The 63,114-nt window shown below is 43.7% G+C and overlaps 1 protein-coding gene across 1 annotated transcript; it reads right to left on the bottom strand.

The window, feature by feature from the left end:
- Positions 1 to 3,706: 3,706 nt before the first annotated feature.
- Positions 3,707 to 25,689, bottom strand: frg1 (FSHD region gene 1). The gene is made up of 9 exons (XM_067986820.1): positions 25,583 to 25,689; positions 24,263 to 24,327; positions 22,148 to 22,270; positions 19,351 to 19,408; positions 15,685 to 15,799; positions 11,586 to 11,690; positions 7,773 to 7,864; positions 4,406 to 4,516; positions 3,707 to 4,291 (listed from the first exon to the last, which is right to left on the bottom strand). Exons 1-9 carry the CDS (start codon positions 25,636 to 25,638, stop codon positions 4,255 to 4,257), a joined length of 762 nt encoding a protein of 253 aa, XP_067842921.1. The 5' UTR covers positions 25,639 to 25,689; the 3' UTR covers positions 3,707 to 4,254.
- Positions 25,690 to 63,114: the final 37,425 nt, after the last annotated feature.

The raw sequence follows: 63,114 nt of genomic DNA, 5'->3' as shown, positions 1-63,114 counted from the left end.
CTCATACCAAAGATCAGAACTCAAACTTTAACTCTTTACAAGGTTATTTTGTATATCAAAATTGGATGGATAGGATTCATCGAATTAAAAGCAAAATATTGCGGATGCTGGAAATCTGAAATAAAAACAGAAAATGCTGGAAATACTCAGCAAGTCAGGCAGCATCTGTGGAGAATGAAACAGAGTTAACGTTTCAGTCATAGAATCATAGAAAGGTTACAGCACGGAAGGAGGTCATTCGGCCTATCAAGTCCGCGCCGGCTCTATGCAAGACCAATTCAGTTAGTCCCACTCCCCCACCCTATCCCAGTAGCCCTGCAAGTTTTTTCCTTTCAAGTACTTATCCAGTTCCCTTTTGAAGGCCATGATTGAATCTGCCTCCACCACCCCCTCAGGCAGTGCTTTCCAGATCCTAACCACTCGCTGTGTAAAAAAGTTTTTCCTCATGTCACCTTTGGTTCTTTTGCCAATCACCTTAAATCTATGTCCTCTGGTCTTTGACCCTTCCACCAGTGGGAACAGTTTCTCTCTATCTACTCCACCTAGACCCTACATGATTTTGAATACCTCTATCAAATCTCCTCTCAACCGTCTCCGTTCCAAGCAGAACAACCCCAGCTTCTCCAGTCTATCCACGTAACTAAAGTCCCTCATCCCTGGAATCATTCTAATAAATCTCTTCTGCACCCTAAGGCCTTCACATCTTTCCTGAAGTGTGGTGCCCAGAACTGGACACAATACTCCAGTTGTGGCCGAACAAGTGTTTTATAAAGGTTCATCATGACTTCAATAGTTTTGTACTCTATGCCTCTATTTATAAAGCCCAGGATCCCGTAAGCTTTTTTAACCGCTTTCTCAACCTGCCCTGCCACCTTCAATGATTTGTGCTCATATACCCCCAGATCTCCCTGTTCCTGTACTCCTTTTAGAGTTGTGCCCTCTAGTTTATATTGCCTCTTCTTGTTCTTCCTACCGAAATGTATCTCTTCGCATTTTTCTGAGTTAAATTTCATCTGCCACATGTCCGCCCATGCCACCAGTGTGTCTATATCCTCTTGAAGTCTATAACTATACTCCCCACTGTTTACTACTCTTCCAAGTTTTGTGTCATCTGCAAATTTTGAAACTGTGGCCTGTACACCCAAGTCATTAATATATATCAAGAAAAGCAGTGGTCCCAGCACTAATCCCTGGGGAACAGCACTGTACACCTCCGAAAAACAACCGTTTACCACTACTCTGTTTCCTGTCCCTTAGCCAATTCTGTATCCTTGTTGCTACTGCCCCCTTTATTCCATGGGCCGCAATCTTAATGATAAGCCTAATGTGCGGCACTTTGTCAAACGCCTTTTGAAAGTCCATATACACCACATCAACTGCATTGCCCTCATCTACCCTCTCTGTTATCTCATCAAAAAACTCTATCAGGTTAGTTAAACATAATTTGCCTTTAACAAATCCGTGCTGGCTTTCCCTAATCAATTGACAGTCCAAGTGACTGTTAATTTTGTCCTGGATTATCGTTTCTAAAAGTTTCCCCACCACTGAGGTTAAACTGACTGGCCTATAGTTGCTGGGTTTATCCTTACACCCTTTTTTGAACAAGGGTGTAACATTTGCAATTCTCCAGTCCTCTGGCACCACCCCCGTATCTACGGATGTTTGGAAGATTATGATCAGTACCTTCGCAATTTCCACCCTTACTTCTCTCAGCAACCTAGGATGCATCCCATCCGGATCGGGTGACTTATCTACTTTAAATACAGCTAGCCTTTCAAGTACCTCTATCAATTTTTAGCCCATCCAGTATCTCAATTATATCTTCCTTGGTAAAGACAGATGTAAAGAACTCATTTAGTACCTCAGCCATCCCCTCTGCCTCCTTGATGGTCCCTAATCGGCTCCACCCTCCTCTTACTACCCGTCTACTGTTTACATGCCTGTAGAAGACTTTTGGATTCCCTTTTATGTTGACCGCCAGTCTATTCTCATACTCTCTCTCTTTGCCCCTCCTATTTCCTTTTTCACTTCCCCTCTGAACTTCCTATATTCTGCCTGGTTCTCACTTATGTTATCAACCTGACATCTGTCATCTGCCCCTTTTTTCCATTTCATCTTACTATCTCTTGTGTCATCCAGGGAGTTCTGGCTTTAGTTGCCCTACCTTTCTGCCTCATGGGAATGTGCCTACACTGCACCTGAACCATCTCCTCCTTCAAGTCGATGACCTTTTTTCAGAACTGGAAGAAGTTGAAGATTTAACAGTTTGTAAGCAAGTACAGAGCCAGGCAAAGTGGTGGGGGGGGGGGGGGGAGGCGGGGAGGGAAAGAGAAAGGAAGGGGAGGGGAGGAAAGAACAAAAGAGAAGGTCTCTGATAGGATGGAGGGCAGGAATGATTAAATGACAAAAGGGATGGTGGTGCAAGGCAAGGAGGGTGGTAATGGGACAAGTAAAGAAATAAAAGATGGATCTCGAGGAGTTGTAAATGGTAACAGCAGAATCATTACCAGCACCTGCTGTCCGAAAACATGGGAGCACTGGTTATGATCTGAAATTATTGAAATCAATGCTGAGTGCAGAGGTTGTAAAGTGCCTATTCCAAAGATGAGGTGCTGTTTCTTGAACTTCCGTTGAGCTTCATTGGAACAGAGTAGGAGGCCGAGGATACAGAGGTCAGAATGGGAATGGGATGGAAAGTTAAAATGGCAAGCGGCTGGAAGGTCAGGGTCACGCTTGCGGATTGAGCGGAGGTGTTCAGCAAAGCAATCATCCAACCTGCGTTTGGTCTCCCCAATGAAGAGGAGACCGCATCGTGAACAGCTAATATGGTATATTAAATTGAAAGTACAAGTAAATTGCTGTATCACCTGGAAGGAGTGTTTGGGGCCCTGGACGATGGGGAGGTGAACGGTCAGGTGTGTATCTCCTGCGCTCGCATGGGAAGGTGCCGTGGGAAGAAGCGCAGGTGATGGAAGAGTGGAACAGGGTGTCGCAGAGGGAACGGTCCCTTCCGAATGCTGAAAGAGGAGGGCAGGGGAATGTGTGTTTTGTGTTGCATCGCGCTGGAGGTGGCGGAAATGGAGGAGGATGATATGTTGAATGTGGAGGCTGGTGGGGTGGAAGGTGAAGACAAGGGGGACCCTATCATGGTTCTGGGAGGGAGGGAGGGGAAGGGGTGAGGGCAGAAGTGTGGGAAATGGGACACGGTCAAGGGCCCTGACAACCAAAGTGCAGGGGAATCCTCGGTTGAGAAAAAAAGACATATCGGAAGCACTGGTGTGGAAGGTGGTATCGTCAGAACAGATGCGATGGAGATGGAGAAACTGGGAGAAGGGATTAGAATCCTTCTAGGAAGCAGGGTGGAAGTGTAATCAAGGTAGCTGTGGGAGTCGGTGGGCTTTTAGTAGATATTGGTTGACAGCCTATCCCCAGATTCATCAAATATTTGGTTTACTTCATTTGCTAAGTAGGTGATTATGCTTGACTTGCATTATCATTGAAAAAGAACACATTAGGAATGTAGCTTTGAGTGCTATTCCATACAGTATAAAAAACAAATAATAAGCACATAATCTTTTAAGATAATGGACCAAAGCATAACTCTGTTAATCTTATTTATTTTAAGACACACTCTTGCCAGATATGTGCTTACTTCTCTTACTGCAGTCTAAACCTAAAAAGAAATCAGAATAGCAGAAGCTTAGTATTAATTTTATACATATTTTAATTTTATACATGTTTAATAGACTGAGGTTTTTGACATTTGATGGTTTGTCCACATCCCAAATTTAAGACTTGTATCAGCATGGATCGTGAATGAGCACGTATGAAATAAGGGAGTCAATAATGGAACTAATTAAGTCATTATAAATGTTGCACACAGAATTATACAGTTTATATAACTCTGACAAAGATTCTGTGTTTGAGGTTGTCTTTCACTCTTCCCTTCCTTGGAGCATTTGTCAGAGTAAAAGTTTAGTTGGAATGTACTCAGTCACTACAACGAAGTGGAATGCAACATCATGCAGTTCATTCTTACAATAGGATTAATCTACAACAGTAGCCATGCAAGGCTACCAACATAGTACGCCCATCAAAAGAAAAATGGCAATTAAAAATGGCAGGTTTACACTACACATACTGCTGCTGGCTGTGCAGCACTGCCAGTTCTGTATGAACGCAAGTCGTCTTGGAGATAAAAAAAGCCACACATCCAGTGAAAATATTAAGATTATTAAAACCTATATCCTTGCTTCATTTGCAATATCGGTCAGCTTTCATCTTGGATCTCCTGCAGAGCAAAACACAGACATTTCATTATGAATTGTAATGATAAAAAGTAACTGAAGAATCTAAATGGAAAGCCTTCTTCCTAGTTGCTAAATTTAAAAACTCAAGCACATACCTGTCTAGCAAGGCCTCATGGAAAGCACCTTCTTTCCTGGCTTTCTTCAGCATTTTACTGTCCTCTACATTTACTCTAAGTTTTTGATCTTGAAAACTCTGGAATTTCTTTCTGCAACAGAAGAATGAAATATAGTGTGAACCTATAAGCCTTTAGCACAATGCCATGGTACCTTCAAAACTAGTTCTCATCCACTTTTTCAAGTCATACAACTCTGGATTAAGTTTCAGTTTTTATACTTCAATTTTTTTTTGCAATGTCCTCTAATTACTCTGTGAAACCAATATTGGTGTATGTATTGACAGTTATCAGGGCAGGCTTAGAGAACTGGAACTGTGACTATTTACTTTAGTAAACAATTTTACAACACCAAGTTATAGTCCAACAAATTTATTTTAAATTCCACAAGCTTTCGGAGGCTTCCTCCTTCCTCAGGTGAACGGTCCACATCATATTTACTTTAGCAAAGAGTAGACTTCAGGGGATATAATAGAGATTACATTGAGTTACAATAATAAAATAATGAAGGGATTAGATTGTTTTCAAGTGGATAGATTATTTAAGCAAGATAGGCAGGGAAAAACAGGGGGGGGGGGGGGGGTCACCAGTACAAGTTACAAAAGCACAGATTTAAGTTAGATGCTGGGAAGTACTTCTTTTCACAATGTCACTGACAACACTAAGTTAGGTGGCATAGCAAGTAGTATAGATGGAAGCAGAAAGTTGCAAAGGGACATTGATAGATTAAGTGAGTGGGCAAAACTGTGGCAGATGAAGTTCAATGTGGGGAAGTGTGAGGTCGTCCACTTTGGATCTGAGAAAGACAGTTCAGAATATTTTCTAAATGATGAGATGCTAGGAACTGTGGAGGAGCAGGGGGATTTAGGGGTCCATGTATAGAAATCACTAAAAGCTAGTGGACAGGTACAAAAAATAACTAAAAAGGCAAATCAAATGTTAGTCTTTATCTCAAGGGGGCTGGAGTACGAAGTGGTGGAAGTTATGCTACAGTTGTATTAAGCTCTGATTGGACCACATCTGGAGTACTGCGTTCAGTTCTGGGAACTGTACCTCAGGAAGGATACATGGCCTGGGAGGGGATACAATGCAGATTCACCAGAATGATACCAGGGCTAAAAGGGTTAAATTATGAGAACAGGTTGCACTGACTAGGCTTGTGTTCCCTTAAGTATAGAAGACTAAGAGGTGATCTAATTGACATGTTTAAGATGATTAAAGGATTTGATAGGGTAGATGAAGAGAAACTATTTCCTCTGGTGGGAGAGTCCAGAACAAATGGGCATAACCTTAAAATTAGAGCTAGGCCATTCAGGGATAATGTCAGGTAACACTTCTTCACACATCTGGAACTCTCTCCCCATAAAAGCTGTTCAGGCTAGATCAATTTAAATTGAGAGTGACGGATTTCTGTTGGTTAAGGCATATTAAGGGATATGGAACTAAGGCAGGTAAATGGAGTTGAGATACAGATCAGCCATGAACTAAGTGAATGGCAGAACAGGCTCGAGGAACTGAATGGCCTACTCCTGTTCCCATGGTTGTACCGGAATAGGTTGACAGTATGTGCGGAAGACACCTCAAATTATAGAAGATGGGGAGTAGTGATATCAGTCACTGTGGTCTTCTGGAACTTGTTTGATTGCTTTTGGGGTTCAGAGATGAATTTTCCAGATATTTTTCTTAAATTGGCCTTAGGTTTGTTCTTTTTCTGTCCTTCCCAGGAGATTGCATGACTGCAGGGGTTGGGTGCAGATTGCAAAGTCTGGATGGGACAGGCTTGATGCACCAGCTGGTGTGTCTCGTCCTTTTTTGTATAAATTTGAATCTGCTTTGATAGGTTAGAGAGAGGAAAGTAGATAGTGCTGATGCTCCATACCTCTAACTAGTGGAACCACTGTTCAACGGGGGATGGTACGTGCCCATGCTGTAGTCAAGGGGATGGTGGCAGTCCACTCACACATCTAATGGTGAATTGTATTGCTCAACATGTCAATCGTGAGGAGTGCCCGGTATCCACAGTCTGATTAACAAGGACTCAAACCTGTGCTAGTCAGTTGCCTGACCAACTAGTGGTTATGCTCACAGAGTAGGAGGTATATGGGATGGAAACCCTTTAACAAATTGGATACGCTGATGCTATCACATTCAGTGTCAGCTGTGGTTCAGTGGTAGCACTCTTGCCTCTGAGTCAGCACAAAATCTAGGCTGACACTCCAGTGCAGTACTGAGGGACTGCTGCAATGTCGGAGGTGCCATCCCTCTCAGGTGGACGTAAAAGTTGCCATGGCACTATTTCAAAGAGCAGGGGAATTTTCCCCGGTGTACTGGCCAATATTTATCCCTCATCCAACACCTCAAAACAGATTATCTGGTTGTTATCACATTGTTGCTTGAGGGACCTTGCTGTGCATGACAACAGTGACTACACTTTCAAAGTACTTCATTGGCTGCATGAGGTCATGAAAGGCACTATATAAATGCAAGTCTTTCTTTCTTTTTGATACCTGAACCATATCAAGTGTACGGTAATCACAGTAACCAACTACTCTGGCTTATTAATGGAACTAGAAAATAAGACACTCCCCCTCCCCTCCCTCCCCCCCCCCACCCCAGTTTCAGGTACCCTTCAAGCCGATGCCCTAGCTGGACAAGCAACAGGAAGCTTATCAGCGCCGGAGTATTACTGCACCATACATGCAAGACCAAAATCTGGGGACGCTCAATTGTCTCTCAAGTTTCCTTATCCACATAGAGCATCCCTCTACTATAGAAGCTCCACAGTATAAAGAATTTCTAAAGTATGCAGCATACAAGATGATTTGACATTAAATCACAATATTCCAGACGTATATTTGAAAAATAAAGACTGGTGCGCTCTCTTTCTCCAATTTTATACCAAGCATGATCAAGTTGTTACAGGTCAGCTGCAGCATGTATTTGAGGTAGTGTAGAACTTAGTGTTCTGTTCCAACCATAACCTCAAGACATGACCCCCCTCTACTGCAATCGTGATATTTCCACACTGTCTACCCTTACTGATCAGCCTGAGAAAGACTGCCTTAACAGTGTTAAGTTGGAAGCAATTTTGTACCGTGGACTATATCTCAAGAAACTGCAAAAACTATCCAAACTAACTGTCACTAGGTACCAGGCACCGAGGAAAAGGAAGGACTCATTTCATCTCTCTGGGCAGGATATGAACCTAGATCTGGAGATGAAAGGATGGTATTATGCTGCAGCTATCCATTCTCTCTTCCCTTAGTAATTAAAAAAAACCAAAGTATTGATATGTGCATCTTATTCTGTGGACAAGTTCAATCATGCTCAGAACTGTTGTTATACTTACACATAGTTGATTTCACACTGCTTCACGTTACCCTTGTCTTCATCTAAAAGCTCATCTTTTTCCTTTTTTACAATGTCAGCACATGAACGGATCTGTTTAAATCAAAAATGTAACTTACTGATAAAGTGTAAAAATGTACAGAGTCAGACCTGGCTAATCTGTGTGCATTGAGGATAGAGAGGGAGAGCAGGATTAATAAAACTGCTGGAATAGAAGCAGAAGGCTTAACTGAGATAAATAGTGAGCAATTATTGCCAGAGAAAAAAGGAAAGAAAGGCAAAGTGAGAGATAAGGATACTGTTGTAGAAAGGGCAAAGGATACTAAAAAAGTTAAATGAGAAAATCAGGAAAAAAAATAAGATTCAATGTTTCAAAAAAAAATGGAGTCAGGATTGAATGGTCTATATGTGAATGTACAAAGCATTCCAAAGTGCATTGAAGCATTAGAAACATTAATAACTATTTGGAGGGACAATACGTTAGCTACAACAGACTTGTGGCTTAGGTTTCAATAGGACTGGAAACTTCCTATTCCTGGTTATAACATTTCAGGAGACAAATGCGATTGGTGGCACTATTAATAAAGAAGTCTATCACAGCGCTAAGAAGTAAAGATGTTCCAGGGACTTGTATTAAGAAGAATCTAAATGCATAGAGTTAAGGAATAAAATGAAAATTGTAAAATTCTCAGTGTGCAGTGCAGGTCACAGAAGAGTGGAGATAAGATAGGGAATTAGATCTGCAGACAGTTCAGAGCGATAAGTAAAAACAATAATATTGGATGATTTTAACTATCCTAAGGTAAACTTGGATAACATGCTAGTAGTGAAAGTGTGGAATGATTTTTAGAATGCAAACAAGGCTGCTTCCTAGATCAGTAGGTTTCTAATTAAACAAGTGAAGAAGCATTGTTTGATTTATTTCTGGGAAAGGAAGTGGGGCAAATATCTGATGAGAGTATGAGAACAATTGGGAAATAGAGATACAGTTACATTCAATTCAAGAATAGAAAAGGATAATGAAAAGTCAAAGATAAGAGTGCTAGATTGGTTAAAGGCAAAGTTCAGTGAGAACAGAAAGGATCTGGCCCAAATTAACTGGGCAGAAAAGTTACCAAACATGATGACAGATCAGAAATGGGGATTCTTCAAATATGAGATGTACAAAAGAAATATATTCCAGAAGGTAAAAAGGGAGTGCATCAAAGAACGGAGTTCTTGGGGAAAGTGGGAGATTAAAGCTGAACTAGGACTAAAGAAAATTATGAGGAATATTGACAATGCAATGGGGAGATAAAAAGGGAAAAAAGGCTAGCAGATAGTAAAAAAGGAAATAGTATGGGCTCTTATAGGCATATCAAGAAGTAAATACATTATATTGACATGTGGAGGACATAAGTACAGCAGAGATATATGAAAGACCAATAATGCGTTTTACCCGGAGGCTGACTTGGCTGAGAGTGCAATGATTCTGAAGAATGCTGGCATTTATTAGCTGCATAAGAGTGTGCACTGAGTTTGCTTCACACAATCACTTTAATCAATTAAAGCCACTTATTGGTTGGCCACGGTTATTCTTAGGCAATGTTGACACTGAAGTTTTGACATTTCACTATGTTTTCACTTTGACCATCATTTATAAAAACTGACACAAAATTCATATTTAAGAGGCAGAAACAATGGAAATCTGGGGCATGATTTTGACCTTGAATTGGAGGGTGGGGAAAGATTTTCAGGTGTAAAACCCGGAAGGTAAGTTGGCGGGTCGCGATCGAGGTCATCAAATTTTATTTCCTGGCTTTGCGCCAGGCAGCCAGCCTGATTGTCGGGCGGGCTGGCTGGCTGGCTGGCTGGCTGGAAGATGGGAAGGCCTGCAGTAGCAGGCCGCAGCCAGGGATCGGAGGGAGGAATCATGGGACTGACACCGGGACTTGGAGATCGGAGGTCGATTGAAGAGATTAGACATCAGAAGACAAGATTGGAGGTCGGGTGAAGTGGAGGGGGGGAATTGGCCGATAGCAGGGGTCCTGTTGGCCAGGTGAGCTTGTTGGGCCTGGAAGAAGCACTCCAGCTCCTCCGGGCCCACAAGTAGTGCAATAAAGGCACTCACCTCGTGGATCCAGCCCTTTCCGCTTGCTTTCACCTGATGTGAATCAGAGGTGATGGGAAACCCGAACAGGTAAGATACGTTTGTAAAGCACAAAATATTGAGTACCTCAAGTATTTTAATGAGGTACATTGCCCCTTTAAGTATCAGCCCACCGGTTTTAAGTGGGGCGGTACTTTCTGGTGTCTGTTGTACACACGCAAATAAACCTGCCTGGGCTTGTTGGAGTTGGGATGCTGTCCCGCTCTAAAAAGCTGTTATTTTAACATCTCACCCACCACCCACCAACCCACCCGTTCTTGGGGTTAAAATGATCCCCCTGATGTTTGATGTTCATTTACTTTAATGTGGACTCGGAAGGAGGGGTATACAGATTAACTATGCAAAAAACAATGGTTTTAGATAGCAATGAACAAAGTGTTACTTAATTCCAAGCATAGTGAAATACAACTGAACAAGTCTGACCAAATGGCATTCAAACACTTTAGAAGTATAACTTTATTTTGAAAAATAATCTATTTGAGGATAGTTTTCTCTCTCCCTGGGCTACACACTGTGGCTAATGGGCAAGGAGGCCCCATGGATGCACCAATACCATTCTGAACCAGCTAATGCACCAGTGCAGTCCAGGGAACAAACACGATTTCTCCTTGTCATCCTGTGTGAAGAATCTGTTAGGCCTGAGACTAAATAAAGACTATATTAAAGAACATATTTAATAATTTAGAAATTGAATTGCAATTTCAAAACTGATAGATGAGATTACCAGAATAAAACGGAAACACATGGAATTGAAAGCTTCTTCATGGCATGGGGAGGAAGCTAGTTCGAAGATAGGAGGCAGAAACTTGGGATATGGGGGTTATTTTTGGATTGGCAAATAAATGATGTCCCCAGGGATTAATGCTGGAAATCCAGCTTTTTATTCAATATATAAATGACCTATATTTAAGAATAGAGGTGAGCATATGCAAATTTGCAGATTATAAGAAGATAGGAAATATAGTGAGATTTGCAACAAAAGAGCATAAAATTGCAAAACGGCCTGTTAGAATTCCTTTAGGTGGTTTCAGAGCTTTTGTATAAATGATACACTGTCGACATTGTTCATTTAGACTCCAAGAACAAATGCAAATTAGATAGATTTCTTTCAGAACATAACATTTTGGGATACAGTACGAGTAATTTGAGACATGACATATGGTAAGTGTAGTATGCTTGGGAGGAACAGATCACTTTGGACCTATGTTTTCCAAAGGTCTCTACCACTGGAGTTTTCTTCACCTCATGTCTGAGTTTGTTGTAGACTAATTGATAGAGATTGATTGCTATGTTTAGTCAACAACTCCATTATTGTTGTATCATGCAACTGCCAGGATGGTAGAAGGCGAACTAGATGGATCTTGGTTTATTTTCATCTAGCAATTCCTAAGTTCCTATATACACAGACTGATGAGGAGCCTGTATCCACTACTATTTAGATCCAGTGCATGTCTGAATCCTGGTACATCACTGTCTTTCAGTAATGATAAATTATCAAACCACTAATCATTTTGAATGCTCATGCAGAATTTATCAATTGGTAATAAATAAAACCTTTTACCTCTAGGCATGTGATAGTGAAGCCACATCAACTTAAAAAGGGAAGTGGAAAAGGTTATTCCCTGGTTTTATTTACATTCAAACCAGAACAATCCACAGGAATACCTTTATCATCTCCTCCTCTCCGGCTGTTTTTCGTTTTGCAATAATGTCACCATCATCATTACAGGAGATGAAACAGCTGTTTGAAGCCATCAATGCCAACTTTCCCTGGAAAAAGAAAATCTAGTGAGTATACAATGCTTTCCTACCACATAAATATGCGTGCTTTATAAATACTATTGAAATCTCTTCTTTTTTGGACTGTACTGAGAAACTCCTTGAACTCACTTTGCCCCGTTTTCTCCTCCTCTTGTCCCTCTCAACCTAACCATGCACATAAACTCCTCTCACACAAGTCACACATCACCTTGGACAACATGGGGGTGAAACCTTGCAGTTGACACACCCAGACCAGTCATATATATCTCCTCAAATGTAAGAGGCCTAAAGTTACACTATTTGAATAGTTATAAGTTAGGATACTGTAGTCCTAATCTACACAACAGAATGTGTACTTCACACATTCTCATGTACATGGAAACAAAGATAGTTATCCCAGAGGCAGTCACAGCAGACAACTTTAAAATTGTTACAATACTCACAAGCTTTAAGTATTATTCTTATGATCTGAAACAGGCTAATGGATACATATCCGGCTGCACAATCAGACCATGCCAAGCATATTCATGGTAGATATATGTTCTACAATATTTACATAAGAACATAAGAAATTTCAATGACCATATTCAGAAATGGTGGCTAGAGCAACATATTTGAAATGTAACATATATCAATTGACAGACTGTAGAATAGACAATTCTGATCTCTCCAACTGCTAAGCCATTAAGAGAAATGTACAGTCGAAGTGACAAAATCACAATGTGTGAAATCTATCAAATGCTCAATTTATTGCTATCAAGAAAATGCCTATAATACAAAAAACATCCCATGGCATATATCACAGCGCTGTTTGGCTTCATTGGCAGGAGATACCAACTCTGTGGATGAACTGAGATTCACACTGCCCACATATAACGTTGCACTTGGAAGGTCTACCAAGCGATAAACCTGATTAAAAACAAAATTGGAACATGTATAATTTAAAGTATTACATGATTTGGGGTTGATTGTTAACATTATCCTATTTACGGCACATATAAGGGGTGTAGATTTTGGTTCGCAGGAGACTTGGACTGCTTATGGAACCTGCCTTCTTACTGAGAACACAAGATTAGTGTTGATGAAAGGCCAGAACAGCAGTATCTTTTCTCTTGACCTTTCTTAGTCCACTTCCTGATGACCCAACCTGTCCTTCTTAGCCCTAGTCTTGCTGATCTCATCAATCACTCTCTATCCTTCGGAACGCTCCAAACTCTTTCAAAGCAGTCATCACAATTCCTCTTCTTAAAGTCCAACTTCAAATACCCCTTTTTTCAAACTAACACCCCATCTTTAACCTTAAGCTTTCTATCCAAGATTCTTGAGTGCATTGTTGCCATCAAATATGCACTCACCTTTCTCATTCAAATCCTTCCAGTCCAGACACAGCACCAAGACTGCCCTGGTCAAAGCCACAGATGAAATGCTACGTAACCGTGTCCCCAGTTCACTGCTCCTCCTCATCCCTGTTGGCCTCAGCGCTGTTAACCACTCTATTCTCCTCTACTGCCTCTCCTCCATGGTCCATCATCACGGGACTGCTCTCTAGTGGTTCCACTTCTAATTATCCCAAATGTAGTCATTACATCCTTTCAAACAGTTCCTCCTTTCCTGCCCACATAATTATGGTGTTCCAGTGCTTCATATCTTTGACAGCTTTTGCAAACTCTGGGTCAATTTCCAAACATATGCCCACAATATGCTCTATCTAAATGTCACCACCGTGGACCCCAAGGCTTCACAATATTTTCCATTTAACATCAAATCTATGGAGCAGAGCACAACACGGGAAGGGAGGTGGGAGGAGGGAGGGAGAGGAGAAGGCAGCCCATACAAAGGAGTGGTGCATAGGAGGGTACAATTTTTTAAGATTATAAAGTGTACCTCAGGAGATGTAGGAACATAATGCAGGAAACTATAATGGTAATTGTTCTCAAATAATTTTTTCTTTGGATTCTATTTTAAATCAGGAGGTTGTTTCTTTGTCCAATCACAAAATCAGAATGCATCATTAAAGCACCATAACTTTATGACTGACTGAAAAGACAGGTCATTCACACAGCATACTTATTGTTTGCAAGCTCCCACTATCCCTGTTTAGTATTAGACTCAGTAGGAGATGGCATTCTTAACTGCATTCTGGAAGGTGTGGTCTATCAATGTGACATACATAGCATGACATGGGTGGATTCTAGGAATTCAAGTTCACTACCTAGTTGAATCGCTTCATTCAATCACAAAACAAGCTTGGGGAATGAAGCATAACACAAGCCCCAGGCCTCAGAGAAAATAGCAGGCCTGTGTGGGGAAAACATCTTGGAGGCATTTCTAAAGTAGATTGCGTGACTTTGTGTGCGAGTTTAGTGTTCTTTTGCAGAATTGTTTAAATTTTATACATTTATGTTTTAACTGTTATTTTCAGATGGGCAGAGTGGATTTAATGGCAAATCAACATAGCCACTAAGGAACTTACAGTATTTTTTTTTCAAGCAATTGATTGTTTGGATTCCTGGTTGTCGTTTGGTACTTTTTTCTACCGGTCTATATTTGAGCAGTGACATTAAATTAACATGATGTGGAGATGCCGGTGATGGACTGGGGTTGACAATTGTAAACAATTTTACAACACCAAGTTATAGTCCAACGATTTTATTTGAAATTTACAAGCTTTCGGAGGCTTCCTCCTTCCTCAGGTAAATGTCACATTTACCTGAGGAAGGAGGAAGCCTCCGAAAGCTTGTAAATTTCAAATAAAATCATTGGACTATAACTTGGTGTTGTAAAATTGTTTACAGTTAAATTAACAGACAGTGGTTGCTTAAGCCAATCAGAAAAATGTAATGTATACTTCTGAAGTGTAACGCCCTATATACACTTTTAAGGTGCGATGTGTTATTCAAGAACTTTAATTATACTTCACACAGTGAGGCAGCAGAGGCATTATACTATGTAACACACACTGTATTATTGGATAATATGGTTATGTCCCATGGTGTTGCTCATGGACAAATAAAAACTTCCTGGATAATAAAGGCTGACCCTTCAGTGCGGTAGTGAGTGTGCGCTGTATGATCGGAGGCACCTTCCTTTGGAGATAGTAAACTGAGGCTCATCTGCCTATTCAGTGGTTTGGGCAGATGCTAAAAGTTCCCATGGCACTATTTGAAGACAAGCAAGGAGTTTTTCCAGTGCCCCAAGAAAACATTGCTCCGTCAATCAATATTACCAAAAGAAAAGCAGATTATCTGGTCATTCTGAAACACAAGATAAATGTGGATAAGGAAGGCCATTCAGTCCATCTTAGATCATCAGAAAAACCCTAAAGTCCCCCCACTGCAGCATCCAAATGGTTCTTAAAGTGATTCCAAGATTTTGCCTCCACAACATTGTACAGTGGCCCATTCTATGTGTTGATTACTCTGGGTGAAAAACTTCCTGCCATCAAGTCCTAGATTTGCCTTTTAGTTTTTTGAACCTGTGGCCCCTTGTCTTACTCTCAAATTAATTTAAAATAGTTTTCCCAATTTACCTTTTCCATACCGTTTACAATCTTATATATACCTCTATGAGATAGCCTCTCACATGCTTCCTTCTAAGGCTGAAAAGTGCAAGGTTCGCCAGTCTTTTCTTGTAATTTAGACCTCTGAAATAAGGATTACCTTTTTGGCACTTCATGGCACTACCTTCATTGTGTGAATGTTGCCATTGTGTTTTGGTAACTAGAACTGGATTACTCTGGCTGAAACACAAGATAAATGTGGATAAGGAAGGCCATTCAGCCCATCTTAGATCATCAGTACTCAAGGTGCAGTCTGACCAGAGCACTTTACAATTTGATCACTAATTCCTTTGACTTGTATTCTGTTTCGGCCATGTAATTCAACATTGTATTAGCTTTGTTGATTACTGCTCTGTATTTGGAATAAGGGAAGGAAAAAAGCAGGGTATAATTGGTTATGTGATAGAATTAACAAAATAAAATTAGTAAGCAGAAGCAACTTACATCCTGAAAAACTGGCTCCCACTGTTCTCTTGACCCAATTGCATCTGATCGTCCAGTTACAACTCCATCAGAATTTATTCCCATATATTTGCCATAGCCAGACTTCAATGCTATTCTATTGAAAAACAAAAATAGTGAAAATATATTATGCGATGATATTAATGCATAAGAATGTTTTAAATACAGTATTTTGGTTTATATAGTTATTATAAAAGTGTATTTTACATAAACCTAATTTACTCAGCATGATATGACAAGTTAAAAATTGTAGAGTTGTCTGATTACCATCTGCCAACTTGGTTCATTAAATACTGCAGTCCCACATATTTGCATTGCTTTTAATGCACTATAGTAGATAGTAATATCAAATACATTTATACCTGAGCAACGCAAGACATTCATGTCTCCTTCTTACTGAAATTACAAATCTGATAATTGACAATGAGGCTGTTGGATTTCTGATTCAAAACTGTATCTATGTAAAATACATACACACTGCAGAGCTTCTGTATGATGGATTTATAAAACAATGTAAACAATAGGACTGATTGCTGATAACTAGCAGTCTTATTAGATTGTTGAGGCCATCTGTCGTCAAATTTTGTCTGATAATGCTCCTGTGTAGCACCTTGGGATATTTTACTATGTTAAAGGCGCTATATAAATGCAAGTTGTTGTTGCATAGCGTGCAGCAGCAGTAAATGAAGCAAATACAATCTTGGGTCCTACGGTGCATGGACTAGAACACAAATCACATGTGATATTGAGCCTATACATGGTATTGGTTCATTTCCATCGGGAGTACTGTGTGCAGTTCTGGTCATCATATTACAGGAAGGACACTGTTGGCCAGGGGCTGCAGAAACTACTGAGTTTATTCTGAACTGCTGACACACAGGCAAAAGCAACTTTTGAACTGAAGTAACCTGAGTTCAGTCGCTGGCCTGATCTAACGACGTGAATAAAGCGAATTGAGAGTTAAGAGAGAATTGACTCTTCTCCTCTTTGTACTAAGCTAATAACCGTAACCGGTGACCTCCGGTCAACACCACCATGGCCCTGGAAAAGGTAGCAACAAAGTGCAGCCCATCTGATATCTAAGCTACAAGGAAAGACTACAGAACTGTGTTTGTGAAAATAGATCTTATTAAGGCATTCAAGTTCCTCAAGAGTATCGACAAGTTGAACTCGGAGAAACTGTTTACTATGGCCCAAAGAATGACCAGGGGAGGAGGGAGGGCAAAGGATGAAGCTCTGAAGAGGGAAAGTGAATGGACAGATCAGTTAGAACTATTTGACACAGAGACTGGTGAATGTTTAGAATGGACTGCTGAGGGAGGTGATCTAAGCTGATAACCTCAGTAATTGGAAGAGGAAAATGGGTGGCATTTGGCAAAATAAAGCAAGCAAGGGATACAGGTAGTGAACAGTGTATTCTGATTCTGCACTCTGGTGCCAGGTAGTTGGAGCAAAATGATCTTCTCTGGTCCTGTACATTCCTATCACTCACAATGGTCACCTGTATTCAAAACTTTAAGAATTATACTAAGGCATCTATGGGGACCCTGCAAAAATTTTCTTTAACACCACCAATTCCCTATAATTCATTTTTAAATTGCTGCAAAATTATATGCAAAGCAAGTGTAAATAGTTCATTCAAATGCAAATTTATCATATATATATATATATATACTGTATTGGTATGTAATGTATATATTATATATATGCAAACACATTAATCTACATTTTTTGTATGTGTAATAGATTTCTGTTTATGCATATGAGCACAGACTATAAGCCTATGTTGCCCTGCTATTACAGACATCTTTCATGTTTGCTGAATAGGACAGAGAAGCACTCTCGCTGACGGACTAAGTCGACAGTCTCTTCAATGTCAGCGGCCATGATTTATGAAAGACTCGTTATACAATGGAAGAATTTCTGAAATGGTAACAGCATCCAAGAGCAGGTTCAAGAGAAAGGAAGAAAGGAAAACTTGGATTTATTTAGTGTCTTTCATGACTTCAGGACGTCCCAAAGTGCTTTACATCCAATGAAGTACTTTTGAAGTGTAGTCACTGTTGTAATGTAGGGAAACGTGGCAGCCAATTTGCGCACAGCAAGGTCCTACAAACAACAATGTGATAATGATCAGATAATCTGTTTTAGTGATGTTGGTTGAGGGATAAATATCAGTCAGGACCCCAGGAGAACTCCCCTACTCTTCTTTGAAATAGTGCCATGGGATCTTTTACATCCACCTGAGGGGGCAGACGGGGCCTCGGTTTAACATCTCATCCAAAAGACGGCACCTCCGACAGTGCAGCACTCCCTCGGTACTCCACTGGGAGCTTCAGCCTGGATTTTGCGCTCAAGTCTCTGAAGCAGGGCTTGAACGCACGACCTTCTGACTCAGAGGCGAGAGCTACCACCCCAGTAATTATAAAAGGAAAATGGATGGCATTTGGCTCGTATTAGCTGATTATCCACAAATATTTCTGGCGGTGGGGGGCAGGGGGGCAGAGTCGAGGCTAGATCAGGAGAGCAGAAGGAGTCAGTTATATTACTTCCACTTTGGATGTGATTTAACATTGCTATTGCTATTTTATTCTGGGGTCACTGGACACAGCTGCGCAAGAACAAATAGCAAGGTAGATTTGTATGAGTGCCCAAGTCAATGGGAAAGTTAACTCTTCAGGATGGACATGAAAGCTGTGAACAGGCACAAGATCACAATGTGCAACCTTCAGGAAAACATCAGGAAATAGAAACCTTGAAACATAATATTTCCTTCAAGAAGAAATTAAATCTTTCATGCTGAAAAATAACGGCACCATTGAGCTTAAATCAGACTTTAGGAAATCCATAAGTTCCTGACCTCACATTTTGGGTACGTTTCAAAATCTTTTAAAAGGAACTTTTGACAACATCAAGGTGACTTTATGTTGGTAAAACACTTACAGGAATTTAGTTTATCACAATGAGACTTCACTGCACTTACAATCAGTGAGTGATTTTGTATATGTAGCCAACCATTTCAGTAAATGATTGGCTGAACTAATGTAATTTATGATAGTTGGTTAATGAATTAGTCTTCATTCCATTGCAGTTTAGTTTAATAGAACCCTTGATTAGGAATGGGAGTAGGCCATTCAGCCCCTCGAGCCTGTTCTGCCATTCAATTAGACCATGGCTGATCTGTATCTTAACTCCATCTACTCACCTTGGTTCTGTAACCCTTAATACTCTTGCCTAACAAAAATCTATCAATCTCAGTTTTGAAATTTTCAATTGACCTAGCCTTAACAGCATTTTGGGAGAAAGAGTTCCAGATTGCTACTACCCTTTGTGTGAAGAAGTGCTTTCTGATATCGCTCCCAAATGGCCTAGCTCTAATTTTAAGGTTATGCCCCCTTGTATTGGACTCCCCGACCAGAGAAAATAGTTTCTCTCTATCTCAAATCCTTTAATCGTCTTGAACGCCCCAATTAGATCACCCCTAATCTTCTATATTCAAGGGAATACAAGCCTCGTCTTTGCAACCTGTCCTCATCATTTAACCCTTTTAGCCCCGTCAATTGCCATTATCTGACATTATGGGGTAAATGAAGTGCATATTCTTCCTCCCCTCAAAAGAAACAAAATATTGTAACTTATATTTCTCACCTGGTTTCAGATAATTTAATAGCTGTTAATTGTTCTGGGGGATCAGGGTTTTCATTATCTGTTGCGGAAGAAAAAAAAATTAAAAAGATAATATCTTACAATGAGAAGGACAATTGTTCATTATCACCATGCAGCAAATGATGTTGAAAGCTTTTCCATAAAGAATTAATAAATGAACTTGCATTTATATAACACCTTTAAGCCACATAAAAGATTATTACTTAAGATAAAAAATCACGGGATTGGGGGTAATATTCTGGCATGGGTGGAGGATTGGTTATCAAACAGGAAGCAGAGAGTTGGGATAAATGGTTCATTTTCGGACTGGCAACCAGTAACCAGTGGTGTTCCACAGGGGTCGGTGCTGGGTCCCCAACTCTTTACAATCTATATTAACGATTTGGAGGAGGGGACCGAGTGCAACATATCAAAATTTGCAGATGATACAAAGATGGGAGGGAAAGTAGAGAGTGAGGAGGACATAAAAAACCTGCAAGGGGATATAGACAGGCTGGGTGAGTGGGCGGAGATTTGGCAGATGCAATATAATATTGGAAAATGTGAGGTTATGCACTTTGGCAGGAAAAATCAGAGAGCAAGTTATTTTCTTAATGGCAAGAGACTGGAAAGTACTGCAGTACAAAGGGATCTGGGGGTCCTAGTGCAAGAAAATCAAAAAGTTGGTATGCAGGTGCAGCAGGTGATCAAGAAAGCCAACGGAATGTTGGCTTTTATTGCTAGGGGGATAGAATATAAAAACAAGGAGGTATTGCTGCAGTTATATAAGGTATTGGTGAGACCGCACCTGGAATACTGCATACAGTTTTGGTCTCCATACTTAAGAAAAGACATACTTGCTCTCGAGGCAGTACAAAGAAGGTTCACTCGGTTAATCCCGGGGATGAGGGGGCGGACATATGAGGAGAGGTTGAGTAGATTGGGACTCTACTCATTGGAGTTCAGAAGAATGAGAGGCGATCTTATTGAAACATATAAGATTGTGAAGGGTCTTGATCGGGTGGATGCAGTAAGGATGTTCCCAAAGATGGGTGAAACTAGAACTAGGGGGCATAATCTTAGAATAAGGGGCTGCTCTTTCAAAACTGAGATGAGGAGAAACTTCTTCACTCAGAGGGTGGTAGGTCTGTGGAATTTGCTGCCCCAGGAAGCTGTGGAAGCTACATCATTAGATAAATTTAAAACAGAAATAGACAGTTTCCTAGAAGTAAAGGGAATTAGGGGTTATGGGGAACGGGCAGGAAATTGGACATGAAGCTGAGTTCGGATCGGTCAATGCCTTGTGGGTGGCGGAGAGGGCCCAGGGGCTATGTGGCCGGGTCCTGCTCCGACTTCTTGTGTTCTTTAGATTTGTGGTTGGGATCAGATCAGCCATGATCTTATTGAATGGCGGAGCAGGCTCGAGGGGCCGATTGGCCTACTCCTGCTCCAATTTCTTATGTTCTTATGTTCTTATGTTCTTTCACGTCCTCAAAACATCCCAAAGTGTTTTACGGCAAATTAATTACTTTTAGTTGTACTGCTGTTATGTATGCAAATGCAGCAGCCAATTTGTGCACAAACAGCAATGAGATAAATGACCAGTTAATCTGATTTTGGTGGCAACGGTTGAGGGTTAAATGTTGGCTAGGCCACCAGGAGAACTCCCCTGCTCTGGTGGATATAAAAGAGAAGAGGTAGATGGGGTGTCAGTTTATCATCTTATCTGAAAGACAGCATGTGTAACTATACAGCACGCCCTCAGTACTGCACTGAAGTGTCAGCCCAGATTTTGTGCTCAAGTTTCTGGAGTGGGGTTTGAACCCACAACTTTGAGAGAGTGCTACCATTGAGCTAAGCTAAAAAACATACTGAATATTTACAGTTTAAAAGCACTGACCAATATATCCTTTAACTTATTGCTCTATGAGACTTTTTTCAATAGACACTCAGAACTAACCAAAACTTGTTTTAAACACAAATCTCATGTTAGTACTATCCCGAGGGAGCACAACAATGTAATGGGTTGGAAGTATGTACATGAGGTATCAGAGTATAGGAAATGGGCTTGATTCTCCTCACTCCACTGAGTCCCCAATTTCAGCTGCAAAACAGCTGTCAAGCAAACATCAAAAGTAAAAGGTTGGGTGTGTTCCCAGAGAGACAGAAGGAAAATCTTCAGTCTGTTGTGTACCTTCTGACTACCAATTCAAAGCAGTGGTGATGGTGCTGGTTTCCCAATTTATTGGCCACATGTGGTGCACATTCCAGAAAAATGAAGAGGCTAAGGGATAGATTTTCAATTTACCGCATTGTGGATTGGCTGTGTGTTATAGGAACCACCCAATTTTCATTTTCATTGAAATCAGTAGAAATGAAAATTGGACGTTCAATTCGAAACGCTGGTTTTATGCCTGGGTGGCAATTGAAAATCCACCCCATAATATCTTTTTAAAAAGTCAGTTCTAAGAGGCTACATAGATAACAACGTACAAACCTACCAGTCCAACTACAATTACTTTTGCTCAATCTAAATGGCAGTTTTTATTCTTTAACAAATCAATCTAACTATAGGTGTTATCAGAAATGCTTTACTAATATACAAGTGTTTATAGTGAAATCAGAGCCATAAAGTGAGAGATTCAGCAAATGAATACACAAAGAACTTTAATTTTTTAAAATTAATTCTGGAAGTCACAAGTTGTATTAAATTTCCCAGTCTCTAAAACCTTAAAATGTTAATGAGATTTAAGAGCACAGATTAACCCAGATTAAAACATTTCAAATTGTGCCAGCAAACCTTTGTGTGGTGCCCCAAGAGTAAAAAGACCATTATCGAGAGCATGGATGTAGGTGCCTGTTCCCATCTCGATCGCCACACTTCCTGTAATTTCTCCAAAATTCCGAACTGCCCACCATCCCCCTAAGATGAAAATATAAGAAAAAGAGACAAGTTTGGAAAAACAAAATCAACAACACATGGAAAGAACTTGCATTCACATAGTACCTTGCATGACTTTATGACAACCTAAAGCGCTTCAGAACCAGTGAATGATTTTGACTTGTAGCCACTTTCGTTATGTAGGTAAATGAGACAACCAGCAAGGTCTCACAGAAAGCAAATGAGAATGCCAATTAAACTGTTATGGTGATGCTGGTTGAAGGATAAATGTTGGCCAGGTCACTCCGAGAACTCCCGAATAGTGCTATGTCTACCTGAACAAGCAGATGGGGCCTCGGTCTAACGTCTCGTCAAAAAGACAACATCTGTCTCAGTGTAGCACTTCCTCAGTACTGCACTGAAGTGTCAGCCTAGTTTATGTGCTCAAGTCTCTGGAGTGGGGTTTGAATCAATGACCATCTGACTCTGAGGCGAGAGTGTTACCAGGTGAGTCAAGCTGACACTTATTTAGTACAGGATCTTGGGACAGCACCTACAGTACAAATACTGTACAAATACTGTAGGAAGCTGTGAGCTTTGGCATTAAAAACTGCAAAATAAACTGAATCGTATTGGCTGCATAACACGTGTGCCAGTCAGAAGTGATTTATTTTCTGTAATTCACTGTTACCTCATTGGAATCATGTGTTCTCTACTTTTAAATACACTAAGATTGATAGTTTGATATGATGCTGTAAGTCTGTCTCACATTAGTACAATTGAGGGGCTCAGAGGACACCAGGGAGCTCCATAAACGATAAAGCTGAACGACGAGAGACAGGGAAGATAAAAAAAAAGTTGGCAAGAATGAGAAGAGGACAGAATAGGAGAAAGAAATGGAAAATATGCTGTGGGGGGGTTGCAAGGGAAATGAGCGTTACTCATTAGTAGGAGCAGGAACCGAACAATCACTGCTGGGTAAACCCACATGAAAAGTACCTGAGAGGCCCAAGATCAAACCTGTGGTATAAATGAAGTTATTCTATGGGAGTCAACAAATAAATGTTATTTTCACTTCCTAGAAAAGTGATAATTTGCATAGACAAGGTATGTCACTCCCATTCTGTAACAGCTTAGAAACCTGACCAGAATGTTCCATAAACAGCAAGCATTGTAGGGGTCCCATTCCTACATCAATCACTTGCACTAATGGACCTCATGAGTTATAAAAGATCACACGTAAGACACGTAAGGTTTGATCAGCAGGTAAAGTGACTGAACAAATATGCAGAACTGTATTGTCAGCGTACTGCCCTGTAAATGCTATGTAAAGAAAATGTACTACAACACCACTGGTGTACAATCCATCCCTTCAAAAAAAAATTTCAAAAATATGTTTATACTTCAACTCCTAGACAGTGGTTAGAATGTGAAACTTGCTACCACATGGGAGTAGTTGAGGCGAATAGCATAAATGCCTTTAAGGGGAAGCTAAATAAGTGCATCAGGGAGAAAGGAATAGAAGAATATACAAATAGGGTGAGACAAAGTAAGGTGGGAGATGGTTCGTGTGCAGCATGAACACCGGCATAGACCAGTTGGCCCGAACAGCCTGTTTCTGTGTTATAAATTCTATGTAACTGAAAAATATGAACTGACTGTTTTCCTGTTTAGATTTGTAATGGCTGGTTTAATGAAAAATTTTCGATTAAAAAAAAAATCAAAATTCTAATGTAATTCTCAATATTTAGTTGTAATACATTATTATCACATTAGAAAGCAATAGTGAAAATCACATTGCAATTTAGGGAACCGATAATGATAGAAAGAAATTGAGAAGCTGATCTGTTAACAATTTCTAAATTGGTAGACGTTTGTGCTACTTGAAGTCAACACGATACTGAAGAACTCCTGGCCAAGTGCCCGTTCATAGACTGCAGTATAAAGTTTTCTCATTTTCAAACCCCGTGGTTGGAAGATATACATGGAAAACTCAAAAGAACAGAGACACATTTTGTTACTAGACTCACTTACCAACAATATCAACAACCTGTTCCTCCTCCTCTCGTTTTCTTTTCCCTTTGTTTTTCTTTTTCTTGCTAAAGAAAAATGTAATGATTGACTTGAGCATATGAAATTTGTACAGGAGTTAGAGCTATGATGCCCAGCCACACAAGCTTCATCTATACAAACACAAAAGTGGCAGCAAATGAGTTCTGGATTGTAACATAAAAGCGAGCTGTATTTATTTATACTGGTTAGCTTTTTCCTCATAGTATGAATTGAAATAAACTCCAAAATTGTTGAAGTCCTAACAGCATGACAATTGTCGTAAGGTAAAGACTTGTAGAATCTGGAGTAAAACAACTCCCACAAACTACAACACTAAATATGATAAAGAATTGTAAACAATTTTACAACACCAAGTTATAGTCCAGCAATTTTATTTTAAATTCACAAGCTTTCGGAGACTTCCTCCTTCCTCAGGAACATTTACCTGAGGAAGGAGGAAGTCTCCGAAAGCTTGTGAATTTAAAATAAAATTGCTGGACTATAACTTGGTGTTGTAAAATTGTTTACAATTGTCAACCCCAGTCCATCACCGGCATCTCCACATCATGATAAAGAACACAGCTCCAAACAGGCGTTTCTCTCAACAGGAGAGAAGACACATTTTGATGTTTATGATAAACATAAATACAAAACACTGTTCAATTAAGAGAATGTACATTATCACTCATTCATCCAATCTCACTGACCCCCTGTGACCCCCGGCCCCTCCCGCCGACTCACCGCCCCCCGGCCCCTCTCACCGCCCCCCGGCCCCCGGCCCCTCTCACCGCCCCCCGGCCCCTCTCACCGACCCCCGGCCCCTCTCACCGCCCCCCGGCCCCTCTCACCGACCCCCGGCCCCCGGCCCCTCTCACCGACCCCCGGCCCCTCCCACCGACTCACCGCCCCCCGGCCCCTCTCACCGACCCCCGGCCCCTCCCACCGACTCACCGCCCCCCGGCCCCTCTCACCGACCCCCGGCCCCTCTCACCGCCCCCCGGCCCCTCTCACCGCCCCCCGGCCCCCGGCCCCTCTCACCGCCCCCCGGCCCCTCTCACCGCCCCCCGGCCCCCGGCCCCTCTCACCGCCCCCCGGCCCCTCTCACCGCCCCCCGGCCCCCGGCCCCTCTCACCGCCCCCCGGCCCCTCTCACCGACCCCCGGCCCCTCTCACTCTCTGTGACCATCGGCCGCTGTATCGGGCCCCGACCCTCAGGGTCTCCTGTCTCCAGCCCCGTTGCCCGGACTTTCACATCTTGCAGACACTGTTAATCTGCTCCGTTTTTCACAGTTTAAACTCGAACCTTTTCACCCCTTTTAGCACCAACTTCGTGCCCTTCACACAGGCATATTCCGCCATATTGGAAGCGAGCAGCGACCCCCGGCGGGCGGGAGGACTCGGCGACACAGCGACCCCCGGCGGGCGGGAGGACTCGGCGACACAGCGACCCCCGGCGGGCGGGAGGACTCGGCGACACAGCGACCCCCGGCGGACGGGAGGACTCGGCGACACAGCGACCCCCGGCGGACGGGAGGACTCGGCGACACAGCGACCCCCGGCGGACGGGAGGACTCGGCGACACAGCGACCCCCGGCGGGCGGGAGGACTCGGCGACACAGCGACCCCCGGCGGGCGGGAGGACTCGGCGACACAGCGACCCCCGGCGGGCGGGAGGACTCGGCGACACAGCGACCCCCGGCGGGCGGGAGGACTCGGCGACACAGCGACCCCCGGCGGGCGGGAGGACTCGGCGACACAGCGACCCCCGGCGGGCGGGAGGACTCGGCGACACAGCGACCCCCGGCGGGCGGGAGGACTCGGCGACACAGCGACCCCCGGCGGGCGGGAGGACTCGGCGACACAGCGACCCCCGGCGGGCGGGCGGACTCGGCGACACAGCGACCCCCGGCGGGCGGGAGGACTCGGCGACACAGCGACCCCCGGCGGGCGGGAGGACTCGGTACAGCGACACTGCGGATTCGAGGATGCTCAGACACAGCGGCATTTCACGCGTTTGTGAAAAATGTAACCTCTTTCTGAAAGTCTCACTGCACAAAAAACCCCATGCATTTACAATCTAAATCTCAGACTGCTATATATTTGAAAAATAGCAAGTCCACACTATAAGTTGCAATTTAGGCAAAAAGAATGACTTGTCATGGAAGATTTGATCTATTTACATTGCAGCATTGAATCATAGACTGGTTACAGCACAGGAGCCCATCCAGCCGGTGCTGGCTCTATGCAAGAACAATCCAATTAGTCCCACTTCCCTGCTCTTTTCCCGTAGCCCTGCAATTTTTTTCCCATCAAACACTTATCCAATTCCCTTTGGAAGGCCATGATGGAATCCACCTCCATCACCCTCCCGGGCAGTGCATTCCAGATCATAACCACTAGTTGCGTAAAAAAGTTTTTCCTCATATTGCCCTTGGTTCTTTTGCCAATCACCTAAATCTGTGTCCTCTGGTTCTCGACCCTTCCGCCAATGGGAACAGTTTCTCTCTAACTACTCTGTCTGGACCCCTTATGATTTTGAATACCTCGATCAAATCTCCTCTCAACCTTCTCTGCTCTAAGGAGAACAACCCCAGCTTCTCCAGTCTATCCAAGTAACTGAAGTCCCTCATCCCTGGAACCATTCTAGTAAATCTTTTCTGAACCCTCTCGAAGGCCTTCACATCCTTCCTAAAGTGCGGTGCCCAGAATTGGTTGTGGCCGAACCAGTGTTTTATAAAGGTTCAACATAACCTCTTTGTTTTTGTACTCTATGCCTCTATTTATAAAGCCCGGGATGCTGTACGCTTTTTAAAACTGCTTTCTCAACCTGCCCTGCCACCTTCAACAACCTGTGCACATATACCCCCAGGTCTCTCTGTTCCTGCACCCCCTTTAGAATTGTACCCTTTAGTTTATATTGCCTCTTCTCGTTCTTCCTACCAAAATGTATCACTGCAGACTCCTCTGCGTTAAATTTCATCTGCCACGTGTCCATCCATTCCACCAGCCTGTCTATGTCCTCCTGAAGTCTATTGCTATCCTCCTCACTGTTCACTACACTTCCAAGTTTTGTGTCATCTGCAAATTTTGAAATTGTGCCCTGTACACCCAAGTCCAAGTCATTAATATACATCAAGAAAAGCAGTGCTCCTAGGACCGACCCCTGGGGAACACCACTGTACACCTCCCTCCAGTCTGAAAAACAACCGTTCACCACTGTCACTTATCCTGTCACTTAGCTAATTTCGAATCCATGCTGCCACTGCCCCTTTTATTCCATGGGCTTCCACTTTGCTGACAAGCCTATTATGTGGCACTGTATCAAATGCCTTTTGGAAGTCGATATACACCACATCAACCCTTCCTGTTACCTCATCAAAAATCTCAATCAAGTTAGTTAAACACGATTTGCCTTTAACAAATCCGTGCTGGCTTTCCTTTATTACTCCACGCTTGTCCAAGTGACTGTTAATTTTGTCCCGGATAATCATTTCTAAAAGCTTCCCCATCACTGAGGTTAAACTGACTGGCCTATAGTTGCCGGGTTTATCCTTACACCCTTTTGTTGAACAAGGGTGTGACATTTGCAATTCTCCAGTCCTCTGGTACCACCCCCGTATCTAAGGATGATTGGAAGATTATGGCCAGCACCTCTGCAATTTCCCCCCCTTACTTCCCTCAGCAACCTAAGATGCATCCCATCCAGACCAGGTGATTTATCTAAGTACAGCAAGCCTTTCTAGTACTACCTCATTATCAATTTTTAGCTCATCCAGCATCTCAACTACCTCCTTTTACTATGACTCTGGCAGCATATTCTTCCTTGGTAAAGACAGATGCAAAGTACTTATTTAGTACCTCAACCATACCCTCTGCCTCCAAGAGAGGGTCTCCCTTTTGGTCCCTAATCGGCCTCACCCCTCCTTTTACTACCTATTTACTATTTATACACCTATAGAAGACTTTTGGATTCCCTTTTATGTTAGTTGCCAGTCTATTCTCATACTCTCTCTTTACCCCTCTGTTACAAACAGTAGCTTGGACTTTGATGCCAGTGCTGTATTGTAAATGAGGTGGCACTGGTGCTTCTCACTCCATGGACTGTGGAGTACCATCTCTAATGATTGTTTTTACCACATGTACTATTCAGCGTTTCCAAATGCTAGGTCCATTTCCTTTTAATTTTCTCCATTTGTCACTCCTGTTGATCTGATGCTGGGGTGCGGTCCTACAAGTGCGGAGAGTTTTCCGGTATCTTGCCTAAGTGGCCATTCCACATACACAGTGGATGTTTCAGGCCATCAAGCATTGGAGAATGTCACACCTGGGGCTGAGCCTGTCATCATGCAGCACAGGTGCATGTGGAACAGTGAAACAGCAAAATGTTCCAGCTAAGTTCTTGTTATGCACTGGATATAATGTGTAATATGAGAACTGCTAGTTGCATTACCTTCTGTATCTTATCCACATGCTGCCCCTCGGCAACATCATCCAAAAACACATCGGGTTCCACATGTACGCTGATGACACCCAGCTCTACCTCACCACCACCTCTCTCGACCCCTCCACTGTCTGATTTGTCACATTGCTTGTTCGACATCTAGTATTGGATGAGCAGAAATATCCTCCAATCAAATATTGGGAAGACTGAAGCCATTGTCTTTGGTCTCTGTCACAAACTCCGTTCCCTAGTCACCGACTCCATCCCTCTCCCTGGCCACTGTCTGAGGCTGAACCAGACTGTTCACAAACTTGCTGTCCTGTTTGACACGGAGCTGAGCTTCCGACCACATATCTTCTCCATCACCAAGACCGCCTACTTCCACCTCCGTAACATCACCCGTCTCTGCCCCTGCCTCAGCTCATCTGCTGCTGGAACCCTCATGCCATCAGCTGCCCAGGCCCTAAGCTCTTGAATTCCCTCCCTAAACCTCTCCACCTCTCTCTCCTCCATTAAGATGCTCCTTTAAACCCACCTCTTGGTCAAATTTTGTTTGAAAATCACTCCTGTGAAGCGCCTTAGGACGTTTTACTACATTAAAGGTGCTATATAAATGCAAGTTGTTGTTCATTTTCTTTGTTAAAATTTAAGCAAACATTATTCATTTTGGAGTTTTTATTTTTAGTAGTTGGAAGTAAAATCAGGAACAAGTAGTTTTTGCACAAACTTCACTCACCTCTGACCTCTGATTCCTGCCACTCATGTATCTAAGCAGGTAATCATTAATCTATATTTCCACAGTACCTGGAAGAGTAATTATCAAGGATAATTTACCATCTGATTTAATGTGAGGAAATCTCATTAACAAAGCTGTGTTTCATTCAGAAAAATAACAATTGATGAATAACTATGAATACTTGTAGAAAACTTCAGAAAATTCATTCAGGGCACCTTACAATCGGTAGAGAAACAGAAGTCCTTGCAGGACTGACATTATCATCTTACTCAATCCTCAGAGAAAACTATGAGTTTCTCATCATAATTTCATAATGAGCTATTATCAGATACTAGTTACTTATATCCTTTCACCATGCTATTTAAGGGAAGCTCAGGGATCCTTTTACGATCAACCTTAGTTAGACAACTGCCTTTTAAAAAAAAATGATTGCTGGCTTGGTCATGATCCTGCCTAATTAAATAGAGCTGGAACCCCAAATAACATCTGCAGAACAACAATGAAACACTTTATCAGATATCTGTAACAGCTGGTAGTGCTAACAAACTACTTTTCAACAGGTGCACCAAGATAATGAGGGGATGGGGACAACAAGGGTCACAGAGATGTATTAGTCAATTAACAGTCCCATACATAATGAAGTGAAAAGGAACAGAGTAGATATCTAAAACCAAAAGAATTGGAAGGCAAGGATGGGCTCTCCAACAATAAAATAGTGACACTTATACTCATATAGCACTTTATCACATTAAAACATCTCAAAGTTCAAAATTAATTACTTTAGGAGTGTAATGATTTCTTATGCAGACAAATGTGAGAGCAGTGCAATCAAAATAAGAGATAAAATAAAGAAAATTCTCGTAATACAATAGTTCTGATTGTATCATGTGTCGACACACTAGCAAAAAAAAACAACATGATGTACAACTACTTTTGTAGGTAGTGACAGTTACAAAATTGGAAAGAAAGAACTTCCATTTATATAGCACCTTTCACGACCACAGGACGTCCCAAAGTGCTTTACAGCCAATGAAGTACTTTTGAAGTGTAGTCACTGTTGTAATGTAGGAAACACGGCAGCCAATTTGCACACAGCAAGGTCCCACAAGCAGCAGTGTGATAATGTCCAGGTGTTGGTTGAGGGATAAATATTGGCCAGGACATCGGGAAGAACTCCCCTACTCTTCTTCTATCGAAATAGTGCCATGGGATCTTTTACATCTACCTGAGAGGGCAGACGGGGCCTCGGTTTAATGTCTCATCCGAAAGATGGCATCACCGACAGTGCAGCACTCCCTCAGTACTGCATTGGAGTGTCAGCCTGGATTATGGGCTCAAGGCTCTGGAGTGGGACTTGTACCCATGACCTACTGACTCAGAGGTGAGAGTGCAACCAACAAAGCCATGGGCTATTATTAGTAAAATAGCAGACAGCATCAATACTGATGTTTTAATCTTGACATCATAATTCATCCCCTGAGCAATCTCTGTATCATTCAAAACTTTATGCATGTAAATAAACATGGTGGTTCCTCTGCTTTATCCTTAAAAGATAACAATGGTCTTAAATAACTGACAAGTGCAGGTTTCAGTCTTCGCAAGGCAAACAACAGGTACCAACAGCTCCCCACCAGTGGCATAGTGGGCTGCTTAACTCAACTTGTGTGAGTGCATTGCTCCTCTGAAATCCAATCATGATAGGTGCTGATATATGACTGCGTTTTCTCATATCCAGCCTCCAGGAAATGTCTTTCAGCAGCTGATGCCACAAGTCTCAGAATTTCCTTGTCAGTTATACATTGGACATCTGCCTATAATGTGGTGACAGGGGGGCTGGTGATGTACCAGCCACCTTGAGCTGAAGTCAAATGAGAAAAACGAAAGAACATGTATTTATATAGCATCTTATCACGCCAAAGCACTTCACAACCAATTAATTATTTTTGAAGTGTAGTCATTGTTGTTATATAGGTAAACATGCCAGCTGATTTGCAGCCTCCCAGCTCTCATATCTGAGGAAAAAGGACCGTGGCATCAGCACAAGTGCCAAGTTAAGTTTAGGCACATTGGTAAACATGTGTACTTCATCCTTCACACAAGGCATGAACACAATGCTCCAGATTTCCACTTCAGTTTAAGTGAAAAAGTGCTTCCTGATTCCACTCCTAAGTGGCCTAGCTCTAATTTTAAGATTATGCCCCCTTCCTTTGGATTCCCCCCACCAGCAGAAATAATTTCTCTGTTTCTACCCTATCGAATCATTTGAGCATTTTAAGCACCTCGATTATATTACTCCTCATCTTTCTTAACTCAAGGGAATACAAACCAAGTTTGTGCAACCTGTCCTCATAATTTAATCCTTTGAGCCTAGGTATCACTCTGGTGCATCTGGTCTGTATCCCCTATAAGACCAATATATCTTTCCTGAGGTTCAGTGTGCAAAACTGAATGCAATACTCCAGATGGGGTCTGACCAAGGCTCTATACAACTGAAGCGTCACTTCTTCTTTTATATTCCAGGCTCTTTGAGATAAAGGCCAACATTCCATTAGCCTTTTTGATTACTGTTTGTACCTATGCACTAGCTTTTAGTGATTTGAGTACATGAACCCCTAAATCCCTTTGCTCCTCCACAGCTCCTAGTCTCTCGTCATAAGAAAATATCTCAATTGGTCTTTCTCTGATCCAAAGGGGATGACCTCACATTTCCCCACATTGAACTACTTTTGCCATAGTTTTTCCCACTCACTTAATCTGTCTCTGTCCCTTTGTAACTCCCTTCTTCCATCTACACAAATTACTGGGCATCCTAATTTAGTGTCATCTGCAAACTTGGATATACAACTCTCTATTCCTTCATCCAAATCATTGATATATATGGTGAAAAGCTGAGGCCCCAGTACAGATCCCTGGGGAACATCACTCATCACATCCTGCCAGTCAGAGAACGAACCGTGTATCCCAACTCTGTCTCCTACCTTCCAACCAATTACCAACTCGTGTCAGAAGGTTATCTCCAATTCCGTGCTCTTTCATTTTTGCTAGTAATTTCTTGAGTGGAACCTTATCAAATGCCTTCTGGAAGTCCATATAAAAAGCATCCATATGCACCATGCTAGTGACCTTCTCAAAGAATTCAACTAGATTAGTCAGACATGACCTATCCTTCACAAATCCATGCTGACTCTCTTTGAGCTACTCATACTTGTCCAAGTGTTTTATTGCTCTGTGCTTGATGATACATTCCAGTAATACTCCACAACTGAATTTTTTTCACCCAGAGGGTGGTGGGGGTCTGGAACTTACTGCCTGAAAAGGTGGTAGAGGCAGAAATCCTCAACTCATTTAAAAATTACTTGGATGTGCACCTGAAGTGCCGTAACCTACAGGGCCATGGACCAATCGCTGGAAAGTGGGATTAAGCTGGATAGCTCTTTTTTGGCCGGCACGGATACGATGGGCCTTCTTCAGTGCCATAACTTTCTATGATTCTATGATGAACTGATGTTAAACTGACTGTTCTCACTTTCTAATGCTCACAGCAGGAACTATATTTGCAAAACAGCTGCACAATGCACAAAATTACATATGATCCTACCTGAATCCTACAGCATAGTGGGAAAAGGCTTTCTCTCATGAACACTCTGATTGGTGCCATTGATAACACAGGCGACCACTTACATTTACTGTCACTGCCAAGTTTGCCAGGCTTAGTAATTACTTGGAAACAACAATGATGGTGAGCTTAACCCGCATCGGAAACACTGTATGGACTATACAGTAATGCAGATCAGTGGTCATCCAGCACAGGCAGGAAAAAGGCTAGATGAAGCAGCTTCCTATCAAAGCAGCTGCACAATCTCCTATTCCAGCCAGACTCCTCAAAGGATTGATGAAATACTAGTGAGCAGGCAGGCACTGGCAGCCACTGCATTGTTAGACATGGCTTCAACTGTTGCAAGTACAGGTCATGATTCTGCATCCAGTGATTTAGGGCCACCACCATCCCAAAAAGGTTCTAAAATCCAACAGCAACCTGCCACCACAGTTGCTCCTCCCACTCACTTAGACACAGGCTTAGGTTATGTAGTCCCCTACACAGTCCTAAGAACAAAATCCGGTCTATTCCTTTCTGCTTACTCTGTGGACATCCAAGGTTTTTGACATGCATGCTGCAACAATCCAAAAGAGTCACTGATATCTTCAGTAGTTTTCATGCTCACTTCAATTTCCCCTTCTTATGTATAGAAAGCTCAAATGCACTCTGGAAGACCAGCCTCAAAAGGCTAGCTTCAAGGCAAGTCAGTGATTCATGGTACTGTTTTCCAAAACAAATATCACTCCTTCCCCATTCACCTCAAGCAGCTTTTATCAGTTCAGCATATATACACTTACCACCATGCATTAGTTAGGCAATGCAGCATGGAGTTCACTCCTTTCCATCAAACTAGCCATCTACACGTGTAGGACATTCCACTGATTTTTCCCATCTTCATGCAGGTGGGTCCTTACTATGGCCTGTTGAGTCAGACATCAACTCAGTACAGCGTTTTCTTCAGACTCTGAGAGTTCTCTAATGGGTTTGTTGGAAAGCTCTATATTTGTCAGTCATTGATAGTAACCCAGAGGATCATAATTGATGACAAACTGTAGCAAATGGAGAAATGATTTAGGATATTTTTTGTGTAATTACATGCCCTGGCAGATGAATGCAACTTCCTGATCCTGCTTCATTTCCCTAACAACCCTCCTGGCTTCATGACTCACTGCATCATAATATACCTTTACATCTGCTCTTGGTTACTTTGAAGAGGCTTTAAGTACAGCTTTAAAGGCCCTCTATTTTTGCTGAAAAGGTTCTCCTTCCCTTTGTAGTTAGCATTGCAGAGCTCTGCCTAGTAGGTAAATGGTTACAGTCTGTTCAGGACTTCAGCTGCAGAGGAGAGGAAATCTTTGGCAACATTATCTACCGTAATCACACAGATCTGGTCCTATGCTTTGCGATCAATAAATACCCTTTTGTTTAAGTGCCTTGACTTGATCACTTGTTATGTATAATCATAGAATCATAGAATGGTTACATCACAGAAGGAGGCCATTCGGTCCGTCGAGCCCATGCCGGCTCTTTCTAAGAGCAATCCAATTAGTCCCATTCCCCCGCTCCTTCCCCATAGCCCTGCAAATTTTTTCTCAGCAAGTATTTATCCAATTGCTTTTCGAAAACCACAATTGAATCTGCTTCCACCACCCTTTCAGGCACTGCATTCCAGATCATAACTACTCGCTGCGTAAAAAAGTTTTTCCTCATGTTGCCTTTAGTTCTTTTGCCAATCACCTTAAATCTGTGTCCCCTGGTTTTCAACCCTTCCACCAATGGGAACAGTTTCTCTTTATTTACTTTATCTAAACCCTTGATGATTTTGAAAACTTCGATCAAATCTCCACTTAACCTTATTTTTCTTTATTCATTCATGGGATGTAAGTGTCACTGGCAGGGCCAGCATTTATTGCCCATTCATAATTTCCCTTGAGAAGGTGGTGGTGAGCCGCCTTCTTGAACCGCTGCAGTCCATGTGATGAAGGTTCTCCCACAGTGCTGTTAGGTAGGGAATTCCAGGATTTTGACCCAGCGACGATGAAGGAGCGGCGATATATTTCCAAGTCGGGATGGTGTGTGACTTGGAGGGGAACGTGCAGTTGGTGTTGTTCCCATGTGCCTGCTGCCCTTGTCCTTCTAGGTGATAGAAGTTGCGGGTTTGGGAGGTGCTGTCGAAGAAGCCTTGGCGAGTTGCTGCAGTGTATCCTGTGGATGGTGCACGCTGCAGCCACAGTGCGCCGGTGGTGAAGGGAGTGAATGTTTAGGGTGATGGATGGGGTGCCAATCAAGCGGGCGGCTTTGTCCTGGATGGTGTTGAGCTTCTTGAGTGTTGTTGGAGCTGCACTCATCCAGGCAAGTGGAGAGTATTCCAACACACTCCTGACTTGTGCCTTGTAGATGGTGGAAAGGCTTTGGGGAGTCAGGAGGTGAGTCACTCGCCACAGAATACCCAGCCTCTGACCTGCTCTTGTAGCCACAGTATTTATGTGGTTGGTCCAGTCAAGTTTCTTGTCAATGGTGACCTCCAGGATGTTGATGGTGGGGGATTCGGCAATGGTAATGCTGTTGAATGTCAAGGAGAGGTAGTTAGATTCTCTCGTGTTGGAGATGGTCATTGCCTGGCACTTGTCTGGCACGAATGTTACTTGCCACTTATCAGTCCAAGCCTGGATGTTGTCCAGGTCTTGCTGCATGCGGGCACGGACTGCTTCATTATCTGAGGGGTTGCGAATGGAACTGAACACTGTGCAATCATCAGCGAACATCCCCATTTCTGACCTTATGATGGAGAGAAGGTCATTGATGAAGCAGCTGAAGATGGTTGGGCCTAGGACACTGCCCTGAGGAACTCCTGCAGCAATGTCCTGGGGCTGAGATGATTGGCCTCCAACAACCACTACCATCTTCCTTTGTGCTAGGTATGACTCCAACCACTGGAGAGTTTTCCCCCTGATTCCCATTGACTTCAATTTTACTAGGGCTCCTTGGTGCCACACTCAGTCAAATGCTGCCTTGATGTCAAGGGCAGTTGCTCTCACCTCACCTCTGGAATTCAGCTCTTTTGTCCATGTTTGGACCAAAGTTGTAATGAGGTCTGGAGTCGAGTGGTCCTGGCGGAACCCAAACTGAGCATCGGTGAGCAGGTTATTGGTGAGTAAGTGCTGCTTGATAGCACTGTTGATGACACCTTCCATCACTTTGCTGATGATTGAGAGTAGACTGATGGGGCGGTAATTGGCTGGATTGGATTTGTCCTGCTTTTTGTGGACAGGACATACCTGGGCAATTTTCCACATTGTCTGGTAGATGCCAGTGTTGTAGCTGTACTGGAACAGTTTGGCTGGAGGTGCAGTTAGTTCTGGAGCACAAGTCTTCAGCACTACAGCCGGGATGTTGTCAGGGCCCATAGCCTTTGTTGTATCCAGTGCACTCAGCTGTTTCTTGCTATCACGTGGAGTGAATTGAATTGGCTGAAGACTGGCTTCTGTGATGGTGGGGATATCGGGAGGAGGCCGAGATGGATCATCTACTTGGAACTTCTGGCTGAAGATTGTTGCAAACGCTTCAGCCTTGTCTTTTGCGCTCACGTGCTGGACTCTGCCATCATTGAGGATGGGGATGTTTGCAAAGCCTCCTCCTCCCATTAGTTGTTTAACTGTCCACCACCATTCATGACTGGATGTGGTAGGACTGCAGAGCTTTGACCTGATCTGTTGGTTGTGGAATTGCTTTGCTCTGTCTGTAGCATGTTGCTTCCCCTGTTTAGCATGCATGTAGTCCTGTGTTGTAGCTTCACCAGGTTGGCACCTTATTTTTAGGTACGCCTGGTGCTGCTTCTGGCATGCTCTTCCACACTCCTCATTGAACCAGGGTTGATCCCCTGGCTTGTTGGTAATGGTAGAGTGAGGAATATGCCGGGCCATGAGGTTACAGATTGTGCTGGAATACAAATCTGCTGCTGCTGATGGCCCACAGCGCCTCATGGATGCCCAGTTTTGAGCTGCTAGATCTGTTCTGGATCTATCCCATTTAGCACGGTGGTAGTGCCACACAACACGTTGGATGGTGTCCTCAGTGTGAAGACTTGACTTCGTCTCCACGAAGACTGTGCGGTGGTCACTCCTACCAATACTGTCATGGACAGATGCATCTGCGACTGGTAGATTGGTGAGGACGAGATCAAGTAGGTTTTTCCCTCGTGTTGGTTCGCTCACCACCTGCCACAGGCCCAGTCTGGCAGCTGTGTCCTTCAGGACTCGGCCAGCTCAGTCAGTCATGGTGCTACCGAGCCACTCATGGTGATGGACATTGAAGTCCCCCACCCATAGTACATTGCTACCCTCAGTGCTTCCTCCAAGTGGTGCTCAACATGGAGGAGGACTGATTCATCAGCTGAGGGAGGGCGGTAGGTGATAATCAGCAGGAGGTTTCCTTGCCCATGTTTGACCTGATGCCATGAGATTTCATGGGGTCCGGAGTCAATGTTGAGGATTCCCAGTGCTACTCCCTCCTGACTGTATATCACTGCTCTGATATAGTCTCTGCTCCAAGGAGAACAACCCCAGCTTTTCCAGTCTATCCACGCAACTGAAATCCCTTATCCCTGGAACCATTCTAGTAAATCCTTTCTGCACCCCCTCTAATGCCTTCACAACCTTTCTAAAGTGCGGTGCCCAGAATGGGACACAATACTCCAGTTGTGGCCAAACCAGTGTTTTATGAAGGTTCAACATAACTTCCTTGCTTTTGTACTCTATGCCTCTATTTATAAAGCTAAGGATCCTGTATGCTTTTTTTAACCGCTTTTTAAACTGTCCTGCCACATATACCCCCAGGTCTCTCTGTTCCTGTACCCCCTTTAGAATTCTACCATTTAGTTTATATTGCCTCTCCACATTCTTCCTGCCAAAATGTATCACTTCGCACTTCTCTGCATTAAATTTCATCTGCCATGCGTCAGCTCATTCCACCAGCCTGTCTATGTCCTCTAGAAGTCTATTACTATCCTCCTCACTGTTTACTACACTTCCAAGTTTTGTGTCATCTGCAAATTTTGAAATTGTGCCCTGTACACCCAAGTCCAAGTCATTAATATATATCAAGAAAAGCAGTGATCCTAGTACTGACCACTGGGGAACACCACTGTACGCCTCCCTCCAGTCCGAAAAACAACCGTTCACCACTATTCTCTGTTTCCTGCCACTTAGCCAATTTCATATCCATGCTGCCATTGCCCCTTTTATTCCACGGGCTTCAATTTTGCTGACAAGCCTAGAGGTCATAGTGGTCATCAATCATTCTGAATGGCAATCACCCTTTGTTGTGAGGAAGGCATCTTGCCCAAGACAAGCTAAAAACCGCAATCTTGGCTTGAGCTTTTTTAGTGATTGTCAAACAGAACCTTTGAACAACTAAATGATCAATTGCTGTGCTATGAGTTGATGATCTTAGAGAGGTATGTGAGGTAGTCAAGGGAATGGAAAAGGTAAATCCACAATATCACTTTAAATTAAATTGTTGGAGCGGGGCAAGGCGACACAGGTTCAAACTAGTAAAAGGTAAATTTAAGGATGTTCTTCTTTACGTAAAGAGTGACCAATACAAGGACTGGACTTAGAATCATAGAAGTTTACAACATGGAAACAGGCCCTTCGGCCCAACATGTCCATGTCGCCCAGTTTATACCACTAAGCTAGTCCCAATTGCCTGCACTTGGCCCATATCCCTCTATACCCATCTTACCCATGTAACTGTCCAAATGCTTTTTAAAAGACAAAATTGTACCCGCCTCTACTACTGCCTCTGGCAGCTCATTCCAGACACTCACCATCCTTTGAGTGAAAAAATTGCCCCTCTGGACCCTTTTGTATCTCTCCCCTCTCACCTTAAATCTATGTCCCCTCGATATAGACTCCCCGACCTTTGGGAAAAGATTTTGACTATCGACCTTATCTATGCCCCTCATTATTTTATAGACTTCTATAAGATCACCCCGAAACCTCCTACTCTCCAGGGAAAAAAGTCTCAGCCTATCCAACCTCTCCCTATAAGTCAAACCATCAAGTCCCGGAAGCATTCTAGTAAATCTTTTCTGCACTCTTTCTAGTTTAATAATATCCTTTCTATAATAGGGTGACCAGAACTGTACACAGTATTCCAAGTGTGGCCTTACTAATGTCTTGTACAACTTCAACAAGACATCCCAACTCCTGTATTCAATGTTCTGACCAATGAAACCAAGCATGCTGAATGCCTTCTTCACCACCCTATCCACCTGTGACTCCACTTTCAAGGAGCTATGAACCTGTACTCCTGATCTCTTTGTTGTATAACTCTCCCCAACGCCCTACCATTAACGGAGTAGGTCCTGGCCCGATTCGATCTACCAAAATGCATCACCTCACATTTATCTAAATTAAACTCCATCTGCCATTCATCGGCCCACTGGCCCAATTTATCAAGATCCCGTTGCAATCCTAGATAACCTTCTTCACTGTCCACAATGCCACCAATCTTGGTGTCATCTGCAAACTTACTAACCATGCCTCCTAAATTCTCATCCAAATCATTAATATAAATAACAAATAACAGCGGACCCAGCACCGATCCCTGAGGCACACCGCTGGACACAGGCCTCCAGTTTGTAAAACAACCCTCGACAACCACCCTCTGTCTTCTGCCGTCAATCCAATTTTGTATCCAATTGGCTACCTCACCTTGGATCCCGTGAGATTTAACCTTATGTAACAACTTACCATGCGGTACCTTGTCAAATGCTTTGCTGAAGTCCATGTAGTCCACGTCTACTGCACAGCCCTCATCTATCTTCTTGGTTACCCCTTCAAAAAACTCAATCAAATTTGTGAGACATGATTTTCCTCTCACAAAACCATACTGACTGTTCCTAATCAGTCCCTGCCTCTCCAAATGCCCGTAGATCCTGTCTCTCAGAATACCCTCTAACAACTTACCCACTACAGATGTCAGGCTCACCGGTCTGTAGTTCCCAGGCTTTTCCCTGCCGCCCTTCTTAAACAAAGGCACAACATTTGCTACCCTCCAATCTTCAGGCACCTCACCTGTAGCTGTCGATGATTCAAATATCTCTGCTAGGGGACCCGCAATTTCCTCCCTAACCTCACATAACGTCCTGGGATACATTTCATCAGGTCCCGGAGATTTATCTACCTTGATGCGCGTTAAGACTTCCAGCACCTCCCTCTCTGTAATATGTACACTCCTCAAGACATCACTATTTATTTCCCCAAGTTCCCTAACATCCATGCCTTTCTCAACCGTAAATACCGATGCGAAATAGTCATTTAGGAACTCACCCATCTCTAGTGGTTCCGCACGTAGATGACCTTGTTGATCCTTAAGTGGCCCTACTCTCTCCCTAGTTACTCTTTTGCCCCTTATGTATTTGTAAAAGCTCTTTGGATTCACCTTTGCCTTATCTGCCAAAGCAATCTCATATCCCCTTTTTGCCCTCCTGATTTCTCTCTTAACTCTACTCCGGCAATCTCTATACTCTTCAAGGGATCCACTTGATCCCAGCTGCCTATGCATGTCATATGCCTCCTTCTTCTTTCTGACTAGGGCCTCAATCTCCCGAGTCATCCAAGGTTCCCTACTTCTACCAGCCTTGCCCTTCACTTTATAAGGAATGTGCTTACCTTGAACCCTGGTTAACACACTTTTGAAGGCCTCCCACTTACGAGACGTCCCTTTGCCTGCCAACAGACTCTTCCAATCAACTTCTGAAAGTTCCTGTCTAATACCATCAAAATTGGCCTTTCCCCAATTTAGAATTTTAACTTCTGGGCCAGACCTATCCTTCTCCATAGCTATCTTAAAACTAATGGAATTATGATCACTGGTCCCAAAGTGATCCCTCACTAACACTTCTGTCACCTGCCCTTCCTTATTTCCCAAGAGGAGGTCAAGTTTTGCCCCCTCTCTAGTCGGGCCATCCACATACTGAATGAGAAATTCCTCCTGAATACACTCAACAAATTTCTCTCCATCCAAGCCCCTAATGCTATGGCTGTCCCAGTCAATGTTGGGAAAGATAAAGTCCCCTACTATTACCACCCTATTTTTCTTGCAGCTGTCTGTAATCTCCTTATATATTTGCTCCTCAATTTCCCGTTGACTATTTGGGGGTCTGTAGTACAATCCTATCAAAGTGATCTCTCCCTTCTTATTTTTCAGTTCTACCCATATAGACTCAGTGGGCGAACCCTCGGATATATCCCCTCTCACTACTGCCGTGATGTTCTCCCTAATCAAGAACGCAACTCCCCCTCCTCTCTTACCTCCTGCTCTATCTTTCCTATAGCATCTGTACCCTGGAACATTGAGCTGCCAGTCCTGCCCCTCCCTTAGCCATGTTTCAGTAATAGCTATAACATCCCAGTCCCATGTACCCATCCATGCCCTGAGTTCATCTGCCTTGCCCATCAGACTTCTTGCATTGAAATAAATGCAGTTTAATCTAGCCTTCCCTTGGTCTTTGCTCTGCTTTCTCAGACCATCTGTCCGGTCATGTTTTGTACACTCTCCCTTACTGCCTTTTGTTTCTGTCACCACTTTACTTCCCACTGACTTCCTGCATCGGTTCCCATCCCCCTGCCAGATTAGTTTAAACCCTCCCCAACAGCACTAGCAAACACTCCCCCTAGGACATTGGTTCCAGTCCTGCCCAGATGCAGACCGTCCAATTTGTACTGGTCCCACCTCCCCCAGAACCGGTTCCAATGTCCCAGGAATTTGAATCCCTCCCTCTTGCACCATCTCTCAAGCCACGTATTCATCCTAGCTATCCTGTCATTCCTACTCTGACTGGCCCGTGGCACTGGTAGCAATCCTGAGATTACTACCTTTGAGGTCCTACTTTTTAGTTTAACTCTTAACTCCCTAAATTCAGCTTGTAGGACCTCATCCCATTTTTTACCTATATCGTTGGTACCGATATGCACCACGACAACTGGCTGTTCACCCTCCCCCTCCAGAATGTTCTGCAGCCGCTCCGAGACATCCCTGACCCTTGCACCAGGGAGGCAACATACCATCCTGGAGTCTCGGTTGCGTCCGCAGAAACGCCTGTCTATTCCCCTTACAATCGAGTCCCCTATCACTGTAGCTCTGCCACTCTTTTTCCTGCCCTCCTGTGCAGCAGAGCCAGCCACGGTGCCATGAACCTGGCCGCTGCCACCTTCCCCTGGTGAGCCATCACCCCCAACAGTATCCAAAACGGTATACCTGTTTGAGAGGGGGATGGCCACAGGGGACCCCTGCACTACCTGCCTGCACCTCTTACTCTGTCTGGTGGTCACCTATTCACTTCCTGCCTGTACTTCCTTTACCTGCGGTGTGACCAACTCGCTAAACGTGCTATCCACGAGTTTCTCTGCATCGCGGATGCCCCACAGTGAGTCTACCTGCAGCTCCAGCTCCGAGAGACGATTGGTCAGTAGCTGCAGGTGGACACACTTCCTGCACACATGGTCGGCAGGGACACTGGTAGTGTCCATGACTTCCCACATCTTGCAGGAGGGGCATATCACGGGTGCGAGGTCTGCTGCCATGACTTGCCTTAGCTTAGTTCCCCCTTTTAAATTACGTTGAAATTAGAAAAGGTTAACTATACCAGGGACCTAGGTTCACTAAAAAAACACTACCTGCTATAAAACCTGCAGACCTTCCCTTTCTTATTACTTTACTCACAGTAAAATGGTAGAAATACTCACCTGAACCTACTCACCAATCAGCTGCCTCCCCTGTGCCGCGTCACTTTCTGACTGGTGACGTCACCCTGAACTGCCGCTGGTCTCAGAGTAAGCCTCGGGTCGCTGCTCTTGATATCCCCGCTCTCCGGTCTCTCGCCTCTGGTTCCGCCCAGGTCCGCCGCCGCTCAGGTCTCGGGCCTCAGGTCGCTGCTCTTTATATCCCCGCTCTCCGGTCTCTCGCCTCTGGTTCCGCCCAGGTCCGCCGCCGCTCAGGTCTCGGGCCTCGGGTCGCTGCTCTTGATATCCCCGCTCTCCGGTCTCTCGCCTCTGGTTCCGCCCAGGTCCGCCGCCGCTCAGGTCTCGGGCCTCAGGTCGCTGCTCTTTATATCCCCGCTCTCCGGTCTCTCGCCTCTGGTTCCGCCCAGGTCCGCCGCCGCTCAGGTCTCGGGCCTCGGGTCGCTGCTCTTGATATCCCCGCTCTCCGGTCTCTCGCCTCTGGTTCCGCCCAGGTCCGCCGCCGCTCAGGTCTCGGGCCTCAGGTCGCTGCTCTTTATATCCCCGCTCTCCGGTCTCTCGCCTCTGGTTCCGCCCAGGTCCGCCGCCGCTCAGGTCTCGGGCCTCGGGTCGCTGCTCTTGATATCCCCGCTCTCCGGTCTCTCGCCTCTGGTTCCGCCCAGGTCCGCCGCCGCTCAGGTCTCGGGCCTCGGGTCGCTGCTCTTTATATCCCCGCTCTCCGGTCTCTCGCCTCTGGTTCCGCCCAGGTCCGCCACCGCTCAGCACTCTCGATAGAGTAGTGGAAACAAAAACCTGGAGTCATTTAAGAAACAATTAAATCTGCAATGAAGGAATGTTAAAGGCTTCCTGGACGAATGAATTAAGATGGGCTGATCGGCCTTCCTTATTAGTAATTATCTTGCGGCATCTTGTGTGAATCTTGTAGATGTTGTCACACTTCGGAATGGAAGCAAAGAGCAAAGCTGCTTGAAGTATTTGCACCACGTTTGAAGCTGCAGTCTTAACATATTCTTAGCCTACAGCTAATATGGAAATTTTCAAATAATAGACAGAAGCGAGCACATTGGGAGCTGTCTCCTTTCCCTGGTGAGGTTAGTGTTAAACAGGCACTAGGTACATTATGGTTTTGGTCAATTGATTTCACTGCTGAGAGAAGTTGCTCGAATCAATGGTTTTACAGTTAATAGGTTTAGCTCTGCCTTAATATTTTAATGATTTTTCAACAAGATTAATCCTTTCAATGTTATTTCTGGTCACATAGATGTCTTCAGAAGAACTTTACATTCTGGTTATTGCAAAGTTCGTTCACTCTTGCTTTAGTTTGTTAATTGTTGCGCTTTCTGTTGTTTTGCTGAAACTTTTAGTGAATTTATACAAAGGGTAAATTTCCCAAGGCCCTGTGGTGCTGGAGGGGCTTTGCGTGCAGCAGTCTGTGATTGTAATTCTCTAAGCGCTCGATTTTATGAGGTGTGATTTGGTCTGTGCTACCAGGCACATGGTATGTGGCCTCATTTAAATATTAAAACCCAATAGTAAATTGCTGGCCTTTGAATTTCACAAATATGATTGAGGCTCTGCCCATATGAGTAGTTTTTTTGCAAGAATTTTTTTTGTTTTTTCATATGCCCGTTGTTTAATTTTGATCCATGCATTAGTTTCTTTTTGTTGTGTGGGTGCCCATTTCCTCCCACCCCAATACTTGTCTTCATTATTCTTGTGTATTGCTGGCTTGTTGCACCATATGAGGATGGAATTCCTTTGGGGCTTTCAAGCACACTGCATCACTGAGATGAAGAATAAGAGATCATGCACACTCAATAAAAGCAGGTGCAATGACTCCTGAGGTACTTTGGCCACACTCATCAATGCCACAGAAACATGGAGGTTTACAGCATGTAAGGAGGTCATTTGGCTCATCACGTCTGTGCTGACTCTTTATGAGAGTAATCCAAAACTGATCCCACTGCTCCAGTCTTTCCCCAGTGTACTGTATTTTTCGCTGCTTCAAATATTTAGCCAATTTTCCGTTAAAAGAATCAACCATTTTCTGTGGCGGAGCATTCCATGCTTCAACAACTCTCTGTGTAAAGACATTTCTTCTAACCTCACTCCATACTCTCTTAGTGATAATTTTAACTTGATGACTGCTCGGCATAGACTGCCATACCACAAGAAATAGTCTTTCTCCATTCACTCTATCAAAACTCTTCATAATTTAAAAAACCCCTATTAAATCTCCCCTTTAATGCTATATGCTCTCTATGCCTTTAATGTCCTTTCTATAATGGGGCACCGAAAGCTGCACACAGTACTCTAACTGCAACCTAACTAATGATATTGTCACTTTTTATGCCTTTATCTACCTGCACTCACACTTCCACTTTATGTATTTGAATCCCTTGGTCTGTCTGGTCATCCACCCCTTTCATGTCTTTCTAGTGACATTCTATTAAGAGTATACTCCCATTCCTCATTTTTCTCCTAAATGTAATATCTCACATTTAGCCACATTAAATTGCATCTCCCACCTGTATACCTATTCTACTAACCTCTGAAGTATTTTGCAGTCCTTCATGCTATTTACCAAACCTCCTCCTTTTGTGTTGTCAGCAAATTCTAATATTATGTTCCCTAATACGATAATCTGGGACAAAATTAACTAGTCTCTTGGACAGGTGTGGATTAATTAAGGAAAGCTAGCTTAGATTTATTTAAGGCAAATCATGTTTAACCAACTTGATTGAGTTTTTTGATGAGGTAACAGAGAGGGTTGGTGAGGGCAATGCGGTTGATGTGGTGTATATGCAGAGAGCTGGCTTGGGCTTGATAGACTGAATAGCCTCCTCCTGTGCTGTAACCATTCTAAGATTCTATGATTCTACATCCATATACACCACATATACACCACATCAGGCGTTTGATAAAGTGCCACAGAATAGGCTTGTCAGCATTGTTGAAGCCCATGGAATGAAAGGGGCAGTGGCAGCGTGGATACGAAAGTGGCTAATAGACAGGAAGCAGAGAGTAGTGGTGAACGGTTGTTTTTCGGACTGGAGGAAGGTACACAGTGGTGTTCCCCAGGGGTCGGTACTAGGACCACTGCTTTTCTTGATATATATTAATGACTTGGACTTGGGTGTACAGGGCACAATTTCAACATTTGCAGATGACGCAAAACTTGGAAGTGTAGTGAACAGTGAGGAGGATAGTGATAGACTTTAAGAGGATATAGACAGGCTGGTGGAATGGGTGGACACGTGGCAGATGAAATTTAACACAGAGAAATGCGAAGTGATACATTTTGGTAGGAAGAACGAGGAGAGGCAATATAAACTAAATGGTACAATTCTAAAGGGGTGCAGGAACAGAGAGACCTGGGGGTATATGTGTACAGGTCATTGAAGGTGACAGGGTAGGTTGAGAAAGTGGTTAAAAAGCATACAGGATCCTGGGCTTTACAAATAGAGGCATAGAGTACAAAAGCAAAGAGGTTATGATGAACTTTTACAAAACACTGGCTCGGCCACAACTGGGGTATTGTGTCCAGTTCTGGGCAGCGCACTTTAGGAAGGATGTGAAGGTCTTAGAGAGGGTACAGAAAAGATTTACTAGAATGGTCCCAGGGATGAAGGACTTCAGTTACGTGGATAAACTGGAGAAGCTGGGGTTGTTCTCCTTAGTGCAGAGAAGGTTGATAGGAGATTTGATAGAGGTGTACAAAATTATGAGGGGTCTAGACAGAGTAGATAGAGAGAAACTCTTTCCATTGATGGAAGGGTCGAGACCTAGAGACCACAGATTTAAGGTGATTGGCAAAAGAGCCAAAGGCGACATGAGGAAAAACTTTTTCACGCAGCGAGTAGTTATGACCTGGAATGCACTGCCTGAAAGGGTGGTGGAAGCAGATTCAATTGCGGCTTTCAAAAGGGAATTGGATAAGTACTTGAAGGGAAAAAAATCTGCAGGGCTATGGGGAAAGGGTTGGGGAGTGGGACTGACTGGATTGCTCTTGCAGAGAGCTGGCTTGGGCTTGATAGACTGAATAGCCTCCTCCTGTGCTGTAACCATTCTAAGATTCTATGATTCTACATCCACGGCCAAATCATCTATATATACGCAGAACAAAAGTGGACCCAGCACTGGCCCCTGGGTACATGTCTTTTAACCCTTTTCCAGTCTGAACAACACCTATTTACCCTAACTCTTGTTTCTTCTCTGTCAACCAACTTTCTATCCTTGCTGCTACATTTCCTCTTATATAAGACACCTGAATTTTTCTACCAAGCCTCTTGTGAGACACCTTGTCATACATCTTCTGAACATTTATATACACTACATCACTTTATCTATCTAATCAGTCACTCTTCAAAAAACTCTATTAACTTTGTCAAATTTGCCTTTAACAAATCCATGCTGGTGGACCTTGATTAGCCCTTGCATTTCTAAATGCTTACTACCTCAGGGCATGTTTCTCCCCCTTTCTCTTCTGATAGTATTTTCTCAATATTTATTAATCCTGCTCTTCATCTTCTGTATTAAACCTAGACTTCCCCCACACCCCTGCCATGTTAGTTTAAATCCTCCCCCACTGCTCTATTTACGCTCTCCTCAAAAATATTGGTGCTGTTTCAGTTCAGGTGAAGGCTGACCCCTCCCTTATTCCAGAAATTGCTCCAATGTCCCAAGAATGTAAACCTTTCCCTTCTGCACCAGCCGTGCAGCCACACTTTTGAATCTTCCTCTGTTTAACTTGTCCAACATGCGGCACAGGAAACAATCTTGAGATTATCACCTTTAAAATCCTATTTTTCAATCGAGTGCTTGGCTCCTTCAACTTCCTCTGCAAAGCATCAAATGTATTTCTATCTCTGCCATTGGTTCCAGAAGTTTTTCTACCCATTCTGTGATGTTGTTCATCTTGGCACCAAGGTGACATCATACCATTTGGGACTCCTAGTCATGGATCCTGCATGTGGATATGTCAGAAGGCTGTGAATTGGGCATACTGGCCAACATATAGGCTTTGCACTGAGCACAAGTATCCTTTGTGAAAACACAAATGATGCAAAGCTGTTCACACAGAGTACAATTTTTGTGAATTTGTCAAAACTTTTTTTAACAGATTGGAAGCTTTGCTTGAAAAAAAAACTATTCATTTTCAAGAGATACACTTACTGGGTCAGTGAGAAACATTAACCATTAACAAAAATGGCTTCATATTGGCCTTTAATATAATTAAGAACGAGCTAGATAGATTTCTAGACACAAAAGGCATCAAGGGGTATGGGGAGAGACCGGAATATGGTATTGAGATAGAGGATCAGCCATGATCATATTGAATGATGGAGCAGGCTCGAAGGGCCGAATGGCCTACTCCTGCTCCTATTTTCTATGTTTCTATGTTTCAAGCAAAGTGTATCACTGCAGTAAATCTTTCTGATTTTTAAAAAGTATTATAACTGATTTGTAAAAAGTATTATAACTGATTTGTAAAAAGTATTATAACTGATTTGTAAAAAGTATTATAACTTTTTTTTCCCCATCCTTTTCAGGAGGGACTAGGGCAAATTTTTCTCTCCCTTTCCTCGTGATTTTAGGTAGATTTGGGGTGGGGGGAAAGGAAAACTGAACCTGTTCCACCGGCTTCCTGCCACCCATTGGCACTTCCGGAATGTCCCACTGGAAGTGAAGGTGGGCATTCTATACCATCACCCAATTAAGGTTGGGCATTTTAAAATGGTTTTCAAATGATGGAATACATCATAATGCAGTCCTGTCATTTCCATCATAGCAACGCTGGGTGCTAGGGACACTGTTTGTTCTTGGTGCACAGCGCTGCTATGGTGTGAGATGGGGAGGATATGAATTTTAAGATTCCCAAGGAAGTACAATCAATCATGGGGTGATTAATTGTACTCTCTGAGCCCCGTGATTTTTAAATAAAATATGAGCTGTCCCGAGGGTGTCTGGCCCTGCTAGACAGCGGCAGGCGCCTGAGGCCTACTGACATGGGGTCCTCAAAGTAGGTAGGAATCCTTCTGGGAGCTCGCTTAAAATATTTAAATGACCCCGATGCTGGGATATCAGCTGGGGTCAATGGCGGGCCGAATATCCGTTGACCTTCAGCCTGAAAAGAAAATTTGCCTCACAAATTTGGTGCGGGTTAGCTTAAGGGCAGCAGAGTATCATCTACCCTTATGTCATTTCGCCAGGGATTCTGCTGAATATCCACTGAAGTTCATAGAATCATAGATCACAGAAGGAGACCATTCGGCCCATCACACCTGTGATGACCCTTTGAAAGAGCTATCTAATTACTTTCCTACCGCTGCCCTTTCCCCATAGCCCTGCAATTTTTTTCCTATTCAAATATTTATCCAATTCCCTTTTGGATAGATCTGCTTCCACTCCCTTTTCAGGCAGTGCATTCTAGATCACACCAACTCCCTGTGTAAAAAAATTTCTCCTCATCTCGCCTCTGGTTCTTTTGCCAATTACCTTAAATCTGTGTTCTCTGGTTACCAACCCTTCTGCCACTGGAAACATTTTCTACTTATTTACTCTATCAAAACCCTTCATGATTTTGAACTCTTCTATCAAATCTCCCCTTAACCTCCTCTGCTCTAAGGACATCAACCCCAGTTTCTCCAATCTCTCCACGTAACTGAAGTCCCGCATCCCTGGTACTATTCTATTAAATCTCCTCTGCACCCTCGCTAAGGCCTTGACATTCTTCCTAAAGTGCGGTGCTCAGAATTGGGCACAATACTTCAGCTGTGGCCTAACCAGTGTTTTATAAAGATTTAGCATAACTTCCTTGCTTTTGTACTCCATGCCTCTATTTATAATGCCCAGGATCCCGCATGTTTTTTTAACAGCCTTCTCAACTTGTCCTGCCTCCTTCAAAGATTTGTGTACCTACCATTATGGCAAGAGATTGGGATCCTCATGGAAATTCAGGGCCACATGTGTATCGATATCACCAATTTTTGTAGGTTCCTTTCAATTCTACCTTTAATTTCAAATTCTCTTAAGTGTCAGTTTGGCTCAGTTGGTAACATTCTCAGCTGTGAGCCAGGAGGTTATGGCTCAAACCCCACTCTAGAAGCTGAGTACTTAATCCAAGCTGACACTTCAGTGTAGTATTGTGGGAGGTGCTGTCTTTTGGGATGTGCTCAAGTGGATGTAAATGATCCTGTGGTTCTTTGACGAAGAGCAGGTGTTCTCCTGGTGTCCTGGCCAACATTTATCTCTCATCCAACACCACTGAAAACTGATTATCTGGTCGTTCATCTGTTTGTGGAACCTTCCTGTTTGCAAATTAGCTGTCGTGTTTGCTTATAAAACAACAGAGGTTTAAAAATAAGTAATTGGCTCCGAAGCACTTTGGGATGTCCAAAAGTTGTGAAAGATCCTATATAAATACAAATGCACTGAATTTCTGTGAGAGTTCTCCCAAACTCTTGCTGTAATTTTGTCGGGAGATTGGTGGAATCCCTGGAGAAATGGTGTTAACGGCTGTTTATGCTGTTTTGTCCAGGCTCTGCTAATCTCCTGCCAAAGTTACAACAGGGGATTGGGAGAACCCTTGGGAAATTCAGGGTCAAGTTCTTTATTTTCTTTACTGTTGTGTAAATGTCCTTTAAGTTTTTTTCTTTAAAATTAATCCTGTATGAAGTAAAGCCAAATATGTGTCTGCTTAGAACTTCTGAAAGCACTCAGCAAATGGTGACATCTAAGGTCATTTAGCCTCTGTTATCTATTAAGTAATTTATTATTTCCTTTTGTACTTAATATTGAAACATTGGATTCTGAAATAGGGAGTCATTCATCCACCCTAGAACATTCTTTTTGATTTTTGTTAATCATGTGAGTTTGACCAAGATTGGGGCATGAGATCTGAAACAATAATATGTCACCCAGATAATGAGTTGCTAATCATAGACATGCTGTCAGGTGCAGCACTAGATGAAAGCAAGGTCTAATGCAAGGAGAGAAACATTGCAGGTTTTCCATACCCTGATCAGCCGACCCCAAGCAGCATTGAAGAAATGAGACTGAATCCATGGGGTGTAGCTCGGGTGGTTAGTGTAATTTGGGGAATGGAGAGGAGGGGGAGGAAGGAGGGGAGAGGGAGAGAGGAGAGGGTGAGGGGGTGACTGGAAAGTGGAGGGGGGAAAGGAGGGGGAAGGAGAATAGAGGGGCAGGGGAGTGGGAAGAGAGAGGAAAGGTGAGGAGAGAAGGGGGAGAAGTGAGGGGGATTGGATAGTAGAGAAAGGGAGGAGGGAGAGAAAGGGGGAGGGAGATAACAGGAAGTGGAGGAGAGGGGAGAGAGATGTGGGTTAGAGGAGAGAGGAGAGAGATGTGGGTTAAGCAACTTTTGGGGGGGAGGGGAGGGATATTAGCCTCAGTGCGGTGTGGGGGGGTGGGGGGCGGATGTTGTTGAACTTTTACTCTTACTGGGGCTTGTTAAAGTTCCGGTGTGTGATTTCTGTTTAGGCAAAGTGTGGGGGATTTCCGTCAGTGATTTCTGCCTCAGCAGAGGGGGGAAGGGTTGGCAGTTAATTCCTGCCTCAAGTGGTGCCTCCAGTTGGGTGAGGGGAAGAGCTGGCTTCCCTTCTCTGTGTAACCTGGGGGTGACTGGCTGTTGAATTCTTCCTCACCGGGGGTGGTCTGCCCACCAGTTTCTGCCTGAGTGGGAAGCAGTCGGGAATGTCGGGGGCTGATAAATGCTTCAGCGGAGTGGGGGGGGGGGATGAGGGAGGATGATTCTTAGAACTGTATTTTATCAACATGGGGAGAGGGTAGCTGTGGTGAAGTTGGATTTCCGCAGTTTTGTCAGTTTTATTGTTCTCTGTCAGGTTTGTTCTTTAGTTATTGGGATGTACAACCTTTCAATTGGAAATGGATTTCCAATGTTGGTTTGCATTTTTAGGATTTCTGATCAGAATGTAAATTGGGCAGGCAGTGGGTGAGGTGCCCGCTACACCTGCCTGATGATGTCAGCGTGAGGCCCCAAACCATATTCATGATCTGGCCTGATTATAAAAATATTGTCAAGCTCCCAGCACTGACTGGCAGCTCGCCAATTGGGTGGGGGCAGAACATCCCGTGGGGGCTCCTCCGTGGAGCAGAGGAAGAAGGGGGCGGTGGGGGATATAATCTCAGATGGGACCTGTGGGAAGATTTTTGTGTGGCCAGGAGGAGCATTAGTTGGCAAAGATTTAAAAAAATATATTTTTCTGAACAGTCTGCTGGTTTGGCTGCTCAAAGCTCAGTTCCGTGCACTTCATCCAGTTGAAATCCAAAATTGTATCGGGGTCCTACATATGGCGTAGGACCCCGATTTGCATATGGTAAGCAGGCTTGTTTCTGGTGGGAGTACTGCTTGCCTGCTTCCCGGACCACTCCAAAACCACGGCAGGCCACATGTTGAAGGAAAGTGGCTGGTAAGTGCTGCGATTTTCAGCCAGCTACTGCTCCTTGTCCGTCTGAAACTGGGGCCAAAGATCGCTGCCGTGATTTTTATTGTGTCTCTCAGCTGTTGAGTGGGCTGCAGCAAGTAATATTAAATTGGTAGTAGGTGGCAAATGAGTTAACACACTGAAAACAAGGAAGGATAATAAACTCCGAACACTATCCTCAGGAAATAACATATTGATTTCTGGTTTTGATCTATAATAACAACAGCTTTGTATTTATGTCTGTTACTTAGAGCTCTTTTTACACTTGCGGTCTGAAGTAAGAACAGATTTCTTCTTTCTTTTTGTTTTCACTTCAAATTACAACAAAGTAATAAAACTTTCATCACTTCAGAAGATCAAAGTGAGGATAAAAATCATTCCAAATCTAATGTGGGTAGTTTGATTGCATCAGAACTATGTCATTGCACAGCATCTGCCAGGAGCAGCATTGAATGGTTGTTTGCTTTTGTTTTCAGCTTGCACTTACCAAGATAAGTATTGTTTTCTAGTAAGCAGAAAGAGTTGTCTTTTCCTGATGTAGAATCATCAAAATTATTTTAAAAAAATATTGAAGGCTTCCTCAGTAACTACACTGCCCAGTATGAACCTCATTCAGATCACAAAGGTCCTCGCTTTGATCCCTTGTCTGTGCGGAGTTTGCTGGTCCCAGTCAGGAAAGTGGTAGAACTATTACACTTGGCCTCAGTGCCTCTGGACTAAGGAGGGAAAAAAATCAGCCGGACTTCTGATTGCTAGCCATTGTCCCTAGCAAGAAAGTATGCATTTGTTGACATCATGACAACACGGTTGGACTAGGGAGAGAAGAAAAGCAAACAGAGTGCTTGAATCATAGAATCATAGAATCATAGAAGTTACAACATGGAAACAGGCCCTTCGGCCCAACATGTCCATGTCGCCCAGTTTATAGCTAGTCCCAATTGCCTGCACTTGGCCCATATCCCTCTATACCCATCTTACCCATGTAACTGTCCAAATGCTTTTTAAAAGACAAAATTGTACCCGCCTCTACTACTGCCTCTGGCAGCTCGTTCCAGACACTCACCACCCTTTGAGTGAAAAAATTGCCCCTCTGGACCCTTTTGTATCTGTCCCCTCTCACCTTAAATCTATGTCCCCTCGTTATAGACTCCCCTACCTTTGGGAAAAGATTTTGACTATCGACCTTATCTATGCCCCTCATTATTTTATAGACTTCTATAAGATCACCCCTTAACCTCCTACTCTCCAGGGAAAAAAGTCCCAGTCTGTCTAACCTCTCCCTGTAAGTCAAACCATCAAGTCCCGGTAGCATCCTAGTAAATCTTTTCTGCACTCTTTCTAGTTTAATAATATCCTTTCTATAATAGGGTGACCAGAACTGTACACAGTACTCCAAGTGTGGCCTCACCAATGCCCTGTACAACTTCAACAAGACATCCCAACTCCTGCATTCAATGTTCTGACCAATGAAACCAAGCATGCCGAATGCCTTCTTCACCACCCTATCCACCTGTGACTCCACTTTCAAGGAGCTATGAATCTGTACTCCTAGATCTCTTTGTTCGATAACTCTCCCCAACGCCCTACCATTAACGGAGTAGGTCCTGGCCCGATTCGATCTACCAAAATGCATCACCTCACATTTATCTAAATTAAACTCCATCTGCCATTCATCGGCCCACTGGCCCAATTTATCAAGATCCCGTTGCAATCCTAGATAACCTTCTTCACTGTCCATAATGCCACCAATCTTGGTGTCATCTGCAAACTTACTAACCATGCCTCCTAAATTCTCATCCAAATCATTAATATAAATAACAAATAACAGCGGACCCAGCACCGATCCCTGAGGCACACCGTTGGACACAGGCATCCAGTTTGAAAAACAACCCTCGACAACCACCCTCTGTCTTCTGTCGTCAAGCCAATTTTGTATCCAATTGGCTACCTCACCTTGGATCCCATGAGATTTAACCTTATGTAACAACCTACCATGCGGTACCTTGTCAAATGCTTTGCTGAAGTCCATGTAGACCACGTCTACTACACAGCCCTCATCTATCTTCTTGGTTACCCCTTCAAAAAACTCAATCAAATTCGTGAGACATGATTTTCCTCTCACAAAACCATGCTGACTGTTCCTAATTAGTCCCTGCCTCTCCAAATGCCTGTAGATCCTGTCCCTCAGAATACCCTCTAACAACTTACCCACTACAGATGTCAGGCTCACTGGTCTGTAGTTCCCAGGCTTTTCCCTGCTGCCCTTCTTAAACAAAGGCACAACATTTGCTACCCTCCAATCTTCAGGCACCTCACCTGTAGCGGTGGATGATTCAAATATCTCTGCCAGGGGACCCGCAATTTCCTCCCTAACCTCCCATAACGTCCTGGGATACATTTCATCAGGTCCCGGAGATTTATCTACCTTGATGCGCGTTAAGACTTCCAGCACCTCCCTCTCTGTAATATTTACACTCCTCAAGACATCACTATTTATTTCCCCAAGTTCCCTAACATCCATGCCTTTCTCAACCGTAAATACCGATGTGAAATATTCATTCAGGATCTCACCCATTTCTTGTGGTTCCGCACATAGATGACCTTGTTGATCCTTAAGAGGCCCTACTCTCTCCCTAGTTATCCTTTTGCCCTTTATGTATTTGTAGAAGCTCTTTGGATTCACCTTTGCCTGATCTGCCAAAGCAATCTCATATCCCCTTTTTGCCCTCCTGATTTCTCTCTTAACTCTACTCCGGCAATCTCTATACTCTTCAAGGGATCCACTTGATCCCAGCTGCCTATGCATGTCATATGCCTCCTTCTTCTTTTTGACTAGTGCCTCAATCTCCCGAGTCATCCAAGGTTCCCTACTTCTACCAGCCTTGCCCTTCACTTTATAAGGAATGTGCTTACCCTGAACCCTGGTTAACACACTTTTGAAAGCCTCCCACTTACCAGACGTCCCTTTGCCTGCCAACAGACTCTCCCAATCAACTTCTGAAAGTTCCTGTCTAATACCATCAAAATTGGCCTTTCCCCAATTTAGAATTTTAACTTTTGGGCCAGACCTATCCTTCTCCATAGCTATCTTAAAACTAATGGAATTATGATCACTTGTCCCAAAGTGATCCCTCACTAACACTTCTGTCACCTGCCCTTCCTTATTTCCCAAGAGGAGGTCAAGTTTTGCCCCCTCTCTAGTCGGGCCATCCACATACTGAATGAAAAATTCCTCCTGAATACACTCAACAAATTTCTCTCCATCCAAGCCCCTAATGCTATGGCTGTCCCAGTCAATGTTGGGAAAGTTAAAGTCCCCTACTATTACCACCCTATTTTTCTTGCAGCTGTCTGTAATCTCCTTACATATTTGCTCCTCAATTTCCCGTTGACTATTTGGGGGTCTGTAGTACAATCCTATCAAAGTGATCTCTCCCTTCTTATTTTTCAGTTCTACCCATATAGACTCCGTGGGCGAACCCTCGGATATATCCCCTCTCACTACTGCCGTGATGTTCTCCCTAATCAAGAACGCAACTCCCCCTCCTCTCTTACCTCCTGCTCTATCTTTCCTATAGCATCTGTACCCTGGAACATTGAGCTGCCAGTCCTGCCCCTCCCTTATCCATGTTTCAGTAATAGCTATAACATCCCAGTCCCATGTACCCATCCATGCCCTGAGTTCATCTGCCTTGCCCATCAGACTTCTTGCATTGAAATAAATGCAGTTTAATCTAGACTTCACTTGGTCTTTGCCCTGCTTTCTCAGACCATCTGTCCGGTCATGTTCTGTACACTCTCCCTTACTGCCTTTTGTTTCTGTCACCATTTTATTTCCCACTGACTTCCTGCATCGGTTCCCATCCCCCTGCCACATTAGTTTAAACCCTCCCCAACAGCACTGGCAAACACTCCCCCTAGGACATTGGTTCCAGTCCTGCCCAGATGCAGACTGTCCAATTTGTACTGGTCCCACCTCCCCCAGAACCGGTTCCAATGGCCCAGGAATTTGAATCCCTCCCTCTTGCACCATCTCTCAAGCCACGTATTCATCTTAGCTATCCTGTCATTCCTACTCTGACTTGCCCGTGGCACTGGTAGCAATCCTGAGATTACTACCTTTGAGGTCCTACTCTTTAGTTTAACTCCTAACTCCCTAAATTCAGCTTGTAGGACCTCATCCTGTTTTTTACCTATATCGTTGGTGCCTATATGCACCACGACAACTGGCTGTTCACCCTCCCCCTCCAGAATGTCCTGCAGCCGCTCCGAGACATCCTTGACCCTTGCACCAGGGAGGCAACATACCATCGGTTGCGTCCGCAGAAACGCCTGTCTATTCCCCTTACAATCGAGTCCCCTATCACTATAGCTCTGCCACTCTTTTTCCTGCCCTCCTGTGCAGCAGAGCCAGCCACGGTGCCATGAACCTGGCCACTGCCACCTTCCCCTGGTGAGCCATCTCCCCCAACAGTATCCAAAACGGTATACCTGTTTTGGAGGGAGATGACCGCAGGGGACCCCTGCACTGCCTTCCTACTCTTCCTCTGTCTGTTGGTCACCCATTCACTATCTCCCTCAGTAATTTTTATCTGTGGTGTGACCAACTCACTGAACGTGCTATCCACGACTTTCTCAGCATCGCGGATGCTCCAAAGTGAGTCCATCCGCAGCTCCAGAGCCGTCAAGCGGTCAAACAATAGCTGCAGCTGGACACACTTCCCGCAGGTGAAGGAATCAGGGATACAGGAAGGAGCCCTGAATTCCCACATCTCACAAGAGGAACATGACACGGCTCTGGGATCTCCTGCCATGACTTAACCCTTAAGTTAGCTTAACAACAACTACAATGTCAAGAGAAAAAAAAGGAAAGAAAAACTACTTACCACTCCCTTTAAGGAGTTTACTCCTTTAAATTGTTCTCAATTTAGAGAATGTTAACTGCACTAGGGACCTTGATTCACTAAAAAATAAACGCTACTTCCTATAAGACCTGCAGACCTTCCCTTTCCTTTTACTTCAGTTACTGTCGATAAGTAGAAATACTCACCTGAACCTACTCACCAATCAGGTGCCTCCCCTGTGTCGCGTCCCGATCTGATTCCTGACGTCACTTCGAACTCGGTCGCAGCTCCGCTCGGCTCGGCTCCTCTCAGCTGTTCTCAGCGCTCTGAAATCCTGCCTTTTATCGGACCCTCCCTCCGCTCCGCTCGGCTCCTCTCAGCTGTTCTCAGCGCTCTGAAATCCCGCCTTTTATCGGACGCTCCCTCCGCTCGGCTCGGCTCCTCTCAGCGCTCTGAAATCCCGCCTTTTATCGGACCCTCCCTCCGCTCCGCTCGGCTCCTCTCAGCTGTTCTCAGCGCTCTGAAATCCCGCCTTTTATCGGACCCTCCCTCCGCTCCGCTCGGCTCCTCTCAGCTGTTCTCAGCGCTCTGAAATCCCGCCTTTTATCGGACCCTCCCTCCGCTCGGCTCGGCTCCTCTCAGCTGTTCTCAGCGCTCTGAAATCCCGCCTTTTACCGGACGCTCCCTCCGCTCGGCTCGGCTCCTCTCAGCGCTCTGAAATCCCGCCTTTTATTGGACGCTCCCTCCGCTCGGCTCGGCTCCTCTCAGCTGTTCTCAGCGCTCTGAAATCCCGCCTTTTATCGGACGCTCCCTCCGCTCGGCTCGGCTCCTCTCAGCTGTTCTCAGCGCTCTGAAATCCCGCCTTTTATCGGACGCTCCCTCCGCTCGGCTCGGCTCCTCTCAGCTGTTCTCAGCGCTCTGAAATCCCGCCTTTTATCGGACGCTCCCTCCGCTCGGCTCGGCTCCTCTCAGCGCTCTGAAATCCCGCCTTTTATCGGACGCTCCCTCCGCTCGGCTCGGCTCCTCTCAGCTGTTCTCAGCGCTCTGAAATCCCGCCTTTTATCGGACGCTCCCTCCGCTCCGCTTCTGATTGCTAGCCATTGACCCGAGCTGGAAAGTATGCGTCTATTGACATCAGATGAGAACACATGATTGGACTAGGCCCAATCATGTTCTCACCCAACAATGCCCCCAACAATCAAATAGCCAGATGGCACTTACTGTGTAGACTCACGATTAAAGAAGGGCTACTTGGGCAAGTTACTGGAGAATGGCCAGGTACCTGTGGAACTCATACGCTGACATGAGTTAGCGTCTTTGGAAGAGGGGAAAACATTTGAAAACAAAATGAAATAAGAAAACTACTGATGTTCCCCTGAAAAGCAACCTTTCACTGAATTACCAGAAGGTTGTGCTTTAACAGTTACCCAAACAATACTATTTGTAAGCACCTGCTAACCAGTCAAATTGTTAACCAATCAAATTGTCTACCTTGTTCCATTACCCTGTGAGCAGTAGGAAAGAAAAACTCAGGTCTATAAATTTTAGCTGCTGCTTTGATAGTGGTGAATGTAAGGAATCTCCTCGAAGGAGAAAGCCTCCGAAAGCTTGTGATTTTCAAATAAAACAGTTGGACTATAACCTGGTGTTGTAAGATTCCTTACATTTATCAACCCCAGTCCATCACCGGGCATCTCCACATCATTGATAGTGGTGAATCAACTGTTCATTCCCATATTGACCTGGGGAGGGCAGCAGTAACATTTGATTTAAAAAAAGCCCTCTTCTGTGAGCTTTTGCATATTCTTTAGAAAAACATCTACCTTCTTCACTTTTTATTTGTTGTTAAAACTTTTGGCCATGGAAATTAATGCCTGCACTATTAGACGGTTACTGAGCAGTAGGTTCTGAAGTGCTGTGTTGCTTGTACTTTCTCCCTGTTTCTCCTATGCTATTAAATAGCCATTTAAGGGAAGTGGCTCCTGTGTGGTACAGTGATGGAGGCATGGGTTAGGGAAACTAAACTTCTTATTGCTGGCATAATAGATAGTTAAGTGGAAAGCACACCGTATTGCAATGCTGACCTATTGCGCTTGAGTTGCATTTGTACCCTCGTATTAAACCAGTGTTATTGCAGGAGCTGTAGTCTGTTTACTGTTTAATGAAAGATGAGCTGCTGCATACTTGAACTGTACCCATACTTTTCTTTTTAGATGCTATGGGGAATTGGTTCTCCATTTGGCAGCAGTGGACCAGCAAAAACAGGAAAGGGTTGTCCATGATGGCGGCTTGAAAGGCATTCAGTCAGGTCTCACCACTACCCAACAGAACAGGACTATTGTCCCAGCACAGCAGCCTGGGAAGGTCAGAGAAGATGGCCTAGAAATTGGATGGCGCCACACCGCGCCTGTTTTACAGGCATAAGATAGGCGCCTAAGGGTCCAAAATGGTGGGCGGCCTAAGCACGCTCATTCTCTGCAGGAAGTGTGCCGCCCGCCATATTGGTAAAGGCTTCTCCATTGGCATTCAGGGCCATGCCTGAAAAAGGTGTTAGGCCCCTTGCATATGCAAAGAGATGGCCAGGCTTCTTGCAGCTGAAGTGATGTTGATTATGCCTGGCCCTTTCAGCTGCTGCAGGCCGTTAAATCCTGCAGTAGCATGCTATTTACCACCGCCTAATGGGTGAGCTCCCAATCAGAAGCACTTCCAATGTCAGGAGCTCACCTTAGTTATTCAAATGAACTTGACCCTGGAAATTATGAGAAGTTGACACTTAATGGCCTGATTTTAACCCCCCCCACCCCGCCTGGTGAAAACCAGGTTTGGGGGGGAGGCAGTTAAAATGAGGGCAGCGACTTACTCCCTCTGATCCCGCTGCCTTCCTGCCATGTCGTAATGTTAAACTGCTCTTTTGAGCAGGTGAGTGGGACACCCGCAGGAAGACAGCAGGGTCCTTTAAATATGCAGATCAGGTCTCGATGGTGTCATTGGGAACGGATCTGCAATTTTAATTGGAGGCCTGGGCGGGAGAGCAGGGGCGGTTTGCCCCTCAGGCAAGACCTGTTGGGAGGTGGATCGTGGGCCAGACGAGACCTAGGCAGGTAAGTTTTTAAAATTTAATTTAGGTTTCCTCATGGGCCAGGAGGAGCAGGAGTGAAACCTCTAGAATGAAACAAGCAGATCACGAATGCCTGCTGAACCCAACTTACTCCAACAAAGTTCTATTTAAAAAAGAAGTCATTTTGTTCCCTTTTCTTCTCTCCTGAAGTCTTCCTGTGCTTGTGCCACTTACTTCTCATCGAACAGAAATGTTGGAGTCCTGCATTCAAGTTTCTGTGACTTCCATCCTGTAGCTGGCAATCTACGGAACGGAAGAGCCATCCAGTGGATTTTCGTTTGTATCGTCCTCCCTGAGGGGAAGCACCTTTTTTTACTGAGAAATCAAATTGAAGACCCAAGGTCCTTATTGCAGGACACTTCCAAGCTGAAGAGTAAAAGAGATAAATCAGGAAGCAGTGATCAGTTGACACCAGGCTTTGATAACAAACCATTAAAATAGTGGTGAGAGGAGTTCGGAACCACAGCATTCAGCTCTTGTATGATAAAACGACGCATTAATTTCCAGGCTGTGGTTACATAATAAAATTTGCATCAATAACTGACCACAGTTATTACAGAGTCATATTTAATCTTGAAAGTGAGTAAGCAATAAGACTGCAATTTAATCTCTGTGCTCAGATGACATTCATAAATCACTCAAGTTCAGATCTCTTGGTTTATGATGCATTATGAACCCCTACACTAAATCCCATCCATAATTTTATATATTTTCAGGTTTATGCTTAGCTAATAACAATAGAATAATTCACACTTTAATGGTCCAGTCATCTTCAATAAAAATCTATCCAATAAAAGTATATCTGAATTAGAATTACAATTAATAAACAAAGGAACATTTTGACATTTGAGACAGTAGATGCAAAACAAGGAAATCAAAAATACATCTAAAATGGATGATTTGTGCGAACAATTACATAGATCATGAGCTCAATATCATAAATTTGAAATGGGAACAGAATATTTTTATTATGCCAGATTTTTCAACTGAAGAAATCTTAGAAATGTTTTTGCCAAGCAGAACCGACTGCTTTTTGGTGTGACACAGCTTTAAGGATGATAAGGCACTAAAATATTAAAGTTTACAATTTTGCATCATTAAAGTTGTTTCAAAACATAGAAACAGGAGTAGCCCATTCAGCCCCTCAAAACCGTTCCAGCATTCAATTCGATCATGGCTGATTGGCTGATCTGTATCTTAACTCCATCTACGTGCCTTGGTTCCAGAACTCTTAATACCCTTGCCTAACAAAAATCTATCAATCTCAGTTTTGAAATTTTCATTTGACCTAGCCTCAGCAGCTTTTGAGGGAGAGAGTTCCAGATTTCCACTACCCATTATGGGACGAAATGCTTCCTGATATCACCCCCGAACAGTCTAGCTGTAATTTTAAGGTTATGCCCCCTTGTTCTGGACTCTCCCACCAGAGGAAATAGTTTCTCTCTATCTACCCTATCAACTCCTTCGAACATCTTAAACCCCTCAATTCGATCACCCCTTAATCTTCCTTTGTTTTCCTCTAACTTTATTAAAATAAATGTAAAAATGTCACAGACGAAAAAGCAATGACTAGAAAATTTCTATTAATAAAATCATTCTTTAACTGATCAAAATTGCCTTCAGCAGACACAACTGAAGGTCAACCTTGGGAGAAGCAACTTTTGTTGGAAGGGGAGAAAAGTTTGCCTTGATTTGTTATTCTTACGATTATTGCTGCAGTATATTGTATTTCTCCTGTAATTGAGCAAAGGATAGAAATTTTCACCCGATGATGTGATCTCATGACGTTATGACACGATCCTTAAACTTGACTGCCTCACTCTCTACCTAGGTCACATTTCAGAGCAACATTTTGCTAAGCTTCAACAATGGAGAAATCTCAAATTCAACTAATAAAAAGATGATGCAAATGTCAACTAACTTCAGCTGAAGCAGCAATTGGGGCATTACAATTGGCCTCTGAACTATGGAGGGGAAAGGTCAACCAGGGCTCCTGTTACTTATTGCTGTCTGGTAACCACTGCTGGAAGGTGTGTGTGCATGGATGTCATGTGAGAACAGGATTGGCCCTAGCTGTGATGCTCTCTATGGTTGAATAGTTTCCTGGCACTCACTGTCTTGTCTCACACATGAAGAAGAATAATCACTTGATCATAAGTACTGCTGCTGACCTCTTTGGAATCAAACCCTAGTGAGAGTCAGCGCTTCAGGAGAAGAGGGGAAAAAAACGTAGAAAACTGGGGGAAAAACCAAACTATTCTAATTTTAGGGAAGAAAAGAAGGGTGGAAACAATAAAATTGAAACTGGACGGGTGGAGAGAACCTACTTTCGTTATTGGGAACAATGCTCACTGCACAAGACTCAAATTGTGCAGGAAGTCTGTTCAAAATATTTAAATAGGCTAACCTCACTGAATTGGGGAAGGTCAGGGGGCTACTCCAGCAACATGGCCTGAATAACAGTGCAAAGACCATAGCTGCTTTTTTCACTGACTGGAGAATCGGCCTTTACAACTCCACTTCCCGCCTTCTGCAATGGTCTTTTTTTAACAAAAAAGCCAAACGTCGAGGAACTTTATACGGGACAAATATAAAAAAACTACAAATGCTGGAAATCTGAAATAAAAACTGAAAATGCTGGAAATATACAACAGGTCGGTCAGCACCTGTAAAGAGAACGAAGCAGCTCTGATTGATCTAATGTTCGCTTCTACACATTAACGAGAATTCAAACATCCCGCGCCATGTGGAGAACGCCCCACAGTGCACCTCTTCTGGCCACGCGAGGCTGCATCGGTGGCTCTTGTACTTGTTAGTTTAGACAGCTGCCCACACCCACCAGATAAGCTGTGTCTTTTGACAACATTACAGCGGTTTGCTCCCAGTCC

Source organism: Heptranchias perlo, chromosome 1 (assembly GCF_035084215.1).
Source record: "Heptranchias perlo isolate sHepPer1 chromosome 1, sHepPer1.hap1, whole genome shotgun sequence".
Taxonomy (NCBI): Eukaryota; Metazoa; Chordata; class Chondrichthyes; order Hexanchiformes; family Hexanchidae; genus Heptranchias; species Heptranchias perlo.
The sequence above is the reverse complement of the archived record's forward strand: the minus strand, read 5'-3'. Positions and strand labels throughout refer to the sequence as shown.

Coding starts and splice junctions, on each gene's coding strand:
- frg1 (XM_067986820.1), bottom strand. CDS start 25,638: ATGGCGGAATATGCCTGTGTGAAGGGCACGAAGTTGGTGCTAAAAGGG. Junction 22,271..24,262: donor ACAGGTTGTTGATATTGTTG/GTAAGTGAGTCT, acceptor TTTTCATCTTAG/GGGGATGGTGGGCAGTTCGG. Junction 4,517..7,772: donor CAGTGTGAAATCAACTATGT/GTAAGTATAACA, acceptor CTTCTGTTGCAG/AAAGAAATTCCAGAGTTTTC.